Raw genomic sequence first — 58,441 nt, 5'->3', positions numbered from 1 at the left:
TGACCGTAGGCCTGTGGTTTTTCTCTGGGTACTCCGGCTTTCCTCCACCTCCAAACCTGGCAAGTCCTTAAATGACCCTGGCTGTTAATAGGACAAAATAGAGCAAGCATAAAGGATGCAGAAAGTAACTAAAATATGCATTTGACAAACAAATTCCTCTCTTCAAGACTCATGTACTTTGTAAGGATTAACCACAAATTATGCTGTATCTTTATTGAAATTGGTTGCCAATTTGTGTTGCCTTTAGGTTAATACCCGTGATTTCTCTAGATAAACCAGAGACGAAGGTTCAATCATAAGCAGGCATTGAAGTAATATATCTTTTACATTAGTGTCTATGTATTGGTCATTGAAGAAATACTTATAACTCCACAAGCATTGCTGCTACCCCTGGATAATTTGTGGGAAAGTTTTCATGTAAAGGAAGTTTGTAACCCTGGTAAATGCTAGCTGTTCCTGCATACATGACATGGCTAGAGAGTTTATATCTAGCTCATTCAGCAGATCATTAAATAAACCAGGGGTCCGGGGTTCGATCCCAAGCTGTGGTATTTAAAATAAAGACCTGTTACATGTGATGTATTGCTATATAGCTAGTTTCCCATGATGCTTCACACTGGCTTGTTGGTGTAAAATGTGAGAAATGTAGCAAGCAGCTGTTCTTCACCGATCAACTGGCCTCATTTTAAGGGGATGTACACAGGATACCCTTAACATTGCCTTTCTGAGAAGTGATACACATGACCAGGAGAGTAATACTGCTACAAATAACAGGGTTAGTCTCAACGCAGATATACATGTACATGTTTATTACAACAAACGATCTCTACTAGTAGTTGGTGCAGTTGAAATATGTAAACAGTGGATGTAATATACACCTGGAATTCAGGCATGCTATGTGTATACTGCAAGTTTGGGTCAAAGACATTCTGTTTGTGAGGGGAAAATGTAAACAAAAGATAAAGTATTCAGAGAAACAAGTATTTTAACTATTGTGGAAATCTTATAAGGAATGCAATATGCTAAGTTATGTCTTGAAAAATCAATGACCAGTTTTTTAACCCGTGAAGGTTGAAAGGTGACCTGGAGATAATAATATTTGTGAGTACTTAACTTGGGTATTGTAAAAATTGGATAAGAATAAAGCAGTCGGGCAGCTCTGTCAACATAGTGCTGCATTGGTACAATATACCTGGTAAGTCCAAACCAACTACTTCTTACACAATTGTGTGTTAAAATGATCTATTTAAAGGTCAGGCATCGGGGTTTTTTTGTGTTGTTTTTGGAATAAACTTTTATGAATGATCATGAAATCCATGGTACTTCTGAATCAACAATTATAATGTAAACATTTTTAGGGATGCCTCCTTATAATCTATGCTAAATTACAATTCAACTAATTAACAGCTAAATAAAGCATTATTGATTGGAAAGAGCTCATATGTCCTTCCCTTCCCATATCAAAGAAAACAGTTTAGAAGTTAATGCCAAATTAAGAGAGGATGACGAAGACTATAGTGTCTGTAAATGATGTTTGTGACCAAAGTTCTGTCTATAACCACTGATATTATTATGCTTATTAAAAGGCTCTGTGCATGGATATACACACAAGTTCATAAATAATGATGTTTAACGGTTATCTTCATTGGAAAATGTCTTCCTCATCTCGCCACAACCACTTGTATACAGCTTCCTTTAGTGTCTATACTCCTTGATAGATTATTTATTATACATGGAGCTTGTTTGTGTACGTCCTTAGAGGATTATGTACAAAGTATAATCTTCCTCCAGTCAGGGGATGTCGTCATGTTATTAAGTATTGAAATGTCTAGAAGTTCTTTCCCATAAGGCAATAATTAAGGTTTTTACATTTGTAATAGGAGTTTGGAATGTAAAGACTTGTGTCCATGAATGCAGCATCATTTGACATAAGAGTATCCATTGGCATACAAAAAGATCTTCCTTGACATAAACTACCTCCCTCGACATAAAAAAATAACTTTTGATATTCCATGGAAGTGGATGTGTTGCTTGCACAAAAACAAAAACTGTGATTACAAGAGTAATTGTATGGAAACAGATTTTCATTTATAGTAACATTACCCTTGACCCTTGACCTTTGAACCAGTGAAAAAACAATCCCATGCAAGCACATGTGGTACGGAAAAATTGCATGAAGTTTGAGTTTGATTGGCTCCAGGGAACTTAATTATCACATGGAAACAAATGTTCTATTTTTAGCAACAGCGACCTTGACTTTTGGACCTGAAAAGCAACACCAAGCTAGCACTTGTGATAAGGAAGATCAGCATGAAGTTTGAATTTGATCAGCCCAAAAGGAACTTCAGTTATCACATGGACGAAGCTAACGACACCTGCAACGCCAACATAGTAATACCTATATATGCAAAAAGCAGGTGACACAAAAAATGTTTCCATTATCGTATAAAGTTGTCTCTTTGACATAATTATGAAAGATCGCAAGATCTCCATGGACATATTAATTAAGAAACTCCCTTGCCAAAATAAAGAATGTTTTTCTAGACATAATTATTGAAGGATCACCCTTATAGTAATTAAGGACCTCCATTGACATAAAATATAAAGAATCACCCTTGACATAACTATGAAGGTTTCTCTTGACATCCCTTTGATGAAACTTTTATAACAAGAACAGGTGTTTACCTATTACAAGTGTACAAACACCTGAAGGTTGGTGAAGTGGTTTGAAGTGATAGAAAATAGATAAATATAAACTATATTGTTGTTATAGTCTGGTGTATAGATACAGTACAGTACCTGGTAATATAAACTATATTGTTGTTATAGTCTGGTGTATTGATACAGTACAGTACCTGGTAATATAAACTATATTGTTGTTATAGTCTGGTGTATTGATACAGTACAGTACCTGGTAATATAAACTATATTGTTGTTATAGTCTGGTGTATTGATACAGTACAGGTAATATAAACTATATTGTTGTTATAGTCTGGTGTATTGATACAGTACAGTACCTGGTAATATAAACTATATTGTTGTTATAGCCTCGTGTATTGATACAGTACAGTACCTGGTAATATAAACTATATTGTTGTTATAGTCTCTGTATTGATACAGTACAGTACCTGGTAATATAAACTATATTGTTGTTATAGTCTGGTGTATTGATACAGTACAGTACCTGGTAATATAAACTATATTGTTGTTATAGTCACGTGTATTGATACAGTACAGTACCTGGTAATATAAACTATATTGTTGTTATAGTCTGGTGTATTGATACAGTACAGTACCTGGTAATATAAACTATATTGTTGTTATAGTCTGGTGTATTGATACAGTACAGTACCTGGTAATATAAACAATATTGTTATAGTCTCGTGTATTGATACAGTACAGTACCTGGTAATATAAACTATATTGTTGTTATAGTCTAGTGTATTGATACAGTACAGTACCTGGTAATATAAACTATATTGTTGTTATAGTCTGGTGTATTGATACAGTACAGTACCTGGTAATATAAACTATATTGTTGTTATAGTCTCGTGTATTGATACAGTACAGTACCTGGTAATATAAACTATATTGTTGTTATAGTCTCGTGTATTGATACAGTACAGTACCTGGTAATATAAACTATATTGTTGTTATAGTCTGGTGTATTGATACAGTACAGTACCTGGTAATATAAACTATATTGTTATAGTCTAGTGTATTGATACAGTACAGTACCTGGTAATATAAACTATATTGTTATAGTCTCGTGTATTGATACAGTACAGTACCTGGTAATATAAACTATATTGTTGTTATAGTCTGGTGTATTGATACAGTACAGTACCTGGTAATATAAACTATATTGTTGTTATAGTCTCGTGTATTGATACAGTACAGTACCTGGTAATATAAACTATACTGTTGTTATAGTCCTGTGTATTGATACAGTACAGTACCTGGTAATATAAACTATATTGTTGTTATAGTCTGGTGTATTGATACAGTACAGTACCTGGTAATATAAACTATACTGTTGTTATAGTCCTGTGTATTGATACAGTACAGTACCTGGTAATATAAACTATATTGTTGTTACAGTCTCGTGTATTGATACAGTACAGTACCTGGTAATATAAACTATATTGTTATAGTCTCGTGTATTGATACAGTACAGTACCTGGTAATATAAACTATATTGTTATAGTCTCGTGTATTGATACAGTACAGTACCTGGTAATATAAACTATATTGTTATAGTCTGGTGTATTGATACAGTACAGTACCTGGTAATATAAACTATATTGTTGTTATAGTCTCGTGTATTGATACAGTACAGTACCTGGTAATATAAACTATATTGTTATAGTCTCGTGTATTGATACAGTACAGTACCTGGTAATATAAACTATATTGTTATAGTCTCGTGTATTGATACAGTACAGTACCTGGTAATATAAACTATATTGTTGTTACAGCCTCGTGTATTGATACAGTACAGTACCTGGTAATATAAACTATATTGTTGTTATAGTCTCGTGTATTGATACAGTACAGTACCTGGTAATATAAACTATATTGTTATAGTCTCGTGTATTGATACAGTACAGTACCTGGTAATATAAACTATATTGTTGTTATAGTCTCGTGTATTGATACAGTACAGTACCTGGTAATATAAACTATATTGTTGTTATAGTCTGGTGTATTGATACAGTACAGTACCTGGTAATATAAACTATATTGTTGTTATAGTCTGGTGTATTGATACAGTACAGTACCTGGTAATATAAACTATATTGTTATAGTCTGGTGTATTGATACAGTACAGTACCTGGTAATATAAACTATATTGTTGTTATAGTCTGGTGTATTGATACAGTACAGTACCTGGTAATATAAACTATATTGTTATAGTCTCGTGTATTGATACAGTACAGTACCTGGTAATATAAACTATATTGTTGTTATAGTCTCGTGTATTGATACAGTACAGTACCTGGTAATATAAACTATATTGTTGTTATAGTCTCGTGTATTGATACAGTACAGTACCTGGTAATATAAACTATATTGTTATAGTATCCTGTATTGATACAGTACAGTACCTGGTAATATAAACTATATTGTTGTTATAGTCTGGTGTATTGATACAGTACAGTACCTGGTAATATAAACTATATTGTTGTTATAGTCCCGTGTATTGATACAGTACAGTACCTGGTAATATAAACTATATTGTTGTTATAGTATCCTGTATTGATACAGTACAGTACCTGGTAATATAAACTATATTGTTGTTATAGTCCCGTGTATTGATACAGTACAGTGCCTGGTAATATAAACTATATTGTTGTTATAGTCACGTGTATTGATACAGTACAGTACCTGGTAATATAAACTATATTGTTGTTATAGTCACGTGTATTGATACAGTACAGTACCTGGTAATATAAACTATATTGTTGTTATAGTCTCGTGTATTGATACAGTACAGTACCTGGTAATATAAACTATATTGTTATAGTCTGGTGTATTGATACAGTACAGTACCTGGTAATATAAACTATATTGTTGTTATAGTCTCGTGTATTGATACAGTACAGTACCTGGTAATATAAACAATATTGTTATAGTCTCGTGTATTGATACAGTACAGTACCTGGTAATATAAACTATATTGTTGTTATAGTCTCGTGTATTGATACAGTACAGTACCTGGTAATATAAACTATATTGTTGTTATAGTCTGGTGTATTGATACAGTACAGTACCTGATAATATAAACTATATTGTTGTTATAGTCTCGTGTATTGATACAGTACAGTACCTGGTAATATAAACTATATTGTTATAGTCTCGTGTATTGATACAGTACAGTACCTGGTAATATAAACTATATTGTTGTTATAGTCTCGTGTATTGATACAGTACAGTATCTGGTAATATAAACTATATTGTTATAGTCTGGTGTATTGATACAGTACAGTACCTGGTAATATAAACTATATTGTTGTTATAGTCTCGTGTATTGATACAGTACAGTATCTGGTAATATAAACTATATTGTTATAGTCTGGTGTATTGATACAGTACAGTACCTGGTAATATAAACTATATTGTTGTTATAGTCTGGTGTATTGATACAGTACAGTACCTGGTAATATAAACTATAGTATTGTTATAGTCTGGTGTATTGATACAGTACAGTACCTGGTAATATAAACTATATTGTTGTTATAGTCTCGTGTATTGATACAGTACAGTACCTGGTAATATAAACTATATTGTTATAGTCTGGTGTATTGATACAGTACAGTACCTGGTAATATAAACTATATTGTTGTTATAGCCTCGTGTATTGATACAGTACAGTACCTGGTAATATAAACTATATTGTTGTTATAGTCTCGTGTATTGATACAGTACAGTACCTGGTAATATAAACTATATTGTTGTTATAGTCACGTGTATTGATACAGTACAGTACCTGGTAATATAAACTATATTGTTATAGTCTCGTGTATTGATACAGTACAGTATATGGTAATATTCTGAACAGATCTTGTCCATCTCCGATACATGCAGTTGACTAATTATGCCTCTAGTTGTGGAATTTTAATAATCAAACATTTAGCCTGTGGTGTTTCAGCAACTTGCGAACAAGAAAAACAGATTATTGAATAGTTTCTTTTTGTTTTATTTCATATCATAATCCACACTTCATACTAATGAAAAATTAAAAATGGCAGCTCATATACATGTATACAATCTAATGGTGCACAAGTTGATATCACAATTTACAAAAGATGTAAACTTTTATGTAAATAAAGATTAGTAACAAGCTATCCTGACCTCTAAAACCTAGAAAAACATCCTGTGTTTATTATATATAGCTTGGTGATATGATTGACAGGTGTATTCATTACGATTATGGTAATTTATGGTACAGGTACATTGTATGATGAAATCATTTGATGAAACTCAAATTTTACATATGATGAAGAAGGAGCAAAAAATGTGATCTGAGCCAATATAATTACACCTTAAAATGATAAAGATCGGTCTTAAATCATTAAATGACACATTAATTAACCTCCTCATTAATGATGCAAATCCAAACTTAATTTTCATCTACCTTTAAAACAAGAACAGCAAAACTGGATCCCAAGTGGCTAGTTTGTTAGAGTTCCATATGATAGTGGAGAGTCTACTTGTTCTATAGCCAACAAATCTAATCTAGATTTGGCAAGTTCAGTATAGAGAGTCTTCAGTATGTATAGAAAATATTGAGATTTGGCAAAACGACAACAGTCGGAGTGTTGTGGCTAACAAAACTGTCATACAAACATAGAAGTTGCGTGCGTTATGTAACTAGCTACACTGGTGACACCAACAGGGAATCAATGGATTAAATTGGATTACACACGTCATTCTCGGCTACAGTAAAGTGTGTTTTGGGAAGAGTAAAACAACAGCGATGAAAGCCTTCAGAAATTAATCAAATGTTTTCTAACCAAGGAAATTCACCACTTCTTCTTCTACAGAATTAACTACACACTTTCTAAATTCAAACCCAAGAAATACACCACTTTCTCTAAATGTAATCCTACATAAATATTGATTTTGTAGCATTTGCAGCTAAACCGGTGAATTGTCACTTAAGTGATATCCATTTTGATGCCCACACACATTGTTACCTTGTTAAATTTCCTTCATTCATCATCACAGTTAAACACAAGAATACACGAACGTCACACATGTTAAAACTACATCACCGTTAACACACAGCTAGCTATTCCTACATATTATATGGTCAAGGATATTGGCTTTAAACAGGCTAATCCTACCCGTTGCATAGTCAAGAAAATCAAGACATTGAAGATTTCGCTCAAATACAGTACAGTTGAATATCGATATCACGAAGTTAGTGGATTCATGAAAAAAACTTCCAAGATATCCCTTGTATTCAATTTTTACTTTGTTTTGCAGGGTTGTCTACTTACCAGAGTTCAGAATAACGATGTTTGGCTGTATATGCATGCGATTTCAAGTAAAACATCAAACATCTATTTTTAAAATCATCTTATCTTTTTTTCTATTCTACAATGGAAATTTTCACTTGTGTCCTTCATGTATATATGAAAACCAAAGAAATGTGTGATGTTCAACAACGGAAGCAATGTTTAGATCTCTGTTCAAATAAAATCTGTGTATAATATTTGTCTGTCACATTTGGAGGTTCAGGTATAAACGATTTCCTTGTTGGTGGGTTATCTAGTATCATTACTTAATTCACACAGATACAACAAATCCTGCACATCTTTTTTAAACAATGGAAATGAATATGAAGTATGATATTAAGATGACCACCAGCAGTTGATCAGACCCTCTTTATCTAAACTGTATAGTTTGTAAGCTGACTTGAACATTCACACACCACCAACATTAATCTAAAAGAATCTCTTAGATAAAAGGATCAATTCTTTTTTCGGTACAACACAGCTACCAAATTGTCTTAGAATGTAGTCCAGTTCTTCGGAGTAAGCTGACAGCCGACTAACACAATGTTATCCCCAACCATTAAGTTCTCTAAGAATTCCATCACAATAGAGCCTTTTCCAGGATCTCATTGACGCGTCCAACCATTGTTCTAGGGTCGTCCAGTAGGCCGGCGTTGATCATGGCATTGTCAAACAACTGTAAAATACAACAATCTGGTGTTACATCAAGCTATTACCTAGATATATCAACATCAAATGGATACATTCAAGTGTGGAATTTTGTAGCAATATTTATTTTATGCATCACAAATCTTCAAATTACCATGGTCCCCTGCAGGGAACAAACATTTATAGGTTAGTGCTAGAATAATAAACAGTCTTAAACTGGAGAACATATACATGTATTACAATTTTAGTTAAACTACTGGCCACCTTTCATGCCTTTTATGCAGCTCATTTGAATAACAACATAGGTATGGGTTTATATGTACATGTACTTACTGCACATATTGTGGCAAGGTAAAACCATGGAACCCTCGAATTTGATAGTATATTATATATATAATTACAATACAAAGAAGACATGTGCCACTAGTGGTTTGGCATTGGTAAATATACAGAATGTGGGACAGAACAAACCAGACAGAAGTACAGATTACAATATCATACTATACTGTATGTTAATATGAGTGATTTTATTTATAAAACAAAGACCTTATTTTGAATTCTGTTTATCAATCATAGTTAAGCTTTCATTAATTCAATACAGAATTTGCCTGTTCCAAAACTCCAGGAACTAAACTGTATCAAAGTGCATCAAGCCAAACTTGAGGAGTAGCCTTTTAGCTTTTTATCACACAAAGTGAAATCTAGCTAGGTGAGATAAAAATGAGTTGACATCTATATTTCACAATCACTACCAGTCTGCTATGAGTTATCTATCAGGGGTACATTTCCATCATATCCTTGACCTACATCAGTCAGGCCTGGAGAGGTAGCTGTCTATTTTTATCATATGAAATTCCTTCATCTCCAGTACTGAGAAATCTTGCCATGGACTGAAAGGCTAAACAGTGACTCTCGACTAAGACAAGACATCTAAGGAGCATACCTGAACATAGACACTGACATGGTCAGAGATCTTTACACAAGTATTTAAAAGCATTGAATAATTCTGTTGCCTACACTATGACCCGATGGAGGTCAAAGAAAGGCCGTACATGGAGAAATTTTCCACCCTTTACCCACTTAGATCTTATTATAAATGTATCTTACATTATAAATTGCCTTCCAATATGGTTAATAATGATTTGATATTGTCAAGTATAATTTGTCAGGCAATTCAGGGGTTTGATTTTATCACATCTTACAGAACAAAAATGCACATAATTTGTATAATATCATCATATACTGGAACGCAATTTGTATATCACCATATATATATACTGGAACAACATTTGTATATCACCATATACTAGAACAACATTTGTATATCACCGTATACTGGAACACCATTTGTATATCACCATATACTAGAACAACATTTGTATATCACCATATACTGGAACAACATTTGTATATCACCATATACTGGAACAACATTTGTATATCACCGTATACTGGAACAACATTTGTATATCACCGTATACTGGAACAACATTTGTATATCACCGTATACTAGAACAACATTTGTATATCACCATATACTGGAACACCATTTGTATATCACCGTATACTGGAACACCATTTGTATATCACCATATACTAGAACAACATTTGTATATCACCATATACTGAAACAACATTTGTATATCACCATATACTGGAACACCATTTGTATATCACCGTATACTGGAACACCATTTGTATATCACCATATACTAGAACAACATTTGTATATCACCATATACTGGAACACCATTTGTATATCACCAGATACTGGAACACCATTTGTATATTACATATATTTATATATATAATGAAACTTGACTGTGTTGTAGTTGGTGTGTCTGTCAAGATGTCACTGATTTCAGGTTGAAATCCTGGTAACGATGTCATATCTTCCATTGTACTTTACGTTTGGTGCCCGACTCGTCAATACACACTGAAGGTGGTTATGTGTAGGTTCTCATGTATTTGGATGGAAAACAGTCAGAGAGGTTTAAGGGAGGAAGGAATAACAGCATTGGACATATAGATCACCCAACAACTTGATAGCCCAGTCCGCTTGACTATTAACCAAGAGTTTGGAGGGACCATTCTATTACTGTATTTCTTATTTTTCATATATCTACCTATAGTAAACCAAAGTAAATAGGAACACTTACTGGTATACATATACTTTTAATCTTTTAATCTTTTAATAATTCAAACAAGTTTGAATATTACCAGTAAGATGTTCCTTCAATCAATTTTCATGCATGTTCTATTTTCTATGCTGTTTTATATTCATTTCAATGCAGGAATTGGTGAGTATTTTTAAGGAATGATAATATGAAGGAATTGGTGAGTATTTTTAAGGAATGATAATAATGTCTACATTCACACAAAGGAGTCAGCTTCAGCCGTCTATTGTCCCCTTTGCCAAAATATCTCAAAACCTCACAAAAAACAACAAAACTGTTGCACAATTTCATTTGTACATGACTGCTTATAATGGGTAGTCTTACCCTATACATTGTGGTGTCAAAAAACAAATATCATAGATTCTATGTACTGTATACCAGGTAATTTTTGCCCCAGGTTATTTTCGCTCTTGATTTGCCACGTTCAAATTCACCCTAAATTATTTTCAAGGAGTGTCCTGTTCTGTTTGTAAAATCAAAAAATTCTGTTAGGAATTCTCGATACTATTGCACTTGGAACACTCGGGACTTATCGAGTTTCCCAATTGTCTTGCCAGCTGGATTTTGAAAATTACTAAGTACATGTATCGTTTTTTTCATAAAAAATACTAAGCCTAGTACGTCATTGAAGCCTACATTCTCAATTTAAATCAACTTGATATTTCAAATGTACTAGGCCTTGATTTAGATCTAGATTTCATTTCACATGCATATATTTGAATAAAATGATGTTCTATCTTATAAATTAAGTGTAAATATATAACATGTGTCACTTGTGATTGTATAGAATAAAATACAGTTGAAAAGTAAGAGGATGTATGTTTTGGATCTGACAACATTTTGCCCATATTTATACTATGGTTTATAAATCATGCAAATCAGCTTGAAATTTTCACCTTCATCTTAAATTCGCCCTATATTGAAAGGGCAAAAATGGTGAAAATCAAACATGGGCGAAAATAACCAGGTATACAGTAGGATATCCTATGTGGGTATTATTGATCAGGTATGGCTATGCTAATTAGATCATTATCATCAAAGTATGTAAAAATAAAATTACACTTTCATGAATATCATATACCAGAAATATCCAACAACATACAGTAAATAATCTCTTTACGTAACTGTAACACCGACAGGTAAACTACGTGCTGAAAGTGATATTAGACCTGTTCTCAATTCTCGTAAAAGATACATAAAACATTTGTTAAAACCACAAAAAAAAAAAAAAAAAAAAAGTCTATTTGAACAGGATATGAAAACATTGTTATTCAGGAAAATGAGAGGAATGTAGTCAGTATTATATATAGAAGGTACAATGAAAAGTGAATTTGGATTTTATTAATGTTACAGTTGGCGCTACAGGTGTGGTATGTTTTCATTGGGATTTCAAGCCAAGCCTACAACTCAATAAAACAACTTACATAATATTTGTTCTGTATTTCTTGCAAGGAAATTTATAAATCAAACACACAGTTGATAACAAACCAAAATCCTGGTGGGCATTGTAGAGATTTTAACACGGAAAAAGTTTCATGATATGAACAGGTGTGAACAATGTCAACAGTCATAGGTAAGAATAATGCCTAAAGTCATAGGTATGAACAATGGTTAAAGTCATGGATATGAACAATGCCTAAAGTCACCGGTATGAACAACCATGACTTTAGGCATTGTTCATACCTATGACTTTAGGCATTGTTCATACCCATGACTTTAGGCATTGTTCATACCCGTGACTTTAGGCGTTGTTCTTACCTATGACTTTAGGCGTTGTTCTTACCTATGACTTTTGGCATTGTTCATACCTATGACTTTAGGCATTGTTCATACCCAAGACTTTAGGCATTGTTCATACCCATGACTTTAGGCGTTGTTCTTACCTATGACTTTTGGCATTGTTCATACCTATGACTTTAGGCATTGTTCATACCTATGACTTTTGGCATTGTTCATACCTATGACTTTAGGCGTTGTTCATACCTATGACTTTAGGCATTGTTCATACCTATGACTTTAGGCATTGTTCATACCTATGACTTTAGGCATTGTTCATACCTATGACTTTGGCATTGTTCATACCTATGACTTTAGGCATTGTTCATACCTATGACTTTAGGCATTGTTCATACCTATGACTTTAGGCGTTGTTCTTACCTATGACTTTAGGCATTGTTCATACCTATGACTTTAGGCATTGTTCATACCTCTGACTTTAGGCATTATTCTTACCTATGACTGTTGACATTGTTCACACCTGTTCATATCATGAAACTTTTTCCGTGTTAAAATCTCTACAATCCCACCCGGATATTGGTTTGTTATCAACTGTGTGTTTGATTTATAAATTTCCTTGCAAGATCTACAGAACAAATACTATGTAAGTTGTTTTATTGAGTTGTAGGCTTGGCTTGAAATCCCAATGAAAACATACCACACCTGTAGCGCCAACTGTAACATTAATAAAATCCAAATTCACTTTTCATTGCACCTTCTATATATAATACTGACTACATTCCTCTCATTTTCCTGAATAACAATGTTTTCATATCCTGTTCAAATGTTTTTTTTTTTTTTTTTTGTGGTTTTCGAGAATTGAGAACAGGTCTAATATCACTTTCAGCGCGTAGTTTACCTGTCAGTGTTACAGTTACGTAAAGAGATTATTTACTGCATGTTGTTTAGAAAGTGTTCATACCCATGACTTTAGAAAGTGTTCATACCTATGACTTTAGGCATTGTTCATATGACTTTAGAAAGTGTTCATACCTATGACTTTGGCAAGTGAACACTTTCTAAAGTCATAGGTATGAACAATGACTAAAGTCATAGGTATGAACAAGCCTAAAGTCATAGGTATGAAATGCCTAAGTTAGGTATGAACAATGCCTAAAGTCATAGGTATGAACAATGCCTAAAGTCATGGGTATGAACAATGCCTAAAGTCATAGGTATGAACAATGCCTAAAGTCATGGGTATGAACAATGCCTAAAGTCATAGGTATGAACAATGCCTAAAGTCATGGGTGTGAACAATGACTAAAGTCATGGGTATGAACAATGCCTAAAGTCATGGGTGTGAACAATGCCTAAAGTCATGGGTGTGAACAATGCCTAAAGTCATGGGTGTGAACAATGCCTAAAGTCATGGGTATGAACAATGCCTAAAGTCATAGGTATGAATAATGCCTAAAGTCATAGGTATGAACAATGGTTAAAGTCATAGGTATGAACAATGCCTAAAGTCATGGGTGTGAACAATGACTAAAGTCATGGGTATGAACGATGCCTAAAGTCATAGGTATGAACAATGCCTAAAGTCATGGGTATGAACAATGCCTAAAGTCATGGGTGTGAACAATGCCTAAAGTCATGGGTGTGAACACTTTCTAAAGTCAAGGTATGAACACTTCCTAAAGTCATAGGTATGAACAATGCCTAAAGTCATAGGTATGAACAATGCCTAAAGTCATGGGTGTGAACAATGCCTAAAGTCATGGGTATGAACAATGCCTAAAGTCATAGGTGTGAACAATGACTAAAGTCACGGGTATGAACAATGCCTAAAGTCATAGGTATGAACAATGCCTAAAGTCATGGGTGTGAACAATGCCTAAAGTCATGGGTATGAACACTTCCTAAAGTCATGGGTGTGAACAATGCCTAAAGTCATGGGTATGAACAATGCCTAAAGTCATGGGTGTGAACACTTTCTAAAGTCATAGGTATGAACACTTCCTAAAGTCATACGTATGAACAATGCCTAAAGTCATAGGTATGAACAATGCCTAAAGTCATGGGTATGAACAATGCCTAAAGTCATAGGTATGAACAATGCCTAAAGTCATGGGTGTGAACAATGACTAAAGTCATGGGTGTGAACACTTTCTAAAGTCATAGGTATGAACAATGACTAAAGTCATAGGTATGAACGATGCCTAAAGTCATAGGTATGAACGATGCCTAAAGTCATAGGTATGAACAATGCCTAAAGTCATAGGTATGAACAATGCCTAAAGTCATGGGTATGAACAATGCCTAAAGTCATAGGTATGAACAATGCCTAAAGTCATGGGTATGAACAATGCCTAAAGTCATAGGTATGAACAATGCCTAAAGTCATGGGTATGAACGATGGTTAAAGTCATGGGTATGAACAATGCCTAAAGTCATAGGTATGAACAATGCCTAAAGTCATGGGTATGAACAATGCCTAAAGTCATGGGTATGAACAATGCCTAAAGTCATGGGTATGAACAATGTCTAAAGTCATAGGTATGAACAATGCCTAAAGTCATGGGTGTGAACAATGCCTAAAGTCATGGGTATGAACAATGCCTAAAGTCATGGGTATGAACAATGGTTAAAGTCACGGATATGAACAATGCCTAAAGTCATGGGTATGAACAACGCCTAAAGTCACGGGTATGAACAATGCCTTAAGTCATGGGTATGAACAACGCCTAAAGTCAGAGGTATGAACAATGCCTAAAGTCATAGGTATGAACAATGCCTAAAGTCATGGGTATGAACAATGCCTAAAGTCATAGGTATGAACAATGCCTAAAGTCATAGGTGTGAACAATGGTTAAAGTCTTGGGTATGAACACTTTCTAAAGTCATAGGTATGAACAATGCCTAAAGTCATAGGTATGAACAATGACTAAAGTCATAGGTATGAACAATGCCTAAAGTCATGGGTATGAACAATGCCTAAAGTCATGGGTATGAACAATGCCTAAAGTCATAGGTATGAACAATGCCTAAAGTCATGGGTGTGAACAATGACTAAAGTCATGGGTGTGAACACTTTCTAAAGTCATAGGTATGAACAATGACTAAAGTCATAGGTATGAACGATGCCTAAAGTCATAGGTATGAACGATGCCTAAAGTCATAGGTATGAACAATGCCTAAAGTCTTGGGTATGAACAATGCCTAAAGTCATAGGTATGAACAATGCCTAAAGTCATGGGTATGAACGATGGTTAAAGTCATGGGTATGAACAATGCCTAAAGTCATAGGTATGAACAATGCCTAAAGTCATGGGTATGAACAATGCCTAAAGTCATGGGTATGAACAATGCCTAAAGTCATAGGTATGAACAATGCCTAAAGTCATGGGTATGAACAATGCCTAAAGTCATAGGTATGAACAATGCCTAAAGTCATGGGTATGAACAATGCCTAAAGTCATAGGTATGAACAATGCCTAAAGTCATGGGTGTGAACAATGACTAAAGTCATGGGTGTGAACACTTTCTAAAGTCATAGGTATGAACAATGACTAAAGTCATAGGTATGAACGATGCCTAAAGTCATAGGTATGAACGATGCCTAAAGTCATAGGTATGAACAATGCCTAAAGTCATAGGTATGAACAATGCCTAAAGTCATGGGTATGAACAATGCCTAAAGTCATAGGTATGAACAATGCCTAAAGTCATGGGTATGAACGATGGTTAAAGTCACGGGTATGAACAATGCCTAAAGTCATGGGTATGAACAATGCCTAAAGTCATAGGTATGAACAATGCCTAAAGTCATGGGTATGAACACTTTCTAAAGTCATAGGTATGATTGATGCCTAAAGTCATAGGTATGAACAATGCCTAAAGTCATAGGTATGAACAATGCCTAAAGTCATGGGTATGAACACTTTCTAAAGTCATAGGTATGAACACTTTATAAAGTCATAGGTATGAACAATGCCTAAAGTCATGGGTATGAACAATGACTAAAGTCATGGGTGTGAACAATGCCTAAAGTCATGGGTGTGAACAATGCCTAAAGTCATGGGTGTGAACAATGCCTAAAGTCATGGGTATGAACAATGCCTAAAGTCATAGGTATGAACAATGCCTAAAGTCATAGGTGTGAACAATGACTAAAGTCACGGGTATGAACAATGCCTAAAGTCATGGGTATGAACAATGCCTAAAGTCATGGGTGTGAACAATGCCTAAAGTCATGGGTGTGAACACTTTCTAAAGTCATAGGTATGAACACTTTCTAAAGTCATAGGTATGAACAATGCCTAAAGTCATAGGTGTGAACAATGACTAAAGTCATAGGTATGAATTACTTTCTAAAGTCATAGGTATGAACAATGACTAAAGTCATGGGTGTGAACCATGCCTAAAGTTTAGCATTTCCAATTTCAGTAACTGATTTGGAAATTAACAGTATTTCAGTTTATATTTAGTATCACATACTATACTGATCTGGGCAGCTTTTTTCTGTTTGTCTTTTCCACACATATCTTTTTCTTAAAGAAACATTAATTTTTGATATCATCTACAATTGCCATAATTCCAAAATTTCCATGATGTATTCAAAATTTCAAATTGGAAAACTCTTGCATAAGTTTCAATGCTTGTTAACGTGACAGTTATACAACAGCATAGTTTTTATCTCTTAAGTACATACACAGTTGTGTTCATGTTCTGAGAACATCTTTGTTCATCCATCCTATTGTTTTTTGTTCATCCATCCTATTGTTTTTTGTTCATCCATCCTATTGTTTTTTGTTCATCCATCCTATTGTTTTTTAAGTATATTGGTTTGCTATGTAATCAACACATGACTTTCTTTTGAACATCAGGTGTATATGTGGGGTACCAAACCTGCGTGAACAAAATGTTGTGTAAATACAGAGCCTGCGTGAACAAAATGTTGTGTAAATACAGCGTACATGCTGTGTAGATGTGACACCGTCCCACCCTTACAAAGCTGATAACCTCATTATAGATATCAGCCAGCATAACACTCACCAACGTAATTCTTCACTGCTGATACCAAGGCAGGTTCATAACAACATAAACATCTCCACATATCTATGGTGGATGTATTGGATGGTGGAGACAAATCATTACAACCTACACACAATCACAATCATACTTTAGAATTAGAAGTTGCTGAAATGACTACAACAATTATTTTTTTATCTAACTGACAACAATGACCTTGACCACAATAGATTCTATTTCATAATAAGACATTCCATAGGGAAAGATGCCCTCCATTGAATGACATTTATCGGTCCTCTGAAAGATTTATCTTCTCCCTCCTTTCTCCTTCTTTCTCCTCTAGATCTTCCTCTTACAGTAATCAGTTGATAACATGGGGAACCAACATATGATGTCTAACAAACATCCGACATATTTATCAATAACAAATCAACAAAATCCAAGATGCATGCATGTCGGGCCATTTTGTTTTCCTGATCAGACTCATAATTGTGTAAAAGTAGAGAGTATAAGGTCACCTAACTAGCTTAGACTAGTAGGAATTTCCCTTTAGCCTAGCAGTAGGATGTGGAGAGTATAAGGTCACCTTACTAGCTCAGACTAGTAGGAATTTCCCTTTAGCCTAGCAGTAGGATGTGGAGAGTATAAGGTCACCTAACTAGCTAATACTAGTAGGAATTTCCCTTTAGCCTAGTGGTAGGATGTGGAGAGTATAAGGTCACCATACTAGCTCAGACTAGTAGGAATTTCCCTTTAGCCTAGCAGTAGGATGTGGAGAGTATAAGGTCACCTAACTAGCTCAGACTAGTAGGAATTTCCCTCTAGCCTAGTGGTAGGATGTGGAGAGTATAGGTCACCATACTAGCTCAGACTAGTGGGAATTTCCCTTTAGCCTAGTGGTAGGATGTGGAGAGTATAAGGTCACCATACTAGCTCAGACTAGTGGGAATTTCCCTTTAGCCTAGTGGTAGGATGTGGAGAGTATAAGGTCACCTAACTAGCTCAGACTAGTGGGAATTTCCCTTTAGCCTAGCAGTAGGATGTGGAGAGTATAGGTCACCATACTAGCTCAGACTAGTAGGGATTTCCCTTTAGCCTAGCAGTAGGATGTGGAGAGTATAAGGTCACCTAACTAGCTCAGACTAGTAGGAATTTCCCTTTAGCCTAGTGGTAGGATGTACATGTGGAGAGTATAAGGTCACCTAACTAGCTCAGACTAGTAGGAATTTCCCTTTAGCCTAGCAGTAGGATGTGGAGAGTATAAGGTCACCTAACTAGCTCAGACTAGTAGGAATTTCCCTTTAGCCTAGCAGTAGGATGTGGAGAGTATAAGGTCACCTTACTGGCTTGTAGGAATTTCCCTTTAGCCTAGTGGTAGGATGTCACCGTAACAGACAGGAGAGTATAAGGTCACCTAACTAGCTCAGACTAGTAGGAATTTCCCTTTAGCTTATTGATAGGATGCATGTTTTCCTTGCGAGCTAATGGTCACTAGTTTGAAGCCTGGCACGGCAGGGTATTTTTCATTATTCCTTCCTATTACAATTGAATGGGAGCAATTAGGGACCAAGGGGAACCTACATGTGATATTTGTGAAATATCTATCCAGTACTTCTCAAGAAATAGCAATAACTATATTCAACTATCAAAATCCAATACACATTTGTATGTCTGCCTTTGGGCCATTTTGTTTTCCCAATCAATCTCAAAATTAAATGGACACAACTAGGGAATAAGGGGAACCACTATTTTAAGTTTGCGAAATATCTCTACAGTGATTTGAAAGAAATAGCAATAAAAACTTCAACTGTCAAAATCAAAGATGGCTGCCTATCCTGATCAGACTCAAAATTAAATGGGGACAACTAGGGAACAAGGGAAACCAACATCTTAAGTTTGAGAAATATCTATCCAGTACTTTTAAGAAATAGCGATAATAAATAATGTTTACAGACAAACGATCAACTAATTAGAGACTGTAGGGGCGATAGACCACAGACATAGGGGGAATAGTCCATCATCTGATAATTATGGTAGGCTAAAATTCCAAAAACATGCAGCAAACATCAATAGTGATGACAAGGGTAATATGATCTACTTTTCTACAATTGCAAAATGTAAAACTTACAGGTGTATGCTTTGGTTTGGTTTGTTTTTGTTTAACGTCCTATTAACAGCCAGGGTCATTTAAGGACGTGTCAGGTTTTGGAGGTGGAGGAAAGCCGGAGTAACCGGAGAAAATCACCGGCCTACAGTCAGTACCTGGCAACTGCCCCACGTAGGTTTCGAACTCGCAACCCAGAGGTGGAGGGCTAGTGATAAAGTGTCGGGACACCTTAACCACTCGGCCACCGCGGACCCACAGGTGTATGCATTTATTTATTTATTTATGGGTTTTACGTCCGCTATTACAGCCTTACAGCCTTTCAGCTGACGAGTGTATGCATTACACATGTCAGAGTAAGTATATGATGCATGAACAAGTATGTACATTGTATTACACGCATACTGGGTATTGCTAAAGAAATACATGTCCCCTACCAGACACCCCTAAAATAGTAACAGCTAGTGACCTTGATCCCAAAAACCTTAAAACTTGAACTTGTTCGAGATATTATGGCCCTTTATCACTGTATGAAGTTTGATCAAAATCCCTCAGGAATGAAGCTGCTACTACACTGACAAACTTGGGTGTTACGTACGTACATACATACAAGGACAGACAGAAAAGAAACCTACAGTCCTCCCTTACGTACGTACATACATACAAGGACAGACAGAAAAGAAACCTACAGTCCTCCCTTACGTACGTTCATATGTACAAGGACAGACAGAGAAGAAACCTACAGTCCTCCCTTACGTACGTACATATGTACAAGACGGACAGAGAAGAAACCTATAGTCCTCCCTTATGTATGTACATATGTACAAGACGGACAGAGAAGAAACCTATAGTCCTCCCTTACGTACCTACATATGTACAAGGACAGACAGAGAAGAAACCTATAGTCCTCCCTTATGTACGTACATACATACAAGGACAGACAGAGAAGAAACCTATAGTCCTCCCTTACGTACGTACGTACATACAAGGACAGATAGAGGAGAAACCTATAGTCCTCCCTTACGTACGTACATATGTACAAGGACAGACAGAGAAGAAACCTACAGTCCTCCCTTACGTACATACATATGTACAAGACGGACAGAGCAGAAACCTATAGTCCTCCCAGTTTCATCAGTAAGGGAGTAATACTTATGTACCCATATGTATACTTAATGTATGAACAATCAGAACCCTAACATGAAATATCCCTGTGACATTAGAAATCCTGAAACACACAGACACTAGCATTAGATTAGTTTGGAGGTACAGTAGTAGTACCAGGTATTCTACTACAACACAGGAACTAAACAAGATTGGGGCTGCCCAATAAAGATCGCCACTACTGGTATCACCGAGTAAGGCCAGAGTCGCCTCTACTGGTACTCACACAGGTATCACCGAGTAAGGCCAGAGTCGCCTCTACTGGTACTCACACAGGTATCACCGAGTAAGGCCAGAGAAACTGTCTGTGAATGGAAGCCTAAAGGGCTAGTTATCATCATTCAACATTTAAATTAATTCTATATGTATATATCAAACGGTCGACTGGAATCCATTGTACATGTCTTTATTGTAATTGGCAGATATCTTACAAGATTGCAGCATGACCTTCAACCATAACTATAATGTATTTAGAGGTCATCTCTGTACTGAGAAATTACAGAGGTAGACATTTTGGTTATGTAACATAATGGACAGAGGCGAATAGTATCAGACATCTATATATAGATTAAAAACCTTCCTATAGAGTGAACGTCTTCGTGGAATAATTGTACACTGAATGAAATACATGGCATTAGTTATAGCCCTCTGGCTAGCTGGCTTTCTCTAGACTCACAATCAATGCCGACACAGGTCGAGGCAATACCTTCAGTGTCTCTACAAAGAACTGCTGAGCTCAGCGGAACAGTTAGACACACCAGGCGCTGAGTACATCAAGTCTCCAGCGTACCATGGACCACCTCACATTGAACAGTGTAGAACAATTATTCATTTATGAAATGTGTTCACTACAATATTTCATACTCGATTCTTGTAGCAACATAGATACAATGAGTGACACAATGTCTCTATTTATAGACACGGAGGATATAAAATTTTAGCACACCATTAAACATCATGTCATTAAAAGAAACATATTCTATCTTGGGTCTGAAGCATTTCAAATCTCACTGAAAGAACAGAAAAAAAATCTCCTAGCTTCTCACAGAGATAGCAATTCAGAACATACTTAACCAACATAAATCATTGATACACCCTATATACAGGTGTATCTAGTAATGACAAGGATGATAGAACACAGCCTAGCTTGACAAGGACAGGATATATTCAGAGTAGTATTTTGCAATGGCAGTGATGGAGAAAACTGAGCAGTATTTTTTTTACACTGAACTGATTGTAAAATCCATATTATGTATTGATCAAGCGTGGGAGGCCCTAGTTCATCATGGCCACACATACAGGCAGTCATTGCTGTGGCCGCTTTAAACATGTAGTCAGAGAGATAGAAGAAAACAGCTACACCAGGCTTCAGTTTATTGACCAAAGCTAAACCCGATTTACAACTGCAAGAATGAAATAATTACCATTCTTTGATTTTCTTAAACAGATTAATGGTGGCTTCCTATTGGAATATTGTATTTGATTCAGATCCAGAGAAAACATTTACATTTAAGCAATATGTTTCCAAACTGAAAGGGAGGAATGTTGACATTAACCTATATAGGAATCATGATGACCTTCATCAATGACAAAAACAAATCCACAAGGTCACCATCCTTAATGACTTCAGCAGACTCAAAATTTTTCCTCCTCATAGATCCATGTTTGTGGCTTTACCTGCTTTTTCTCAGACATCAACTTGACTACTTAAGACATCCCCAAAACATTACTTTGTCAATTAACCGATTTTAAATTATACACCATATTGTCAACTCAGCGGACTTAACAGGCTGACCTGTACATTGTATATAGTACAGGGGGTACACAAGGATGATATGTACATTGTATATAGTACAGGGGTTACACAAGGGTGATCTATACATTGTATAGAGTACAGGAGGTACACAGGGGTGATCTGTATATTGTATATAGTACAGGGGGTACACAAGGGTGATATGTACATTGTATACAGTACAGGGGGTACACAAGGGTGATCTGTACATTGTATATAGTACAGGGGGTACACAAGGGTAATCTGTACATTGTATATAGTACAGGGGGTACATAAGGGTGATATGTACATTGTATATAGTACAGGGGGTACACAAGGGTGATCTGTACATTGTATATAGTACAGGAGGTACACAAGGGTGATTTGTACATTGTATACAGTACAGGGGTTACACAAGGATGACCTGTACATTGTATATAGTAGAGGGGTTACACAAGGATGACCTGTACATTGTATATAGTACAGGAGGTACACAAGGGTGATCTGTACATTGTATATAGTACAGGGGGTACACAAGGATGATCTGTACATTGTATATAGTACAGGGGGTACACAAGGGTGATTTGTATATTGTAAACAGTACAGGGGGTACACAAGGGTGATCTGTACATTGTATACAGTACAGGGGGTACACAAGGGTGATCTGTACATTGCATACAGTACAGGGGGTACACAAGGGTGATCTGTATATTGTATACAGTACAGGGGGTACACAAGGGTGATCTGTACATTGTATATAGTACAGGGGGTACATAAGGGTGATATGTACATTGTATACAGTACAGGGGTTACACAAGGGTGATCTGTATATTGTATACAGTACAGGGGGTACACAAGGGTGATATGTATATTGTATACAGTACAGGGGGTACCCAAGGGTGATCTGTACATTGTATACAGTACAGGAGGTACACAAGGGTGATATGTACATTGTATACAGTACAGGGGGTACACAAGGGTGATCTGTACATTGTATACAGTACAGGGGGTACACAAGGGTGATCTGTACATTGTATACAGTACAGGGGGTACACAAGGGTGATCTGTACATTGTATATAGTACAGGGGGTACACAAGGGTGATCTGTACATTGTATACAGTACAGGGGGTACACAAGGGTGATCTGTACATTGTATATAGTACAGGGGGTACACAAGGGTGATCTGTACATTGTATACAGTACAGGGGGTACAAGGCTGTTAATAGGACGTTAAACAAATACAAACCAAACACAAGGGTGATCTGTATATTGTATACAGTACAGGGGGTATACAGGGTTGATCTATATATTGTATATAGTACAGGAGGTACACAAGGGTGATCTGTACATTGTATATAGTACAGGGGGTACACAAGAGTGATATGTACATTGTATATAGTACAGGGGGTACACAAGGGTGATATGTACATTGTATACAGTACAGGGGGTACACAAGGGTGAATTACAACAACCCTTGGTTGTAATTACATTTCTTTTACTCAGCTTTTTCAGAATAGTAAATTTTAAAGTGACTATTAGGGAAATAAACTTAGTCTAGATGCATAATCTGGTCTTCCAAAAGTTAAATCGCAGCAATGTGATGGTCAAGTTCTGCTTGTATTGTCCAGTTTTGACCACTTTAATTCAGGAAAAGCCTTGCCTTAATATAGCACATTTCAAATTGATGGTTCGAAAACAAGGCAATGAAAGAGTCGTGTTGGATTCTATAAGTGGTCAAAGCAGCAACACGGTATGTAAATACTTAAATAACATGTCATATATGATGTATGTGTAGGATTTCTACCTAAAGGCTGCTTCCATATGACTTACTATATGCAGTAATGACAATAAAGACTGAAATCGGTGTGAATCATCCTCTGATGCCGAGATGGGGCCCAATGTGGGGTAATCTAAACCATGTCATCGTCATCAGTGATATCACGATCAATTCATTTAGTCTAGAATCATAGTTGTATAGATATATTTTAGCGAAGCGATCATGACATATTGTTATTAGTTTTACAAGATATGAGTAGATGATGTGAATCCTCAAAATAATTTAAAACGATCACATATCAAGTCTATTCCTCAACAAAAAAAGTGAAGCCTGGAGGAATATCATTCAACTACGAATATTGTATACCTGTATATATATAATGACAACTCGAAGAGGGCGAGTAATCGGAAATTTGGTATTACTGTCATCGCCATTTAGCTCCATGATTCTTACTTTTATGGCGATATGAAGACAGCAAAATTATCAAGATAATGTTATCCACATCATTTTTCTGCCGCCAATGTTTACATTCAACAAATCTGGATTTAAGCTTTAAGCAATTTGGAAAATTTGCATTGATATTCCAGTATCAGTATAATGGATTGGAAGAGATGTGTTTGTGACATCATCTTTCAGTGTCAGTATGATGAACCGAAAGAGATATCATGCCGATGTGTCTGTGACATGACATTCAAGTATCAGAATCATGGACTGGAAGAGATATCATGCGTTCTAGTGGCATGATATATATGTAGAAGGAGAGGAGAAAATGTAGCGGCCAGACCGCGGTTCGAACCCGGGACCTCTGAACGCTAGCCAGATGCTCTACCAATTGATACCTGGTCACCAATGATCGACCTGGTCAAGTCCCGCTACATATATTCCAGTGTTGGTATGATGGACTGAGAGAGATGTCATGCCGATGTGTCTGTGGTATGACATTACAATATCACTATAATGGACTGAGAGATATGTCATGTTGATGTGTCTGTGGTATGACATTACAATATCACTATAATGGACTGAGAGATATGTCATGTTGATGTGTCTGTGGTATGACATTCCAGTATCAGTATAATGGACTGAGAGATATGTCATGTTGATGTGTCTGTGGTATGACATTACAATATCACTATAATGGACTGAGAGAGATGTCATGTTGATGTGTCTGTGGTATGACATTACAATATCACTATAATGGACAGAGAGATGTCATGTTGATGTGTCTGTGGTATGACATTACAATATCACTATAATGGACAGAGAGATGTCATGTTGATGTGTCTGTGGGATGACATTACAATATCACTATAATGGACTGAGAGAGATGTCATGCCGATGTGTCTGTGGTATGACATTACAATATCACTATAATGGACAGAGAGATGTCATGTTGATGTGTCTGTGGGATGACATTACAATATCACTATAATGGACTGAGAGAGATGTCATGCCGATGTGTCTGTGGTATGACATTACAATATCACTATAATGGACTGAGAGAGATGTCATGCCGATGTGTCTGTGGTATGACATTACAATATCACTATAATGGACAGAGAGATGTCATGTTGATGTGTCTGTGGTATGACATTACAATATCACTATAATGGACTGAGAGAGATGTCATGCCGATGTGTCTGTGACATGACATTACAATGTCACTATAATGGACTGAGAGATGTCATGTTGATGTGTCTGTGGTATGACATTACAATGTCACTATAATAGCTGAGAGATATGTCATGTTGATGCGCCTGTGATATGACATTCCAGTATCAGCATAAAAGACATGGGAGACCTGGCGAGTTTGTGCTCCCCTTTCACAGTTAAGGGGAGGTAACCACTATTACAAGATGGTCCTATGTCGTTTCCTGTATTCAGTCACCTTATTTCACATTTGTGTCATATTTGTTACATTTCCTTATGATACCTACACTTAACCAAATGGAACACGACAATAATTCACCGACATATGAAACAATGGGTATTAGTATACACAAAACATGCAAAAATTTCTTCAATTTTGTAGGTTTTCGGGTCAATCTATTTACATCTGCACTTTTTTCATGTAAGTTATTCCATGTAACTGTGTTAATTAGTACATAATCTGACATAAAACTGGTTCATAAATATATATTTAATCTAACACTGTGTCTAAGATATTAACGGACACATTCTAAGCCAGATCTAATTCTCAAAAGTAATGATACATTTTTGTAATATATAAATCAACTAAGTGATGAATTATATACATTTCAGATCACTTTACTACAAATTCAGAAATAAAAAATAAGATAAATGATGTTTATTATCAACAAACAGTATTTAGAATAAGTACTGCAGGTAAACAATTAAGTGATTTATATAGAAAGGTGTACATACCTGTTCTGCTACCAGTCGTCCTAAGTCTGTGTTGTTCTTTTGTAGGTCATGTACCTTCTTGATAAGTGGGTGACTGGAACACAACAAAATAAAAACTGGTGAATATAAGTGGGTTACTGGAACACAACAAAATAAAAACTGGTAATATAAGTGGGTGACTGGAACACAACAAAATAAAAACTGGTGAATATAAGTGGGTGACTGGAACACAACAAAATAAAAACTGGTAATATAAGTGGGTTACTGGAACACAACAAAATAAAAACTGGTGAATATTAGTCTATGTACTTCAGAAATATGACAAATACTATACACAGAAACCAATACTTCAGACATATATATTCTTTCAGAAATCTGAATGTTCTGCAAATTAAAAAAACAAACCTCAGACTATCCTGAAAGCATTATTTATTATGATTATCTGGAAATAAACAGCTGTACTATGAAGTAAAACATCATACCAGTTAATAAACATCTATTCCATCAAACCAAATGTCAAACCATTAAAACAAACAGCAGTATTTTGTCTGAATTAATTTCACATCACCCAACATGAATTAGATATTAAAATCATTAGGATGATCTAATGTTTTAAGAATCTGGCGTAGTTAATTCCACTTATTGTCATGAAATGTGATATAAAACAAACCGTGATATTGACATAAACCATGGTGTTTTGTTTACACAAATCACTTTTCAGATAAAGTGTGTGTATATTTGGGAGGTTTTATCAAAGACATTTAAAACAAGAGGCCCATGGGGCCTGTATCGCTCACCTGGTTGGATTTGACCAAATGTCAAAATAATGTTCATGTTCAATTCCTTTTGTTTGTTAACCTCAAACAATGCTATTTATGGTTATAGCGTGGAGATCCCAACTGCTTCAAAGAAATAATGAAGTCCAGACTCTCTGAGTTTACATCATGCATTTATAACTTTATGACTAGTAGTGATTTAAAGGAATTACCTCTATTTCCTATATGGGGCCCCGCCCCTTTTGCCCATCGGGGGTCAGAGTCACCATTTATGCAAAATCTGTTCCCCTTCCCCCAAGAATGTTTCTTACCAAATTGGGTTCAAATCCATTCATAACTTTATGACTAGTAGCGATTTTAAGGAATTACCTCTATTTCCCCATTAGGCCCCGCCCCTTTGGCCCCTTGGGGGTCAGAGTCACCATTTATGCAAAATCTGTTCCCCTTTCCTAAAGGATGTTTCTGACCAAATTGGGTTCAAATCCATTCATAACTTTATGACTAGTAGCGATTTGAAGGAATTACCTCTATTTCCCCATTAGGCCCCGCCCCTTTGGCCCCTTGGGGGTCAGAGTCACCATTTATGCAAAATCTGTTTCCCTTCCCCCAATGATGTTTTTGACCAAATTCGGTTCAAATCTTTTCATAATTTTATGACTAGTAGCGATTTAAAGATATTACCTCTGTTTCCCCATTAGGCCCCGCCCATTTGGTCCTTTGGGGGTCAGAGTAACCATTTATGCAAAATCTGTTCCCCTTCCCCAAAGAACGTTTCTTACCAAATTGGGTTCAAATCCATTCATACCTTTATGACTAGTAGCGATTTGAAGGAATTACCTCTATTTCCTCATTAGGCCCCGCCCCTTTGCCCCCTTAGGGGTCAGAGTCACCATTTATGCAAAATCTGTTCCCCTTCCCCAAAGGATGTTTCTTACTAAATTGGGTTCAAATCCATTCATAACTTTATGACTAGTAGCGATTTAAAGGAATTACCTCTATTTCCCATATGGGGCCCCGCCCCTTTGGCCCCTTGGGGGTCAGAGTCACCATTTATGCAAAATCTGTTCCCCTTCCCCAAAGGATGTTTCTGACTAAATTGGGTTCAAATCCATTCATAACTTTATGACTAGTAGCGATTTGAAGGAATTACCTCTATTTCCCCATTAGGCCCCGCCCCTTTGGCCCCTTGGGGGTCAGAGTCACCATTTATGCAAAATCTATTCCCCATCCCCAAAGGATGTTTCTGACCAAATTGGGTTCAAATCCATTCATAACTTTATGACTAGTAGCGATTTGAAGGAATTACCTCTATTTCCCCATTAGGCCCCGCCCCTTTGGCCCCTTGGGGGTCAGAGTCACCATTTATGCAAAATCTGTTCCCCTTCCCCAAAGAACGTTTCTTACTAAATTGGGTTCAAATCCATTCATAACTTTATGACAAGTAGCGATTTAAAGGAATTACCTCTATTTCCCATATGGGGCCCCGCCCCTTTGGCCCCTCGGGGGTCAGAGTCACCATTTATGCAAAATCTGTTCCCCTTCCCCAAAGGATGTTTCTGACCAAATCAGGTTCAAATCCATTCATAACTTTATGACTAGTAGCGATTTAAAGGAATTACCTCTATTTCCCCATTAGGCCCCGCCCCTTTGGCCCCTTGGGGGTCAGAGTCACCATTTATGCAAAATCTGTTCCCCTTCCCCAAAGGATGTTTCTGACCAAATTGGGTTCAAATCCATTCATAACTTTATGACTAGTAGCGATTTGAAGGAATTACCTCTATTTCCCCATTAGGCCCCGCCCCTTTGGCCCCTTGGGGGTCAGAGTCACCATTTATGCAAAATCTGTTCCCCTTCCCCAAAGAACGTTTCTTACTAAATTGGGTTCAAATCCATTCATAACTTTATGACAAGTAGCGATTTAAAGGAATTACCTCTATTTCCCATATGGGGCCCCGCCCCTTTGGCCCCTCGGGGGTCAGAGTCACCATTTATGCAAAATCTGTTCCCCTTCCCCAAAGGATGTTTCTGACCAAATCAGGTTCAAATCCATTCATAACTTTATGACTAGTAGCGATTTGAAGGAATTACCTCTATTTCCCCATTAGGCCCCGCCCCTTTGGCCCCTTGGGGGTCAGAGTCACCATTTATGCAAAATCTGTTCCCCTTCCCCAAAGGATGTTTCTGACCAAATTGGGTTCAAATCCATTCATAACTTTATGACTAGTAGCGATTTAAAGGAATTGCCTCAATTTCCCCTATTGGGCCCCGCCCCTCAGGCCCCTTGGGGGTCAGAGTCACCATTTATGCAAAATCTGATCCCCTTCTGCCAAGGATGTTTCTGACCAAATTTGGTCAAAATCCAATAAGAACTTTTTGACTAGTAGCGATTTGAAGCAAATGTTGACGGACGGACGACGGACGACGGACGGACGACGGACGCTGCACCATGGCATAAGCTCACCGGACCTTCGGTCCAGGTGAGCTAATAATATTTAAAATATGACAAATATATCAGAAAACATCTCTTACTCGTTGTTTATTGCCCTGTAGTCCTAGACCTACCTAGGGTTGATCTCCAGTGTAGCGTGTAACACTCTGTAACGCTCTTCCTCACTCTTATCGGCCAGGGTGGTACGGAGGAAATGCCGCACAGATCCCATCTCAGGGACAGTTATTACACACGGATGGGACACCAACTTCTTAGTAATCTATATATAATAAAGTGAAAGTAAATATATATTATCCAATCATTACTTGTATGTATGTCACTTACATCTCATCATAGATATTATATATTTACACTAGACAACAGAATACATGTTAACAATATAACACAGAAGGAATCTTTTCATCACTGTTAATTATAATATCTACATCACTGTTCAGTAATGATATCTACATCACTGTTCAGTTTAAATATCTACGTCACTGTTCAGTTTTAATATCTACGTCACTGTTCAGTTTTAATATCTACATCACTGTTCAGTTTCAATATCTACATCACTGTTCAATTTTAATATCTATATCACTGTTCAGTTTCAATATCTACATCACTGTTCAGTTTCAATATCTACATCACTGTTCAGTTATAATATCTACATCACTGTTCAGTTATAATATCTACATCACTGTTCAGTTTTAATATCTACGTCACTGTTCAGTTTTAATATCTACATCACTGTTCAGTTATAATATCTACATCACTGTTCACTTTTAATATGTACGTCACTGTTCAGTTTTAATATTCACATCACTGTTCAGTTTTAATATCTACATCACTGTTCAGTTTTAATATCTACGTCACTGTTCAGTTTTAATATCTACATCACTGTTCAGTTTTAATATCTACGTCACTGTTCAGTAATGATATCTACATCACTATTCAGTTTTAATATCTACGTCACTGTTCAGTTTTAATATTCACATCACTGTTCAGTTTTAATATCTACATCACTGTTCAATTTTAATATCAACGTCACTGTTCAGTTTTAATGTCTACATCACTGTTCAGTTTTAATATCTACATCACTGTTCAGTTTTAATATCTACGTCACTGTTCAGTTTTAATATCTACATCACTGTTCAGTTTTAATATCTACATCACTGTTCAGTTTTAATATCAACGTCACTGTTCAGTTTTAATATCTACATCACTGTTCAGTTATAATATCTACATCACTGTTCAGTTGCAATATCTACGTCACTGTTCAGTTTTAATATCTACATCAATGTTCAGTTTTAATATCTACATCACTGTTCAGTTTTAATATCTACGTCACTGTTCAGTTTTAATATCTACATCACTGTTCAGTTTCAATATCTACGTCACTGTTCAATTTTAATATCTACATCACTGTTCAGTTTTGATATCTACATCACTGTTCAGTTTTGATATCTACATCACTGTTCAGTTTTAATATCTACGTCACTGTTCAGTTATAATATCTACATCACTATTCAGTTTTAATATCTACGTCACATTTCAGTTTTAATATCTACATCACTGTTCAATTTTAATATCAACGTCACTGTACAGTTTTAATATCTACATCACTGTTCAGTTTTAATATCTACGTCACTGTTCAGTTTCAATATCTACATCACTGTTCAGTTATAATATCTACATCACTGTTCAGTTATAATATCTACATCACTGTTCAGTTTTAATATCTACGTCACTGTTCAGTTTCAATATCTACATCACTGTTCAGTTATAATATCTACATCACTGTTCAGTTTTAATATCTACGTCACTGTTCAGTTTCAATATCTACATCACTGTTTAGTTTTAATATCTACATCACTGTTTAGTTTTAATATCTACATCACTGTTCAGTTTTAATATGTACGTCACTGTTCAGTTTCAATATCTACGTCACTGTTCAGTTTCAATATCTACATCACTGTTCAGTTTTAATATCTACGTCACTGTTCAGTTTTAATATTCACATCACTATTCAGTTTTAATATCTAAGTGATTGCTATGAAACAAGACCATGTAAAATTGAAGATATTTTAAACGAAACACATACAGATTGCTTGTTACAGAGGTTTGAAGAGTGCTTCAAGTGAAATTCTGTATGTAAATGTCATTAAATGCTAACGAAAAATCTTAAACACTGCATGTGCTGTATGATCTTTACCTTGACCTTTGTGACCTTGTTGCCAAGCACCCCTTGTAACCAGGTCTTAAGATCGTCCACCTCCTCTTGGCGCAAACTTTTTTCATCTGAAGACCACAAATGCTTATTTAGTCAAAAATTGTTTCAATAGTTTTAAATATGCAAAACTACCATAAACAATCTACAATCATAAATACGGGTGAAGTCTTTTTAGATTTGCTCTCCACAAATTTATAAGTTTATAGTGAACACTCTTCCCAAAACTGCAATCACAATGATGACACCTCTAAAGGGACACTCAAGTTTTTTTTGATAAATGGTAATGTATAATTTATATCGTGTATTTGAGAACTCAGTTTACCAATCCTTACAATACGTACCCTCCTCGTCCACCGAGTCTGTACTCAGTTACAATACGTACCCTCCTCATCCACCGAGTCTGTACTCAGTTTACCAATCCTTACAATACGTACCCTCCACATCCACCGAGTCTGTACTCAGTTTACTACTCCTTACAATACATACCCTCCTCATCCACCGAGTCTGAACTCAGTTTACCAATCCTTACAATACGTACCCTCCTCATCCACCGAGTCTGAACTCAGTTTACCAATCCTTACAATACGTACCCTCCTCATCCACCGAGTCTGAACTCAGTTTACCAATCCTTACAATACATACCCTCCTCATCCACCGAGTCTGTACTCAGTTTACTACTCCTTACAATACGTACCACCACATCCACCGAGTCTGAACTCAGTTTACCAATCCTTACAATACGTACCCTCCTCATCCACCGAGTCTGAACTCAGTTTACCAATCCTTACAATACGTACCCTCCTCATCCACCGAGTCTGAACTCAGTTTAATACTCCTTACAATACGTACCCTCCTCATCCACCGAGTCTGAACTCAGTTTACCAATCCTTACAATACGTACCCTCCTCATCCACCGAGTCTGTACTCAGTTTACTACTCCTTACAATACGTACCCTCCTCATCCACCGAGTCTGAACTCAGTTTACCAATCCTTACAATACGTACCCTCCTCATCCACCGAGTCTGAACTCAGTTTACCAATCCTTACAATACGTACCTCCACATCCACCGAGTCTGTACTCAGTTTACTACTCCTTACAATACGTACCCTCCTCATCCACCGAGTCTGAACTCAGTTTACTACTCCTTACAATACATACCCTCCTCATCCACCGAGTCTGAACTCAGCTTACTACTCCTTACAATACGTACCCTCCACATCCACCGAGTCTGAACTCAGCTTACTACTCCTTACAATACGTACCCTCCTCATCCACCGAGTCTGAACTCAGTTTACCAATCCTTACAATACGTACCCTCCTCATCCACCGAGTCTGAACTCAGTTTACCAATCCTTACAATACATACCCTCCTCATCCACCGAGTCTGTACTCAGTTTACTACTCCTTACAATACGTACCCTCCTCATCCACCGAGTCTGAACTCAGTTTACCAATCCTTACAATACATACCCTCCACATCCACCGAGTCTGAACTCAGTTTACCAATCCTTACAATACGTACCCTCCACATCCACCGAGTCTGTACTCAGTTTACAAATCCTTACAATACATACCCTCCTCGTCCACCGAGTCTGAACTCAGTTTACCAATCCTTACAATACGTACCCTCCTCATCCACCGAGTCTGAACTCAGTTTACCAATCCTTACAATACATACCCTCCACATCCACCGAGTCTGAACTCAGTTTACTACTCCTTACAATACATACCCTCCACATCCACCGAGTCTGTACTCAGTTTACTACTCCTTACAATACATATCCTCCTCATCCACCGAGTCTGTACTCAGTTTACTACTCCTTACAATACATACCCTCCTCATCCACCGAGTCTGTACTCAGTTTACTACTCCTTACAATACGTACCCACCTCATCCACCGAGTCTGTACTCAGTTTACCAATCCTTACAATACGTACCCTCCACATCCACCGAGTCTGTACTCAGTTTACCAATCCTTACAATACGTACCCTCCACATCCACCGAGTCTGTACTCAGTTTACCAATCCTTACAATACGTACCCTCCTCATCCACCGAGTCTGAACTCAGTTTACCAATCCTTACAATACGTACCCTCCTCATCCACCGAGTCTGAACTCAGTTTACCAATCCTTACAATACATACCCTCCACATCCACCGAGTCTGTACTTAGTTTACTACTCCTTACAATACATACCCTCCACATCCACCGAGTCTGAACTCAGTTTACCAATCCTTACAATACATACCCTCCACATCCACCGAGTCTGAACTCAGTTTACCAATCCTTACAATACGTACCCTCCACATCCACCGAGTCTGAACTCAGTTTACCAATCCTTACAATACGTACCCTCCTCATCCACCGCGTCTGTACTCAGTTTACTACTCCTTACAATACGTACCCTCCACATCCACCGAGTCTGAACTCAGTTTACCAATCCTTACAATACATACCCTCCTCATCCACCGAGTCTGTACTCAGTTTACTACTCCTTACAATACGTAACACCCTCATCCACCGAGTCTGAACTCAGTTTACCAATCCTTACAATACGTACCCTCCTCATCTACAAAGTCTGAACTTAGTTTACCAATCCTTACAATACGTACCCTCCACATCCACCGAGTCTGTACTCAGTTTACCAATCCTTACAATACATACCCTCCTCGTCCACCGAGTCTGAACTCAGTTTACCAATCCTTACAATACATACCCTCCTCGTCCACCGAGTCTGAACTCAGTTTACCAATCCTTACAATACGTACCCTCCTCATCCACCGAGTCTGAACTCAGTTTACCAATCCTTACAATACGTACCCTCCTCATCCACCGAGTCTGTACTCAGTTTACAAATCCTTACAATACATACCCTCCACATCCACCGAGTCTGAACTCAGTTTACCAATCCTTACAATACATACCCTCCTCATCCACCGAGTCTGAACTCAGTTTACTACTCCTTACAATACGTACCCTCCACATCCACCGAGTCTGTACTCAGTTTACCAATCCTTACAATACGTACCCTCCTCATCCACCGAGTCTGTACTCAGTTTACTAATCCTTACAATACGTACCCTCCTCATCCACCGAGTCTGAACTCAGTTTACTACTCCTTACAATACGTACCCTCCTCATCCACCGAGTCTGAACTCAGTTTACCAATCCTTACAATACGTACCCTCCTCATCCACCGAGTCTGAACTCGGTTTACCAATCTTTACAATACATACCACCCTCATCCACCGAGTCTGTATCAGCTGTGTCATTTGTCATCTCATTCTCTATGGACTTGAAGAACTTCTTGTCGTACTGGCCGAGGTTCATCAGGACAAGCTCATCGTAAGGTTCATACAGGAAAAGTACCTCCACATCTCTGGCCTGGAGAGCCTCCAGGTACGGAGACTGCTCAGCCAACTCTCGACTACAAGGAAGCAGAATAGGGAATAGAGATCTACCAAAAATATTTACCTTCTACTAATTAAACACTTCAGACATCACTCAAAACATCAAAGAAATTAATCTTGAATTCGATAATTCAAACAATTAAGGTTTTCTCTCATTGCTGATAAAGAGCATACAGAATTCAATTTATCTATAGATTTTCATTAAACAAGAACAGTTGGAGACTTACTTTGGAGCAGACAAGAAATAGATCTCCCGAGCTCCTGCGTTCATCCGAGACGCATATTCGTTCATACTGATACGTTCACCCTTGGCTGATTTTGATGACTCAAATCTCAACAGCTTTGCAATTTCTTCCTATCAACATTGCAGAATTAACAAGAATAATTATTTGAAGTGTGATAAATATGATAACACTGTTATTCAGGATAGAGCATTGAGAAAGGACACTCTAAAAGGAATTGCTTTCAATGATGTTTGGTTTACTTTGGTTTATTTTTGTTTAACGTCCTATTAACAGCAAGGGTTACTTGAGGACATGCCTGACTTTGGAGGTGGAGGGAAAGCCGGAGTACCTGGAGAAAAACCACTGACATACCCGAGTCATAAAAGTAAAAAGAAGACTGACACCATCATATCCCGCTAGTATATATGTATCCTACCAGGATGTCTATCATTGACTTACTCTTGTCTCCTGATCATGCTCAGTGACGATTCCTTCCCGGAAAAACAGGCCATAGTCATCGTAGAATGCCGCGTAGCTGGCCTGGTCCTTCTTTGCACAGTCTTGGAAAAATTTGAGAATGCGACTTGTAAGGACTTGCCTTAATTTCCTGAAAGGAGTAAAGAACAAAATGAAATACTCAGAATGTAAGTAACATTATTAATGACATGAGTTTTATGTAGAAGAGTTTCAGAAATCAATAGTCGAGGAGGATCGTACCTGATGAGCGAACTGTCCTGTAGTAGCTCCCGACTTAGGTTGAGCGGTATATCCTCACTGTCCACCACACCTGAAAGAGTCATTATTATTGGCCAATCAAATGGTGGAAAGAAAACGGGATTCATTACACGCACCCTCAAACTGTAGAGTATAACTACTAACATCAAATTCTGGCTACTACATCAGATGTATCCCTGTATTACTGGAAATAAATTCCAGCTAAATAGTTACATGATCAAACCTAAATCGTCTGCACCGTGTTAAGAGGAATAAATTGCATTTTTTTCTTTTATTACACAAGCTTCTTTGATAACAGCTCTACATTCAATGACTACTTTTGCCTTCATATCTAGCTGTTCGGAAACTTACAGAATAAAAAGACGGTGCCATATGCAAATTTGTAAAGCCTACCTTTGAGGAATCGGAGCCAACGTGGCAGTATATGGGAAGCTCGAGACATGATCATAACTTTTCTGCTATAAAGTGTCACACAAACATCGGTCTCACGACTCATGTCAAATAATGCTGAAAAGGAGATCAATATATTATATTAATGACTCTTTACATATCAATGTCATAATAATCACAAATATCACATCCAGAATAAGGGTAAAGAAACCTTAAATCCACCAAGCAATAACAGCGGTGATGGTTCTACTCTTCGCACAAAATGAATAAATCTACTAAATATGGTACACAGCAATAATTTTGTGTAAAACTATTTTTTGAATTTTCAATAATAAAGATAATTTGTACAGTGATGAATTTCTGTCTTACTTGGTTTATACTCAGGGACATAGAAAAGGGCTCGGATGTTGAGTGGCGCATCAGTCTTGTAGTGGAGATGATATCGAGGCTTGTCATACACGTTACCGATATATCTGTAAAACTCCTCGTGCATATCGGCCGTTATATCTTTCTGATCCAATAACCAGAGTGCCTAAACATGTATATAAATATAGAAGTATGTAGATATGCACCTATGCAGAGCATGTAAACAGTTTAGTTTATTTTGTTTAACGTCCTATTAACAGCCAGGGTCATTTAAGGACGTGCCAGGTTTTCGAGGTGGAAGAAAGCCGGAGTACCCACAGAAAAACCACCGGCCTACAGTCAGTACCTGGAAACTGCCCCACGTAGGTTTCGAACTCGCAACCCAGAGGTGGAGGGCTAGTGATAAAGTGTCGGGAGACCTTAACCACTCGGCCACCGGCATGTAAACAGATATGAACAGAATATGGCTCATAACCCAAACAACATATGTATACAGTATCAACATGTATATACAATTTAACTATGTATAAGCAAAAGTTTTACCAATATTAAATTTATACATAACCAAAGTGCATGTATTTCTATATATTCGTAACATACATGTTATATTACTGTGTTAACTCTTAATTGAGTGAACTACTTTCATTTTACATACATATTTATATACATATCTACATGCACAATGTAACAAAGAAATGTTTAGATTATAATACCTGAACAACGTTTGCTCGCTTTCCATTCAGGAATATTGGGACACCCACGAAGTTACTGTATCTCTTCACCACCTCTGTAAATAAACACAGAATCAGAAACTTGTATCTACAAACATATATCAAATATGCTATCACATACTTCATTATTGTGACTATGGTATTACAAACTATATCACAATAAACCACATCATAATAAGTCATTCACTGGTGTCCTTTCTAGGGAAAAGTCGCTCACTCATTGGTGAACTTGTTAGAGAAAATGACTTGCTCGCCTGGTGACCTTGTTAGAGAAGAGCGACATGCACACTGGTGACCTTGCTAGAGAAGAGTGACTCGCTCACTGGTGACCTTGTTAGAGATGAAAGACTCGCTCACTGGTGACCTTGTTAGAGAAGTGTGACTTACTCATTGGTGACCTTGTTAGAGAAGAAAGACTCGCTCACTGGTGACCTTGTTAGAGAAGTGTGACTCGCTCATTGGTAACCTTGTTAGAGAAAAGTGACTCGCACACTGGTGACCTTGCTAGATAAGAGTGACTCGCTCACTGGTAACCTTGTTGGAGAAGAAAGACTCACTCACTGGTGAACTTATTAAAGAAGAGTGACTTGCTCACTGGTGACCTTGTTAGAGACGAGTGACTAGCTCATTGGTGACCTTGCTAATGAAAAGTGACTCACTCACTGGTGACCTTGTTAGAGAAGAGTGACTCACTCATTGGTGACCTTGTTAGAGAAGAGTGACTCACTCATTGGTGACCTTGTTAGAGAAGAGTGACTCACCTTTAATCATTTCCTCGTTTGCATAGTTATAACAGTCTCCCTTCAGGTGGAGAACAATCTTAGTACCCCTCTGTACTCCCTCAGCCTCAGCTATCTCAAACATCCCCGTCCTAAATACATGTAAGGTTAAACTCTGTTTGTTATATACATCTCTGTCCTAAATATATATATATGTAAGGTTAAACTCTGTTTGTTATATACATCCTCGTCCTAAATAAATACATGTAAGGTTAAACTCTGTTTGTTATATACATCCCCGTCCTAAATAAATACATGTAAGGTTAAACTCTGTTTGTTATATACATGCCCGTCCTAAATACATGTAAGGTTAAACTCTGTTTGTTATATACATCCCCGTCCTAAATAAATACATGTAAGGTTAAACTCTGTTTGTTATATACATCCCCGTCCTAAATATATACATGTAAGGTTAAACTCTGTTTGTTATATACATCCCCGTCCTAAATAAATACATGTAAGGTTAAACTCTGTTTGTTATATACATCCCCGTCCTAAATATATACATGTAAGGTTAAACTCTGTTTGTTATATACATCCCCGTCCTAAATATAATATATACATGTAAGGTTAAACTCTGTTTGCTATATACATCCCCGTCCTAAATAAATACATATAAGGTTAAACTCTGTTTGTTATATACATCCTCGTCCTAAATAAATACATGTAAGGTTAAACTCTGTTTGTTATATACATCCCCGTCCTAAATAAATACATGTAAGGTTAAACTCTGTTTGTTATATACATCCCCGTCCTAAATAAATACATGTAAGGTTAAACTCTGTTTGTTATATACATCCCCGTCCTAAATATATACCTGTAAGGTTAAACTCTGTTTGTTATAAACAACTCTGTCCTAAATAAATATATGACCTGTTAAAACTCCTGTTATTAGTAAACATCCGTCCTAAACAAATGAAATGTTAAATTACTTCTATCATAAGCATCTTCATACAATCATTTCTTGTTGAATTTCAGCATTGCTATGCATGAGGGAAAGTTTAACATATTATATTTTTAACTTCTTCAACAATAAATTGTTAAATTACACTGATCTCATATGATGTTATTTAAAATAAGTAAATTTTAACACTGGTGTAAAGTATAAGATTATTACAAGGGTTACTTACCCATCAGATGTCCATTTGTATCCCACGGCATCAGGCTGGTGTGATTTTGAGAACACCTCGACCTTGTCAGCCACCATGAAGGAGGAATAAAAGCCCACACCAAACTGACCAATGATGTTACTGTTGACGTCCGACTTACTCTCACTCACAGACTCCAAAAATGCCTGGTCATAAGATTAGTAAAGTAGTCATTTGTAAATTATATATTTATGATTCATAAGTTTATATCAACAAATGGGATAAAAGTCACTCGATTATAAACCTCACGTCAAAATTTGTCTAAATATCTGACCGATGAGAAGTAAAACCATGAGAAAATATTTTTTGTTTCTAATAATATGGTTGACACAAGTACCAGACATGTTGATGAAAACATGGAAAAATGGAATTATGGGTTCTTAAAAGACAAAATATTTTATCAATTACAGCACTATCCTGAAGTGAGAACAAATGTTTCCAGTATTTACAGTGCTCAGTCAATGTGTCTGTACCTTAAGTTATTTCAGAGATACATGTATACAGATTAGATAAGCCTGAAACGGGCTCTCAAAAAATATATATACAATGTATATATATTTCGAAATCAAAGAGGTGTAAAACTAAATCAACAACATGTTTAACATGTACACCTATCACATTCTGAGTAAAGAACATGATCTCAGGTAGAACTGCCATCTTACCTTAGAGCCAGACCGGGCTATCGTACCAAGGTTACCAATCATCTCTTCCTTCGTCATTCCTACCCCAGTGTCCTGTATTACAAAACACAAATGTTAGTGTAACCAGTACAACCTGGTCTCATTCATCTCACCTTCTGGTTTTTAGTTTTAAGATTGATTTACTTATCACACCATTCTCCTTTTTGTTTTCTTCTGGTGTGACATGAGTTTGAGTTTATAATACAGATATATTGTAGTTGGTTCAGATCTTACATTCCAACATTAATGTCTAATCTTGGAGTCAATTTCTTGACTTGAAGTTAATGGTTAAGTATTAGGACATTTTGTAGACACAGATGAAACATTAGAAGAATTTCTAGGATTTTTATTTTGATATTTTAACTGAAACTCTAAATAGAAAAAAAGGAACTGCATTATACCTGTATGGTGAATGTTTTCTTGGCATCATCAGCAGCGAGGTGTATCTCCAGGGGAATAGTAGGGTCTCCCTCCGTGCTCCCACTCATCTCCATGTACCGCATCTTCTCCAAGGCATCACTGGAGTTGGAGATCAGCTCCCGGATAAACACCTAAAGTCAGAAATTATATCTCATCAGGTGTATTACAGCTTAAATTACATTTCAATTAGCACAACAAAAACATAATTTAACCAGACACTACCAACAGAGCTTTGTTACTTCTAATTGGATGTTTATAATTAATTAGACATCAACAAGGATAACTGACAATTTTAAATCAAGTTATCATTTTTTATCATTTCGTGGGTAAAAAAACAAGTCAAGTGGTAAATCATTGATTACTATATATATAGTATAGTAGTGTTTTTCACTTGTAGGAAAAATACATGTACAATGTATTACCATTATCTGAGGGGAATTCGCAAATTATACGTCAACAATCTTCTGGGCATTTCATGAATGTCATCCATGTTGATTTCAAATAAAATGAAGCAGGAATTGTAAATGTTCGCTTTTGTTATTGTTGTACAAGAAGAAACCCACTATTTGGTGGAATGGTAAATTAACTAAACAACACGATGATCTCTAATGTACACACCTCTCTCTCTGAATACAGAGACCGTGCCACAATGTCAAGAAGCTTCCGTGTCTCTGCCTGGAACTCCAGTTTATCTCCTGGACCTGTATAAGATAGATTTTAGTGAGGTGATGATAGCAATGCCTAATTAATAAGAAAAATATTACAGATTCTGTCAAACTGACTGACTAATGTGTTGAAATTTTGGAAAGACAATGAAGGAAAAAATAATTGGTTGTTTTTTTTTAAATTGATTTTAGTAATTTAATAAGATTGGCAGAGAAAGGGTTGCTCATTACATCAATGCATATATAGAACAGGAATTGAAACAATCCCGGTCTTTGACAAGATTAACGAAGACTCAAACAACTGAGTCAAGCATGCGCATGCCCTGTCAACTGAATACTAGGGCAAGATAATGGTACCTTTACCAGATACACACAGGTAGGGAGAATATGGTGTACCCACCAGTTGACCTTTACCTGATAACCACAGGTAGGGAGAATATGGTGTACCCACCAGTTGACCGTTACCTGATACACACAGGTAGGGAGAATATGGTGTACCCACCAGTTGACCGTTACCTGATACACACAGGTAGGGAGAATATGGTGTACCCACCAGTTGACCTTCACCTGATACACACAGGTAGGGAGAATATGGTGTACCCACCAGTTGACCTTTACCTGATACACACAGGTAGGGAGAATATGGTGTACCCACCAGTTGACCGTTACCTGATACACACAGGTAGGGAGAATATGGTGTACCCACCAGTTGACCTTTACCTGATACACACTGGTAGGGAGAATATGGTGTACCCACCAGTTGACCTTTACCTGATACACACAGGTAGGGAGAATATGGTGTACCCACCAGTTGACCTTTACCTGATAACCACAGGTAGGGAGAATATGGTGTACCCACCAGTTGACCGTTACCTGATACACACAGGTAGGGAGAATATGGTGTACCCACCAGTTGACCGTTACCTGATACACACAGGTAGGGAGAATATGGTGTACCCACCAGTTGACCTTCACCTGATACACACAGGTAGGGAGAATATGGTGTACCCACCAGTTGACCTTTACCTGATACACACAGGTAGGGAGAATATGGTGTACCCACCAGTTGACCTTTACCTGATACACACAGGTAGGGAGAATATGGTGTACCCACCAGTTGACCTTTACCCGATACACACAGGTAGGGAGAATATGGTGTACCTACCAGTTGACCTTTCTGTGTCTTTGATAATGGAGTGGTATGTTTCTTCCTCCCTGGCTTCCTCCTCGATTATCTCCCCTTGGATAGTCTCTGGCTCTGTGCTGAGCAGTGATGCACTGGTCATAAAGCCCCTGTGTCCTCCCATCCACATCCTGGGACGTGTCACTTGGTAGATAGGTACCTGGCATTGCCTCCCTAAAGTGAAAACATCTCAGTAATTTTTGTTATCACTAAATGTGTTTAAATAGAAATATTTATTAAAATTGGTATAGTTACACAACTGCAGATTATATAAATACTTATATATAAATATGCACTGTGTGTAAACAATTTGGTAGGAAACGTTTTTATTTCTCAAACTTGGTCACAACTGAAATGATAAGATAAGATAAGATAAGATAAGAGAGAAATACGCAACGAAAATCGTCAATTACTAAGGGCTAAGGAAACAACGAAGTATCCTTTTAGTGTATAATAACATCTTACACCTCAACAATCCATCGTATGCCCATTATGTAGAGTAATCAACTGGTAAGTCGGTTCCCAACCCCAAAATACCACCTTCATCTGAGACGGCCGCCATCTTGTTTATCTTACCTACGACCGAGATAACTACTCAGTACGACAACAAACTCAAACTAAACTCCATCAACAGTCAAAATTACTAGATGTCAGAGAACAAATTAAGAAAATTCATAAATAAACAAAGAGATCCACCAACCGGAAAAAGATCACGGCAACCGGTAATCCTAACAGATAGCAAAGGAAAATGGCTACAAAGACATACGTGTAGCGATGTAGAAAAACAAATTATGTGGCTATCCAAAAGTGGAGCAAAAATAGAAGACAGTACACACTGGTTAAAGAAAAACATAGCAAAGAAAATAATTCAATACGGTGACATATGGCTGTATGTCTGGCTTGGAACCTGCAACCTAACATCCAAATCCAAGCAATACATCTCACTAAATCAGGAAGATGAAGTCAACAAGCTAACGCGAAAATATCAAGAAATCATCAACACCATACAAAAATACCCGGGGTCAAAAATCACGATCCTAGAAACTCCAGTATATTCGATCAAATCCTGGAATACAACGAAAGGACACAAAGATCCAAATACATTTAACGAACAAGACGAACAGCTCGCAGAAGAGATATACAAACTAAATGGCAAAGTTCGAGAAATAAATAACAACTTAGGTACACACTCCCCAGAATTCTCATCTGATTTGAGCACAAACACAAAATACAAATGCGGGAACAAAAGGAAACTAAAAACCAAGAAACAATATAACTACCATCTATACAAAGACGGAATACATCCAGACACGCTTCTAGCAAAGACGTGGCTAAAGAAAATAGCAGAACAATCGAAGAGAGACTGTTGGGAAAACAGTAATAAAGAGTAAGTCAATCTAACAGAATCAGTCAGCGTGGGTTTTTCCACACTATACTGTTTCATCATGTTAGCATTGACCCTCCTATTACTGGTACACACCATCATCACCAACAATAGAGAACATACAAAAACTTGGAACCATCAGCAACTATTACACAATGCGTTAAACACCAAAATGCATAGCGCAGGAAGAAGACCTATATTACTACCATCAACCTCCAATAAACAACACAACTTAATCATACTTACCATACTATTAGCCGGAGACATAGAACTCAACCCAGGTCCTAACAAAAACGCCAGCATATACCCATGCGGCCTGTGTGAAAGGCCAGTGTCTTGGAACTGCCAAGGGGTATGCTGCGATGCCTGCGACATCTGGCACCATAAATCTTGCATCGAATTATGCACCCAGGACTACGAGCTTCTAGAAAGATCAAACGTCCAATGGCTTTGTTGTAAATGTGAGAGTATAAACGTCAGCTCTTTCACATTCAGGAGCTATGAGTGTGAAACTTCCAACATTTATGAACCACTATCGGGACTAGACATCACTATGGAATCAGTAAGATCAGCCTTTAGCCCACTAAGAACAAGCAGCCCAATAACAAGGAACACCTCAACAACATCAAGAAATACACTACCTAGTGATAGATCAAGACTAAGTAGCAATCCATATGAAGTACCAACAAAGAAAAACCTACGCATCATGACAGTGAACTGCCGGAGTATCAAAGATAAAAGAGAAGAATTTGAGGCCGCAATACACTATTTAAAACCTGACATAGTGTGCGGAACAGAGTCATGGCTAAAAGGAGTTAAACCAGGAAAGAACCACACAAAAGATGCGATAAAATCAAGTGAAGTTTTTCCATCAAACTACATCGCATATAGAAATGACAGAGGAACGCTTGGAGGAGGAGTCTTCATACTTGTAGAGAAGTCTCTCACATCTGTGGAACAAACATCATTCATTACAGATGGTGAGTTAGAATGGATAAAGATCAAGATGAAAAACAACAAGGATCTACTAGTAGGGACATTCTACATGCCCCATAGAGAGCTAAAACACCTAGAAGAGCTAAGAAAATCTTTAGAAATTATTGATAAAGAGAACATAAACAACATCATACTTACGGGTGATTTCAACTGCCCTAACATCAATTGGGAAAATTTAACAGCAACAGGACAAGATAAAGAAATCCAACAAAGGTTAGCAGATATTACCGGAACAAACAACCTCACCCAAATACATGAAACACCAACTAGAGAAGGAAACCTGTTAGACCTGATCTTTGTGACCAACCCTACCTTAGTTAAGTCATCAGTAAATGTACCAGGAATTTCCGATCACGATATTATCATCACAGATTTTGATACTAAGGTACACCATCAAAGCAACGTTAGTAGGAAATGTTTTATATACAATAAAGCAAACTGGGAAAACATCAACCAGGACCTAAAAGACCTAAATAACACCATAGAGAACAACCAAAAGGAGGGGAATACAGTACAACAACTCTGGGACACCTTCAAACATGCACTATTTAGCACCATGGACAGAAATATACCAAACAAGCAAGTCAAATCCAAAAACTCAATACCATGGATTAAGTCCAAACAACATAGGATGCTAAAGAAAAAACAAAGACTATACAGACAGGCATGGAAAACAAATAAATGGTCAAACTATAGATCTTTCCAGAAAGAATGCAAAAGACAGCTACGTAAGGCAGAGTACGAATATGTAAACACCAACATCATAGAGGGCCTAGAAAACAAAAATACAAAACCGTTCTGGAAATATGTAAAATCAAAAAGACAAGACTCCTGTGGTATAGCACCCCTCAAAAAAGGACCTAATTTAATATCGGACAGTAAAGGCAAAGCAGAGATATTATTAAATCAATTTAAGTCAGTATTCACAAAACCAACAGATAGTGGACTTCCATCAACAAGACTAAAATCAAAGGAAACTATCAAACCAATCAAAATATCTCAAGAAGGACTCAAAAAGCTACTACAAAAGGTTAATGTCACAAAATCTTCCGGTCCAGACAACATCCCAAACAGGATCCTAAAAGAATGCGCAGAACACCTAGCACCTATACTAACAAAGATTATGCAACAATCATTAGACACAGGGAACCTCCCCAAAGACTGGAGAGATGCAAATATATCAAGCATTTTCAAAAAAGGAGACAAACACCTACCAGAGAACTATCGTCCTGTGTCACTAACATCGGTCACATGTAAGATCCTCGAACACATAATATGCCGACACATGATGAAGCACCTGGAAAACAACAACATACTCACCAACTTAAACCACGGATTTAGATCAGGCTACTCATGTGAAACACAACTCATAACAACGGCAAATGATTTCCTACGAGAGTACGACAAAGGACACCAAGTCGATGTTGCCATCCTAGACTTCTCCAAAGCGTTCGACACAGTCCCACACGACAAACTACTCCATAAACTAGATCAATATGGAATAAAAGGAAGCCTACACTCATGGTTAACAAACTTCCTCACCACCAGGAAGATGAGAACAATAGTTGAAGGTGAGAAATCAGAGGAAACATCAGTGGATTCTGGAGTGCCACAGGGTACTGTACTCGGACCAATAATGTTCCTATGCCATATAAATGACCTCCCGGATTGTGTCAACTCGTCCGTACGCCTATTTGCAGATGACTGCCTGCTATATCGCAATATAAACGCAGATAAGGACCACCATCAATTACAGACAGATCTAAACAACCTGGAAAAATGGGCAATAGACTGGGGTATGAGATTTAATGCGAAGAAATGCTATATCATGTCAATCAACCAGAAAACATCACGGTACTATGAATTAAACCAACATATACTACAAGAAGTCCGGGACAACCCATATTTAGGCTTACAATTTTCAAACGATCTGAAATGGAACATCCATATAAACAAGACCTACAGTAAAGCCAATACCACCCTAGGCTTCGTAAGGAGAAACCTAAGAAACGTACCCGAAAATTGTCGTAAAACAGCATACATATCCCTAGTAAGATCAATCATGGAGTATGGAGCTACAATCTGGAACCCATACTTACAAGGGGATATCGACAAACTGGAGCGGATACAGAACAGAGCAGTCCGCTTCATCAAAAAAGACTACAAAAATAGAGAACCAGGATTCATTGCATCAATGAAACAACAACTAGAACTGGAAAACCTAGAAGACAGAAGACTAAGCTTGAGATTAATATTAATGTACAAGGTGGTTGAGGGGTTGGTGCCGTCGTTGCCACCAGCCGAATACACAAAACAGACAAGACCCACTCGCCAGATAAAACCGAGGCAGTTCAAAGACCATATCACAAAAAACGTTGTAGAAAAAAGAGTCTGTAACAACTCAAGAGGACTGGTCATTCCACCGAGTAAGACACCACAGTACCAGTTCTCCTTCTTCGTAGACACTACAATACACTGGAACCACCTACCAGACAAAGTCGTGCATGCGAAATCCGTGGAGGAATTCAAAACCGCCCTCCGGAACCAGCACCAATAAAACCCAAGGCGCTCTCTCTCTACCGTTGTATAAAAACCTATATAGGGCACTACAACGTATTCATACAGATACAGATACAGAAGTTTATATTTATGTAAATATTCAAAAAAGTATGTCTCGTCTAAATATATAATGACTGTAGACACTAAATTATATAACCTAGTCCCTTGTATAGCTTGCAAAGAGAGAGACAGATCATATGTTATGTGATCAGCAGGAAACTAACAAAAATTACTCAATCAGTTCTTGGCGTATTCAGAAAAATTGAAATATGACGAATTTTAGGAGTGTAAACGATGGCTGTCCTTCGTCAGCTGATCATGGTCACCGCAATACAGCTAGCTTACTCCAAAATCCAGAACACTCAATATTAATGCACAGACAAAACAGTTCATGTAACAATATCGATCGTATAGTAAATAGTTCTGAATTTAAATCAATCCATAATATTAAATAGCATTAAATATCTATCATTGCAAATATCAACATGAACGTCATTGATGTCAATGTCATCTGACGCAAGACAACCATTTACAGAATGACGGACTAACTGAGTCTCTTCCTGTTAAATTATAATATTTACCTGCTTTCCGTGGCAAATGAATGCAACGTGACAGAGAATATGATTGTACAGGGTTACGGAGAATCGAATTGCGTAAAAATCGCAAGTCGTTGAACACACATGTTCGCATGGAGGCCGCCATTTTGAAAAAGAAAGAGTTATTTCCCCTAGAACACTCAGATGAGTGAAAGGTTTGCTCCAATTTATTGCATTTTGTCAAAATTAACCAATTAAATTTTCATATAACAGAACTACTTCAAACATTTTATGAAGTTCCGAATATTGCCAGACATATTTGAATAAAATAAAGAAGTAAGATTAAAAATGATAAAAATAAATAGGGAATTATATGGCATGCCGTTTGGGATTTTACTAATATAATTAAGATAACTCTATTCTTTGACATAATACAGATATCTGTATCTGAATTAGATATCTGTATTTAAGATGGAGATATGTGTATTTTAAATACAGAAATATGTATAATATATATATATATATATATATCTTGAATAGAGCTCTCTGTTTGCTATTGAATACAGATATCTGTATCTAAATTAAAGACATATTTTTCAATCAGATATATATATATCACAACTTAGAATCTAGACATCTCCAATAGATAAATAAATAATAAATAAATAAATAAATAAATAAATAGAGATATCTGTATTTTGAATAGAGAGATATCTATTTCTAATGGCTATCATGGCAAGCCATTTGGGTCTTTACCCATTTAATTCAGATATCTCTATTTGAATTAGAGATATCGGTATTGATTGACAAAACCCTACAGATACCCGAATTTATATGAGACATTTCCTCAATTAAATTAGATATATACGTATTTAAATTTAATCTTTATTCAAATTAGAGATATATCTACGATACAAATATCTCTAATTAATAAATGAATAGAAATATCTGTATTTTCATAGATATATCTGCATTTTAAATAGAGACATCTCTATTTGAATGCAGATATCTTAGTTAAATAGGTAAAATCCAAATGGCTTGCCATAGACAAATAATGGTTTAAAATATCTCCGGAAAGAATTGTGCGACAACACCTTTCAAAATTTCTAAAAACACAAAATTACAGTGGCTTCAGTTTAGAATAAATCAATATATTTTACTACAAACTCATATCTCTATAAAATAGGCCTAGCTGATAGTCCATTTGTTACCATTGTAATACCGAGAATGAAACAATAGTTCATGCATTATGGGAATGTGAAAAAAGTACAGCTATTTTTGACACATTTTGAATTTTTGCTAGATTTATTATTCATTCCGTTAATTTCAACAAAGAGTCATTTATCTTTGGATTTTATGAAGGTAAAAACAATGTTGATAATTTAATAATATTAATTATCAAGCAATATTTATATAGCACAAGATGCCAGGAAAAGAGTCTGTCTTTATCAGCTTTGAAAAATTACATTAAAGAAACATACCACACTCTTAGATATATTACAACCAGTAAAGGGGAAACTCATCTTAACATTTTTAATAAGGACTGGGAAAAATGGGAAAGGCTACTGGTCTCTAGATAAATTGTAAATATGTTTAGAGGTTTTATTCTATTTTTTTTCGGAACTCTATGAGATACTAGTGTAGCTGGTTCCCCCACATAGCATGGTATCTTATCATGGTAAATACTTATATTGAATGAATAATTTTCGATTTTCACTGGTAAAAATGTAATAAAATTATTATAACTTAGTGGTGCTTTTCAGTAAGAGTTATTGCCCTTTGGTATTCTATAGTTGACTTATCTGATCAAAGTCCCTGGCAATATGATGATTTCATATTTAATACATCAAGCCCATTGCCAAATCCGCATGTAACCTTCTCCCACTTATTCAACAATTCTTTCTCCACACTGACTTTCTTTTTTCTTTTCTTTATTTTCGTCTACCCTCGTTCTTTTTTTCATAAATACAGTACACACAATTTTTTAAAATCATCTTCAATATACTGTTTGAATTTTAACTAATTATGAAGAATGGAAGGATTGTATGTATGATGTATGGATAAATTGAATTGTAAATGTATTATGTACTGTTGAAAAATCTTCAAAAACTAAAAAAAAAAAAAAAAAAAAAAAGAATTGTGCGACAACATGAGAATATTTCATCGTTTCAAAGCATAAAAACATACTGCTGTTATGAATATTTTAACGAAGTCACTATCAATTATCAGTTGATAAAGCCAAATAATTGTCAGTTATTCTCAATAATTAGCATTTCTTAGGGATGAGGTATCAACTACGTAAACTTTATTCATTTAACTGTTTAAAAACAAGGTCTGGATTAAGATTTTGATTTATGATTTTCATTATTACCTAATTTTTCTGGTTTAAACTTTGTATTAAACTTACCATATCCATGCTCTTTTGACTTACCGTCGCCTGTATATATTTTGCTATTTCTTTTATAAGGAGACGAATTAATATAAGCTTTAGGCTTGTTTTCGAATCCTTACATTCATGTAATGTGTACAACTTTGCTGTTTACAAAATAAAATACTGTTTAAACCAAACAAGGTCTAAGTATATATCATAACTTAAATCAATCATGCTTGATGGCTCCCTGGATAGAACCGCGTTAGGGGTCTTGGTGTGGGCGGAAACCGAATACATTGTACCTGGAGAAAACCTGCGTGATTGGGTAGGGTCATCCAGATATTAATTTGTTTATTGTCCGATCGCGACCGGGGAATCGAACGCCGGTTCTCTAGGTGAAAGGCGAACGTGTTATCACCGTGCCACCCGAATGCACGAGGAAACGGACGCGATGATATGTTTGCGTTCCCACGTAATGGTATTTTGGTGGCATACACGCCATACTCACGGTGTAATGTGTATGACGAGTACCGCGGTGTAATGTGTATGACGAGTACCAAGGTGTAATGTGTATGACGAGTACCAAGGTGTTGTGTGTATGACGAGTACCAAGGTGTAAAGTGTATGACGAGTACCAAGGTGTAAAGTGTATGACGAGTACCACGGTGTAATGTGTATGACGAGTACCATGGTGTAAAGTGTATGACGAGTACCAAGGTGTAAAGTGTATGACGAGTACCAAGGTGTAATGTGTATGACGAGTACCAAGGTGTAATGTGTATGACGAGTACCAAGGTGTAAAGTGTATGACGAGTACCAAGGTGTAATGTGTATGACGAGTACCAAGGTGTAAAGTGTATGACGAGTACCAAGGGTGTAATGTGTAGGACGAGTACCACGGTGTAATGTGTATGACGAGTACCAAGGTGTAAAGTGTAGGACGAGTACCAAGGTGTAATGTGTATGACGAGTACCAAGGTGTAATGTGTATGACGAGTACCAGGGTGTAATGTGTATGACGAGTACCAAGGTGTAATGTGTATGACGAGTACCACGGTGTAAAGTGTATGACGAGTACCAAGGTGTAAAGTGTATGACGAGTACCAAGGTGTAATGTGTATGACAAGTACCAGGGTGTAAAGTGTATGACGAGTACCAAGGTGTAATGTGTATGACGAGTACCACGGTGTAAAGTGTATGACGAGTACCAAGGTGTAAAGTGTATGACGAGTACCAAGGTGTAATGTGTATGACGAGTACCAAGGTGTAAAGTGTATGACGAGTACCAAGGTGTTGTGTGTATGACGAGTACCAAGGTGTAAAGTGTATGACGAGTACCACGGTGTAATGTGTATGACGAGTACCAAGGTGTAATGTGTATGACGAGTACCAAGGTGTAATGTGTTTGACGAGTACCAAGGTGTAAAGTGTATGACGAGTACCAAGGTACGTGTAATGTGTATGACGAGTACCAAGGTACGTGTAATGTGTATGACGAGTACCAAGGTGTAAAGTGTATGACGAGTACCAAGGTGTAAAGTGTATGACGAGTACCAAGGTGTAATGTGTATGACGAGTACCAAGGTGTAAAGTGTATGACGAGTACCAAGGTGTAAAGTGTATGACGAGTACCAAGGTGTAATGTGTATGACGAGTAGTACCAAGGTGTAATGTGTATGACGAGTACCAAGGTGTAATGTGTATGACGAGTACCAAGGTGTAATGTGTATGACGAGTACCAGGGTGTAAAGTGTATGACGAGTATCAGGGTGTAATGTGTATGACGAGTACCACGGTGTTGTGTGTATGACGAGTACCAAGGTGTAAGTGTATGACGAGTACCTAGGTGTAAAGTGTATGACGAGTACCAAGGTGTAATGTGTATGACGAGTAGTACCAAGGTGTAATGTGTATGACGAGTACCAAGGTGTAATGTGTATGACGAGTACCAAGGTGTAAAGTGTATGACGAGTACCAAGGTGTAAAGTGTATGACGAGTACCAAGGTGTAAAGTGTATGACGAGTACCAAGGTGTAAAGTGTATGACGAGTACCAAGGTGTAAAGTGTATGACGAGTACCAAGGTGTAATGTGTATGACGAGTACCAAGGTGTAAATTGTATGACGAGTACCAAGGTGTAAAGTGTATGACGAGTACCACGGTGTAATGTGTATGACGAGTACCAAGGTGTAATGTGTATGACGAGTACCAGGGTGTAAAGTGTATGACGAGTATCAGGGTGTAATGTGTATGACGAGTACCACGGTGTTGTGTGTATGACGAGTACCAAGGTGTAAAGTGTATGACGAGTACCTAGGTGTAAAGTGTATGACGAGTACCAAGGTGTAAAGTGTATGACGAGTACCAAGGTGTAAAGTGTATGACGAGTACCAAGGTGTAAAGTGTATGACGAGTACCAAGGTGTAATGTGTATGACGAGTACCAAGGTGTAAAGTGTATGACGAGTACCAAGGTGTAAAGTGTATGACGAGTACCACGGTGTAATGTGTATGACGAGTACCAAGGTGTAATGTGTATGACGAGTACCAGGGTGTAAAGTGTATGACGAGTATTAGGGTGTAATGTGTATGACGAGTACCACGGTGTTGTGTGTATGACGAGTACCAAGGTGTAAAGTGTATGACGAGTACCAAGGTGTAAAGTGTATGACGAGTACCAGGGTGTAATGTGTATGACGAGTACCAAGGTGTAAAGTGTATGACGAGTATCAAGGTGTAAAGTGTATGACGAGTACCAAGGTGTAATGTGTATGACGAGTACCAAGGTGTAAAGTGTATGACGAGTACCAAGGTATTGCTTGAGAAATGTACACACAATGTATTATGTTACCTCCACGTATATAAATTGTGTGTAGACATGTACACACAGACAATGTATGATGTTACCTCCACGTATATAAATTGTGTGTAGACATGCACACACACACAATGTATTATGTTATCCCCACGTATATAAATTGTGTGTAGACATGTACACACAGAAATGTATTATGTTACCTCCACGTATATAAATTGTTTGTAGACATGTACACACAGACAATGTAGTATGTTATCTCCACGTATATAAATTGTGTGTAGACATGTACACACACACACAATGTATTGTGTTACACGTATATAAATTGTGTGTAGACATGTACACACAGACGATGTATTATGTTACACGTATATAAATTGTGTGTAGACATGTACACACAGACGATGTATTATGTTACCTCCACGTATATAAATTGTGTGTAGACATGTACACACAGAAATGTATTATGTTACCTCCACGTATATAAATTGTGTGTAGACATGTACACACAGACAATGTATTATGTTACCTCCACGTATATAAATTGTGTGTAGACATGTACACACAGACAATGTATTATGTTACCTCCACGTATATAAATTGTGTGTAGACATGTACACACAGACAATGTATTATGTTACCTCCACGTATATAAATTGTGTGTAGACATGTACACACAGACAATGTGGTATGTTACCTCCACGTATATAAATTGTGTGTAGACATGTACACACAGACAATGTATTATGTTACCTCCACGTATATAAATTGTGTGTAGACATGTACACACAGACAATGTGGTATGTTACACGTATATAAATTGTGTGTAGACATGTACACACACACAATGTATTATGTTACCTCCACGTATATAAATTGTGTGTAGACATGTACACACAGACAATGTATTATGTTACACGTATATAAATTGTGTGTAGACATGTACACACAGACAATGTATGATGTTACCTCCACGTATAGAAATTGTGTGTAGACATGTACACACAGACAATGTATGATGTTACACGTATATAAATTGTGTGTAGACATGTACACACAGACAATGTATTATGTTACCTCCACGTATATAAATTGTGTGTAGACATGTACACACAGACAATGTATTATGTTACACGTATATAAATTGTGTGTAGACATGTACACACAGACAATGTGTTATGTTACCTCCACGTATATAAATTGTGTGTAGACATGTACACACAGAAATGTATTATGTTATCCCCACGTATATAAATTGTGTGTAGACATGTACACACACACAATGTATTATGTTACCTGCACGTATATAAATTGTGTGTAGACATGTACACACAGACAATGTATTATGTTACCTCCACGTATATAAATTGTGTGTAGACATGTACACACAGACAATGTATTATGTTACCTCCACGTATATAAATTGTGTGTAGACATGTACACACAGACAATGTATGATGTTACACGTATATAAATTGTGTGTAGACATGTACACACAGACAATGTATTATATTACCGCCACGTATATAAATTGTGTGTAGACATGTACACACAGACAATGTATTATGTTACCTCCACGTATATAAATTGTGTGTAGACATGTACACACAGACAATGTATGATGTTACACGTATATAAATTGTGTGTAGACATGTACACACAGACAATGTATTATATTACCGCCACGTATATAAATTGTGTGTAGACATGTACACACAGACAATGTATTATGTAACCTCCACGTATATAAATTGTGTGTAGACATGTACACACAGACAATGTATTATGTTACACGTATATAAATTGTTTGTAGACATGTACACACAGACAATGTATTATGTTACCTCCACGTATATAAATTGTGTGTAGACATGTACACACAGACAATATATTATGTTACCTCCACGTATAGAAATTGTGTGTAGACATGTACACACAGACAATGTATTATGTTACCTCCACGTATATAAATTGTGTGTAGACATGTACACACAGACAATGTATTATGTTACCTCCACGTATATAAATTGTGTATAGACATGTACACACAGACAATGTATTATGTTACACGTATATAAATTGTGTGTAGACATGTACACACAGACAATGTATTATGTTACCACCACGTATATAAATTGTGTGTAGACACAGACAATGTATTATGTTACCTCCACGTATATAAATTGTGTGTAGACATGTACACACACAGACAATGTATTATGTTACACGTATATAAATTGTGTGTAGACATGTACACACAGACAATGTATTATGTTACCTCCACGTATATAAATTGTGTGTAGACATGTACACACAGAAATGTATTATGTTACACGTATATAAATTGTGTGTAGACATGTACACACAGACAATGTAGTATGTTACCTCCACGTATATAAATTGTGTGTAGACATGTACACACACACAATGTATTATGTTACCTCCACGTATATAAATTGTGTGTAGACATGTACACACAGACAATGTAGTATGTTACCTCCACGTATATAAATTGTGTGTAGACATGTACACACACAGAAATGTATTATGTTACCTCCACGTATATAAATTGTGTGTAGACATGTACACACAGACAATGTAATATGTTACACGTATATAAATTGTGTGTAGACATGTACACACAGACAATGTATTATGTTACCTCCACGTATATAAATTGTGTGTAGACATGTACACACAGACAATGTAGTATGTTACCTCCACGTATATAAATTGTGTGTAGACATGTACACACAGACAATGTATTATGTTACCTCCACGTATATAAATTGTGTGTAGACATGTACACACAGACAATGTAGTATGTTACCTCCACGTATATAAATTGTGTGTAGACATGTACACACACAGAAATGTATTATGTTACCTCCACGTATATAAATTGTGTGTAGACATGTACACACAGACAATGTAATATGTTACACGTATATAAATTGTGTGTAGACATGTACACACAGACAATGTATTATGTTACCTCCACGTATATAAATTGTGTGTAGACATGTACACACAGACAATGTAGTATGTTACCTCCACGTATATAAATTGTGTGTAGACATGTACACATAGACAATGTATTATGTTACCTCCACGTATATAAATTGTGTGTAAACATGTACACACACACAGTGTATTATGTTACACGTATATAAATTGTGTGTAGACATGTACACACAGACAATGTATTATGTTACCTCCACGTATATAAATTGTGTGTAGACATGTACACATAGACAATGTATTATGTTACCTCCACGTATATAAATTGTGTGTAAACATGTACACACACACAGTGTATTATGTTACACGTATATAAATTGTGTGTAGACATGTACACACAGACAATGTATTATGTTACCGCCACGTATATAAATTGTGTGTAGACATGTACACACACACACAATGTATTATGTTACCTCCACGTATATAAATTGTGTGTAGACATGTACACACAGACAATGTAGTATGTTACCTCCACGTATATAAATTGTGTGTAGACATGTACACACAGACAATGTATTATGTTACACGTATATAAATTGTGTGTAGACATGTACACACAGACAACGATCATGTTACCTCCACGTATATAAATTGTGTGTAGACATGTACACACAGACAATGTATTATGTTACACGTATATAAATTGTGTGTAGACATGTACACACAGACAACGATCATGTTACCTCCACGTATATAAATTGTGTGTAGACATGTACACACAGACAATGTATTATGTTACCCCCACGTATATAAATTGTGTGTAGACATGTACACACAGACAATGTGGTATGTTACCTCCACGTATATAAATTGTGTGTAGACATGTACACACAGACAATGTGGTATGTTACCTCCACGTATATAAATTGTGTGTAGACATGTACACACAGACAATGTGGTATGTTACCTCCACGTATATAAATTGTGTGTAGACATGTACACACAGACAATGTATTATGTTACACGTATATAAATTGTGTGTAGACATGTACACACAGACAATGTATTATGTTATCTCCACGTATATAAATTGTGTGTAGACATGTACACACAGACAATGTATTATGTTACACGTATATAAATTGTGTGTAGACATGTACACACAGACAATGTAGTATGTTACCTCCACGTATATAAATTGTGTGTAGACATGTACACACAGACAATGTATTATGTTACCTCCACGTATATAAATTGTGTGTAGACATGTACACACACACACAATGTAGTATGTTACCTACACGTATATAAATTGTGTGTAGACATGTACACACACACACAATGTATTATGTTACCGCCACGTATATAAATTGTGTGTAGACATGTACACACAGACAATGTATTATGTTACCTCCACGTATATAAATTGTGTATAGACATGTACACACAGACAATGTATTATGTTACACGTATATAAATTGTGTGTAGACATGTACACACAGACAATGTATTATGTTACCTCCACGTATATAAATTGTGTGTAGACATGTACACACAGACAATGTATTATGTTACCTCCACGTATATAAATTGTGTGTAGACATGTACACACAGACAATGTATTATGTTACCTCCACGTATATAAATTGTGTGTAGACATGTACACATAGACAATATATTATGTTACCTCCACGTATATAAATTGTGTGTAGACATGTACACACAGACAATGTATTATGTTACACGTATATAAATTGTGTGTAGACATGTACACACAGACAATGTATTATGTTACCTCCACGTATATAAATTGTGTGTAGACATGTACACATAGACAATATATTATGTTACCTCCACGTATA

The 58,441-nt window shown here is 36.7% G+C and overlaps 1 protein-coding gene across 2 annotated transcripts; it reads right to left on the bottom strand.

Moving 5' to 3' along the window:
- Positions 1-6,684: 6,684 nt before the first annotated feature.
- LOC117328936 (heat shock protein 75 kDa, mitochondrial-like) lies at positions 6,685-48,584 on the bottom strand. Of its 2 annotated transcripts, XM_033886567.1 has the most exons (19): positions 48,473-48,584; positions 42,935-43,126; positions 41,723-41,805; positions 41,086-41,235; positions 40,667-40,738; positions 39,987-40,150; positions 38,839-38,948; positions 38,060-38,133; positions 37,350-37,512; positions 36,984-37,097; positions 36,573-36,642; positions 36,315-36,462; positions 35,859-35,986; positions 35,472-35,648; positions 34,782-34,795; positions 32,200-32,285; positions 30,119-30,264; positions 26,802-26,874; positions 6,685-8,700 (listed from the first exon to the last, which is right to left on the bottom strand). In XM_033886567.1, exons 1-19 carry the CDS (start codon positions 48,579-48,581, stop codon positions 8,605-8,607), a joined length of 2,169 nt encoding a protein of 722 aa, XP_033742458.1. In that variant the 5' UTR covers positions 48,582-48,584; the 3' UTR covers positions 6,685-8,604. The 2 variants fall into 2 exon arrangements, with proteins under 2 accessions (XP_033742458.1, XP_033742457.1); XM_033886566.1 differs by lacking the exon at positions 34,782-34,795 and having other exon boundaries at positions 35,458-35,648.
- Positions 48,585-58,441: the final 9,857 nt, after the last annotated feature.

This window comes from Pecten maximus, chromosome 6 (genome assembly GCF_902652985.1).
Source record: "Pecten maximus chromosome 6, xPecMax1.1, whole genome shotgun sequence".
Lineage (NCBI taxonomy): Eukaryota > Metazoa > Mollusca > Bivalvia > Pectinida > Pectinidae > Pecten > Pecten maximus.
This window is presented reverse-complemented; position numbering and strand designations above follow the sequence as displayed.

Bases quoted from the DNA above. Each gene is read 5' to 3' on its own strand.
- LOC117328936 (XM_033886566.1), bottom strand. From the start codon at position 48,581: ATGCGAACATGTGTGTTCAACGACTTGCGATTTTTACGCAATTCGATT. The intron at 38,134-38,838 runs GTGAGTCACTCT...GTTTATTTACAG, and splicing joins AAACGAGGAAATGATTAAAG to AGGTGGTGAAGAGATACAGT. The intron at 36,463-36,572 runs GTACGATCCTCC...TACTCCTTTCAG, and splicing joins CAGGACAGTTCGCTCATCAG to GAAATTAAGGCAAGTCCTTA.